The following is a 72,089-nucleotide window of genomic DNA, read 5'->3' as shown; positions in this document are numbered from 1 at the left end:
CCTCCGGTGTTTTATATCTGCCCCTGTCTGTACATAGTGGATGAAGAATATTGTTTAAACGCCTATATAATAGTAATAATAGCTAGACTATTAATTAGTCTCGTCAAACGTTAGTCTAAACCCGAGTGGTATTGTTAATAGATTTCGTCAAGGGAAAATCGTTTTAAGAGTAACAAACTGTTGTTCGAGTTCCGAGCCACCACCTTATCAGGTGAGTGCATAGTTACTTTCATCTTACACATAGATATGAAGTATTTAATATAAATTGCGTGCTACGTGTGCATCTTATTTGTATACTTGTGATCTATGCTGGATGAACAATTTTATACATGTTTTATATGATTTAAACTGTATATATATACTTTATATCTACAAAATATGTTGGGTAAAACATGGGTAGATGAAATATGAGTCGGATGATGAGATGAGAGGTAGAACAGACCATGAGGTAAGGGTGAGAGGTTGATGATGTGAGAAGCCTTTTACCCGAATGATGGCTCCGTTATCTAGTAGAGTATGGATGACAACCACAGACTATTCTAGACAGTCCAGTGGAACACTAGCAGGCTCGCAACCTGTAGGTGTTGTGAACGATGTGTTCACTAGTGTACTCTAAAAACTCATTGACATGTATTGCGAGTGGACTCTCGAAAACGATACTGTCAATAAACGCGATAACCCTGGCAGTTGTGCCTAAAGGACAATACCGGCAGATGTGCCTCATAGAGGATGTCACAATTTTGGCAGCGACGCCTAAGTAATAGAACTAGCAGCGGTGCTTGACAACTGTGTTATTGACAACAATTGACTTCGTACCTATTCCTTAGAATAATCCTTAGGAATGAATGAATGAGAAATAGCTTATTCTTAGGGTATATCCTTAAGAATAGGGAAGATAATGGGGATGAGAAAGTTGGGTTGATTGTTTGATTGTTTAAACATAATAGTTATATTATTGTGGGTTGAAAACCCTATGTACTCACTAGGTTTCCCGACCTGACATACTCAGTTTAATTGTATCACAGGTGTCGATATGAGGTTACATTACATTGAGAGATTAAGGAGATATAAATCACTAGTAATAATGAATGTAAGTTCTGTTTATGCTTATGTTTCTATATGGACAATGACATCCCAATGTTCTAAAATGAATAAAATACATTTCTTCGGGAATGCTTTGATAACGTATTTATCATGTTTTTCTGGGAACAAATTCCGCAACACTTTTCTTTAAAAATTTACTCTGATTTTCAAACAAACATAAACAAAATCGGTTTTTTCTGGCCGTGAAAATGGAGATGTCACATCATCTGATGATATAAGAGATACTAGGTCAAACATTTTTATTTTCTTTCCTTAATTGCAGAAAATCTATTAAATGGTTTCATTAATTAAAAGTACAAAAGGTCCAAAATATTTTTACTTATTTAATAAATTATTTAGTTATTTTCTAATTTGTGATTGGTGCATTCAAAAACATAATAGTTGTTAGAAACATTTGGACCTACCTCTCTCTCGCTATATATATATATATATATATATATATATATATATATATATATATATATATATATATATATATATATATATATATATATATATACTAGTAGTGTACCCACACAAAGTGGCGGCGGCGAATAGTTTTCCAACAAAGATTAATTTATTTTGGTGAATAGCTTCTTTGCCGCTATCGTATCGAACCATAAAAACCATTAAATATTAACCGATTTACAAAACATAAAATGATTCAAAAAAAAAAAAAAGGAATTACATAGTAACAACTCATTTCCAAACCGGCGGCAACAAATACTTTATCTTTGGGAGCATTTGATAGTCCAAAGAACAAGTAATGGATATACATGGTCAGTTTTACGGTTTTAAATGTTTTTCTAATCTATAGATCGAATGTAAATTTTTTAATAGGTCTTATGTTTGTTGGAGGGATTACTCGACAATCATGCCCTTTGGCAAGAATTGATTCATTGGATATTTTCATTGGAGCCCATCTTTTTTTTTTTTTTTTGTCTAATTGGAAGTTAGCCATGTAAAAGATGAAACAATTTAGTTAACCGTTCGAACATAATTGAAATTACAATTCTCTATAATTATTATGTATGACTATTCATGTCCTATAATAAGTTGGTTAAAAATGTAAATCTCATCTTATAGATAAACATTCGACTATTCGACTGATGTCAACTTAAGATGAAACCGGGTATATATTATATGGTTGCAGATTTTAATATTAAAATTTTATAATTTATATGTAAATCACTTTATTCCATATATGAGAAAAATTACAGACAAACAAAATACTTAATTTTCCAAGCCTAAAAAAATACAACTGCTTTTTAAGTATTATAAACAAACAAATAGTAAATTATATAAAAACCACTATATCAATCAAAATTATTATTCCGAGTTCAACAATATAAAATAACAATATTTCGTTGTTAGTTCAAAAATATAACAAAAATTTATTTCACATTAGTAATTATATCATTATATCATTAATAATATATAACAAAAACTGTAATGAGAACGATTACATAGAAAGCTTTAATGAATTAAACTAAACTCGTAAGGTCTAAGCATAATATATATGGAAAATATTTTGTTTAATTAACAATCTAATAAAAATCTTCTATTCAGATTATGCTGTTACAAATTCCACATATACTTACTTATCTATTTCTTAAATATTACATGATCAGTTATATATTAATAATTTGAAAGTTGACTTTAGCATACTTAAATTTGATTCATGAGTTTGTTTTTAGTTCAATACTTCAATTTAGTTTCAAAAGCTTGAAATAATAATGTTTCTTAGGGGGTGTTTAGCTAAGCTTGTTAAAACAACTTATTAAGTTCCACACCATTATAAATTAAAAAAAATGTTTGGATGAAAATAACTTATTTTGGTACGGAACCTCTAATTAGTCATTTTATCATAAGTTACCCTCCACTTACTTATTAACTTATAAGCTAATAAGTAATGTCAAACACCTACTTATTTTAGATTGGTTTGGTGAGAATAAAAGATTATAAGGTCAATGTTTTAACTTTTTATAAATGTAGTTGGTGCTTAGCAACCGGAGCAAGTTAAGCCCTTTCATGATGCATTTTTATATAATCGGTGGGAATAAAAGATTATAAGGAAAACGTTTTAACTTTTTCTTAGAGAGTTTTGATATTGAGTGTGATCAAGTAACTCCATAGCGATACATGTTTGTAAATTATTTACAATAAACGTTTGTATTTAACTTGTTGATTGATTTCACATTCAGTTGCTTCAAATAATGTATTTAAGTCTTCAAATGATCTAAACGGTAGATTCTTTTGGCTCTTACAACTCTATAAATTTTATATAAAAAACTTTGTCACACCCCGACCCGCGACGGAAATCGTCGAGGTTGCGACGTTATACAATTGGATCACAGTCAACCACATATATCGAACACTTAATATATTTAAATCAATATATTACAAACCTTAAAGTGTTGGAATTAAAATTACATATTCATAGTTTAAACACACAACAGTAAATAAAAATAGTTCAAGATTTTTCCCAAAAGAAAGGAACTATAATATCCTTATAACCGATGTCCTACCTCCGGCTCCTTAGTTACCTGAGAATACATATTTTTAAAATACGTCAACAAAAATTGTTGGTGAGTTCCACAGGTTTTGACTCCGTAAGTTTTATAACATGAAATCTTTATAAAACATGGGATGTTTAACGAAGTAAATTGTGCAAAACATGGTCAACAATGTTACCGATATGCTTCGTGTGAGAACCGATACTTGAAATCTAGTACGAGTACCCATGTTACTTACTTACCATAAAAGTAAATTTTAACATATTTATGAGAAACAAAATATTTAGTGTTTGTATAGATAGACACTAACAATCATTTTAAAAATCTACAAACAATATTCATACTACATACAACCTCATCCCAGTGTGTCTTAGTATATTTATTTCCGGGACTTTGTTATAATTCCCGATTGTTTGGATTTAAAGACTTTTGGTTGTAATGCTTAGAAATGTAAAACTACCAAAGTTCTAACAGGACAACGGTCATATGTGTCCCTATACGAGTTTAAACAGCACGTCGACTGTAAGTGACCATATATATGTTTAGACAGTACTTCGACTGTAAGTGAATAACAAAGTTTATACAGCACCCCGGCTGTGAGTGACCAAAATCGACATAGTCCAAATCATCATATCTTATGAGGTTTTCAACATGATCATATTAGAAACACTTGTTATAATTTACACTTTTGTAACTATTAAAGTATGTGTGAACCAAAAAATATTGTAATTGGTGTACTTCTTATTTACCACAACACTTTGTATATGTATTTGAAAGTCCAAACAACAAGATAAATCAAAAGGGCAATTATGTCCATGTTTTTAGAAAAATCATAGCAAAATTATCGTAAGTCGAAATCTGGATCCGTAAACTCTCAAAATTTAGAAAATGAGTCTAATTTGTCCATAATTTTTACCCTGAGCTTAAGTGGTTCCTAACCTGAGTGAAAATCTTCATTTTTACAGACAGGTCCGAAAATGTTCTGAAATGATAGACAGTTTTGTAAAAATCATTATAAATTGTAGAAAAATTGTATGAATGCGTGCAAGTAGTCCTTGGAAAGGTATAAACCTGAACTATTTCCATATTATACAGTTTTGAAATCCATTGAGTTTAAGGAGGGCAAAACAGTCCGTGAACAGACCATAACTTTACTGTGAAAAGCTGAAATTTGAGCTTAGATATGTTTAGTGACATAACTTGCATTTTTAGTTAGCAAAGCCTTTAAATCTTTCAACTATAACTTGTTTAGTGTGTATTCTCCCCCAAAACTTGTGAAATATAAAAGAGGGGCCTTAGAAAACTCACTTTAGTTGCGTATCATTATCGGGTTCAAAGATGTCGAGATGTTCCCGGTTTCTCGAAGGTTTGTGACAGAAGTATTCTTTGGGAGGACTTAACATAGATGATGATAAATTAAGTTAGAAATTACTGTAAATAAGGGGCTGCTGTAAAACCTTAGTCTTATTCACCAAGGTAACAACAAAAAAGAAAACTACAGAAAAAAGAACGAACACCTTTTATTATGCAAACAAAAAAAGGGTTGGAATACTTACAACGAGAATTAACCTATTTATACTAAACAAAAATAAACTCCTTATACTAATACAATTTGAAATCTAAATGGACTCAAAAACATGCAACCAATAAATAGATAAAAACTATTTTCCTATTTTGCCCTTGAAACTAAAACTTCTTGTTTGGATATACAAACCGATTAATCCAACAATCACCCTCTTAATCGGTTTGGTCATACGAACCATTTGTTCAAAACAATGTTTAATCACCATCTTTTCGAACCATCCCCGATTCTCGATTTTTCCCAGACACCTGACCTTCACCTTGGTCATGTCAAAAGTCTTCTAACAACCCATTTTAATTGGTGACAACACATGTGACATATACCATGACATCCCGTTGGACATGTTCATTACCATCTAGACTTTTCTAGGTTTCACGACCTCTCACCGGCCACATCCAAAGCCACCCGATTTGAACTTCCACCGCCATAATGTACACATCGTGTTTTTTGTCCAATCTCTTCCTTTGTTTCGATTACCGTTCTTCAAAGAGGCAACTCCACCGACGAAGAAAACAAAGCTACCCGCTTCACCGTTTTCTTTCAATCATGCCAAACGAATTGAATCCAAAGCCACCTGCTTTGATGGATCCTTCCTGCCCGCTTTTCACGCACCTACGTCGGTATCCCCTTATCACGAACAAACCAATCAAGAACTTATTCTCTTTTTTTAACAACCCCGACCTAATCAAACTTGTTCCGAGAGCACTTTTTCACCGAACAACAAGACAAGGTCATGAACACCTTTATCGTCTTCCGTCACCCGCAAAACGAACCGATTCAAAGTCACCCGCTTTGACGTCTTCCCGTTTGTTTACTCCGTGCCTCCAGTTAGTCTCTCACAAGCCTGATAAGAAACCGGGGTTGCTTTGTAATCAATCTCGAATCACACCCCCTTAAACCGAACCCGGTCCCCGCTGCATCTGCCCCACAACGAAAGGCTACGGTTTTCTTGAAACCGACTCTCAAACCGGCCACGTCTTCACCTCGCTCTGATACCAAGTGTAAACAAGGGGCTGCTGTAAAACCTTAGTCTTGTTCACCAAGGTAACAACAAAAAAGAAAACTACAGAAAAAAGAACGAACACCTTTTATTAAGCAAACAAAAAAAGTGTTGGAATACTTACAATGAGAATTAACCTATTTATACTAAACAAAAATAAACTCCTTATACTAATCCAATTAGAAATCTAAATGGACTCAAAAACATGCAACCAATAAATAGATAAAAACTATTTTCCTATGTTTGGATATACAAACCGATTAATCCAACAATTACAACTAGTTATTCATAACAAATTTTGGGTTATTTTTAAGATGTAAAACATAAGTAAAAGTTTTATGTATACCTTTATTCTAATGCTATCACAAACGATTGTTATATCATGAGTTGAACACCATCTTTCTAGGCATCATGGAAGAGGTTGTCATGGGATCTATGTCACTCGAAAATGGCTTTCAAAAGGGTTGTTATGATCTTGAAAAATGGCAGCAAAACAACGAGTTTTTGATAGCCAAATCGGTAAGTTTTTTTTTGACAGCAAAACAATGGGTTCTTGGATGTTAAAAGCCACTCGAAAAACAGCTCTTTATATCACTGCTTCAGGTCTCGAAAATTCAGCAAAAACATAATAAAAGAAGAGTTTTTGGGGCTGTTTTTGTAACTTCAAAGGTAGCAGTAACAGGAGGTACGTTAAGGGGTATTTTTGGGATAAAAACAGCTTGAAAACAGGTGTGAAATGGCTGTGACAGGAAGCTATAAAGGAGGAGGGAGTAGCTCCATTTCTTCTTCTGTTTCTGATGGGTTTCGTGAAGAAGGGAATAGGGGTTGTAAGAAAGTTGATTTCTGTTATGATATTCAGAGAAAAGAGGAGTGATTGTTTGCAGAAGAATGAAAGTGAAATAGAGGGAAGGGTGCCGATGTATTTATGGCTAGAGGGAAGAGTGAGATAGATGCAAATCTCACAAGATAATGGTAATCATATTGATTTGATTTAGCTCATGCAAGTGGCTAAGTATTCCCATCAAGTTAGAAGTTAGTTACATTGTTTCCATTTAGTATTGAGGGGGAGGGAAGTGGGTGACGAGATTTGAGGGGGAATGAAACTAGATTTTGTTTGGGTTAATTTCTTTAATGTTCTTTAATGTTAGACCATATCTTTAGTAGATATTATGCATGTGCATGCTCAAGTATGTTAGGAATAATACGTAAGCTAAGAAGTAGGATATTTGGTGAATTGCTTAAATTGTATATATATACTCATGGATAACTTTGACATAATATTCCCTGTACCTTTCGCTTCTTGTTTGTGGTAATATTCTTTTATATATATATATATATATATATATATATATATGTTGGATTAGTGTCTAAGTCCATAACTATTTTGGTATGTACTTGACTCGATGGTGCATGGTCCTTTTGGGTTGCCTTCACCAAAGCAACTTGATTGGAGAAATATATATAGAGAGAGGATAATATGATTTATTAATATGTTATAAGAATAATATATTAAAGGAGAAATCATATTTGTTTAATTAATATTGGTCAATAATTAATTGAGAATTAATTTTGTGATCAAGTGTAATTAATTAAACTAGAGGGGCTGAATTGTAATTATGTGATAGTTACAAAATAAGGTAAGGATTATCTTATATATAGGGTGAACGAATTTAAGGTGATAATGCCTTAGAATTCGACTAGGATAAGGGTTTCTAAGACTTATCTTATGGTTGCTTGGTGGGCAAGCAACTAGATAAGGATAAGGACTAAAACCCTAATCTTTACACCTATATAAACCCCCTAAGGCTTATGAATTCGTCTAACCCTTCCCAAGAAGTCCTAGGGACGAATTCTAACACCTCTCCTCTCTCTTTATACCTTCTCCACTTGCTTATGGTGTTTGTAAGCCATTAGAGGAGTGACACTTGTGACTCTCAGCTTTTCAAGGTCAATTCAAGGAGGAATTGGATTGTTATTGCTACATAACAATCAAGGTATGTTCTTAAACCTATTTACATGTGAATTCTGATTTCCATATGCTAGAATTAGGGTTTATAGTCTTGGATTCAAAGCATGTTCAATAGAGAAACCTAGATCCGAGCTTTAGGGTTTGTGTGAGCACATAGGATGTCTTATGACCAAAACCCATCAGTGGTATCAGAGCCTTGATTGGTTTCTATTGTATTGATGCTTGATATATCTAAAAAATTCGTTTTTTTGGTGTTTTGGAGGCTGGACTCGCCGAGTCCATAGCTGAACTCGCCGAGTCCAAGGTGACTCGACGAGTCCAAGCCTGACTCGACGAGTCAGCTCGTCAGATGGAGGGTACTTCGGGATTTCTTGCTGTTTTTGCTTATGGATAGTTACCTTATCATGTTAGATCATTATTAATCCGATTTTATGATATATTTGACTATATTCCTGATCTAGTTGAAGATATTTATCAATTAATAAGATAATTGTTTCCTTATAAGATAATTGATTAATTATTTTGAGTAAATTGATAAATTGTTTTGCAAGAAATCATTAAATAAATCAAATATGGATAATTATGTGATTAAATGTTAGTTTGAATTATTTGTTATTTGATCCTTGTTGTTATGAAAAGTTTCATATTTTTCCCTTTAGGTTTTATAGTTTCAATTTGAACCCCAAAAGTTTTGTTGTTTTGAAATTTAAATAGTTAAAACCCTAATGTTTTGAAAAAGGGTTTCAAAACTTGCCCTCAAGTTTTGGAATTTAAAAGTTGATTAAAAGTTTAATTAGGAATGTTAAATTCTAAAAATCTAGTAATGTTTGGAATAGTTCAAATCACTCCCTTATGATTTTATTAATTAATTAAGGTGTATAATTAAAAGAAGTTTAATAAATCGATAAAAGTTTAGGTTTACAATTTAATTGAATTAAAGGTATAATTGTTAAATTAGACCACCTAGTATTTTGAAAGTATAAAATACACCCTATACTATATATAACATTAAAAGTCTAACATTATATATGAGTAAAAGTCAGTCTTACCGTTAGTAGGCCTCATTCACGAAGCTAGTCTATAAGGGGTGTTTAAGGAAATTGCCTATAAAATGGCGATTGAATGGGTATCCACTCTTACCCACCGCACTCTTGACTAGTGGAGGGTCGTTAGCCGAACGGGTAGGATAGGACGAAACCTTCCATTATAAGTATAATGAAGTATAAAAGTAACTAAATGTTTTCATAAAATTCCCAATCTTAGTTACTTAGGCAAAAGTGAATTGATGCGATTCCATGAAATTACACTTTGTGCCCTTGCGAAGACGTTAGTGGAGCGTGTGTGGTTAACCGGCACACTAAATGGGTCTAAGCAAAGGTAGCAAAGGGTGACTCAATGTTTGTCATAGTTCGGTGGAGCGTGTGTGGTTTACCGGCACATCGAATAGGTGACTGTAACATGTGAGGGCACCATGTAAGTTTGCATGGTTATTCACACCCGCTTTCTGATCCTCGGCATCCCAGTCACAAACAAGAGGGGCATATCGAGATTTAAACATGCCATTGATAGTTCAATGAATCTCAAAGGATCTAGGAGTTTTCATAGATTTAAAACTTAAATTTCTTTTTCGTTTTTCATGGTGGAAATTAGTGAATCTTCATTCACTTACCTTCAAATATTCTGCAATTAGGGTTACGGCATCCCTCTCCCGAGTTATAGAATATTGTGTTGGGTCCTAGCCTTAGTATTTCATTTGGGTGATTTACTAAGGACTCAATCTATCAACTAACTTGAATTCGTTTTTCTCCCGTTTTGTAGATGTCAAAGTTCGACAACTATGGTCTTCTCAAATCCCGTGGAACAAGCATTCCACATGAAGATGATATTCCACGATTCGATCGAGGAACAAGAAATCATGCTTCACTTCCTCTACCTCCTCCAATTATTCTCCCTAACCCACAAGTTCAAAGGCTTGAAAAGTTCAAGATCACTCAAGCCCTTTTGGCAAGTAAACATAAAGAAGGAAAGTCAGTGTGTGCACACGTCCTAGGGATGAAGTCGCACTTTAATAGACTGAGAATGTTGGGATCCGTTGTCTGTGAGGAAATAGCTGTTGATTGGGTTCTTCAGTCACTTCCCAACTCATATAGTGAGTTCGTAAGAGAGTACTATATGATGAACTACGACGTGACCCTTATAGATCTCACCTATATGCTTATTGCTGCTGAATCAGCAACGATTTGGCGCAATAGGAAAGCAAAGTTGATTGGTGAATCTGCCTTCGAGACCTCTATGGATATAGACAATGGCAACGAAAGACATGCTATGATCGAAAAGTTTGATCATAAGAGAAAGGCGATGTCTGAAGTAGTTACATGTGTTGTTCCAAAAGAGTCAATTTGCTTTTATTGCCAAGAGAAGGGGCATTGGAGACGAAGCTGCCCCATTTACCTAAGAGATCTAAGAGATGGGAGAGTCGAAACGCTTGGCTCTAATCTAGGTAAAATCCATTAACTAACTCTTTTAAGCTTCTATTCTAGATTCTTAATACATAATGTGATAAGATTACAATTGATGTTTTATAGGATCGAAGAAAAGAAAGGAAGCTTAAGGGAAGAAGTGAGCAGAATCTAACCGTGAAGGAATGGATTTCGATCGCATTTCTCGAAGATTAGATTCTTGAGCTACTACTTAGAGTTAGAATTAGATTGCTAAGAAAGATGTATTAGCATAAGTTTTTCAATGAGTTGCATTGTAAGGACAAATTTTTTCGCAATAAAATAAATTTTGATTTTAAATTTTATTTATTTATCCTTACAATGGCATGTATGAAAAATTGATGTTAAAATGTTTCTATTATTAGCAATAATGAATTTGGTTCTTATTATGTTATTTATGGAAAGTCGAGAATTTACCAAATAGGGAGAGTTTCTCATCGCCCAAGTTTCAATTGGACAGAAACTTGGAATCATGCATCTTGGTTGCACGATGAATGAGAAATTTCATATTTGGAAATTAGACTAATTCATTGACAAAGTGTCAAGTAAAGGACTTGGAGATCGAATACACAAAGTTGCATGTTGATCAAGTCCACCATAAGAGTAACAAAGACATTCGTCATGATTTACTAAAGGTTTAGTAAATATGATTATACTTACATGATTAGGTGTAATTCTGAATTGATTAAAGGGTTTAAATCAATAGCAGAACGAATAAGAAGAATCAAGTAGGCAGAAAGATAAAAGTTACTCCATTCTAAGATGAAGGGAGAGTACCTTTTATGCTTTATGATAGGTCTTAATGATTAAGAACCATATCTCAATTGATCCTCTAAGTGAGTCTTAGTACAATTGTATGTTTAAGAAGAGGAATAAAGAATTGAAGAAATGGTTAAATCAAAAAGTCAATCATACTTCGTTCCAATAACAAATCTTAAAGTTAAGATTGTGACATTGAGTGAAAGGTATTAAGAAGGTTTGTAACTTTCATTAAATGTGGAAAGTTGTGATGTCTTGGATAAGACAAAGACCAACTAGGACCAATTTATGAAGTGTTTTGATAAAAACTACACTAACTCTTGAATATTTGTTTGTCAAGAAATGTTTATTGACAAGAGAATCTTATATGTCAAGGAGTCAGTGGGAGTCTTAATGGTCTTGAAAGGTTTCAAGAACAAATCAAATAAACCTTATCGATCATCACTAGCACACGAGTTAAGGTTTACAACCTATCGTGATGACATTATTTGATCCTGTGCCAATCCAATCGAGTTAATTATGCATGAGAGTTCTATGAATTCTCATTTTGAACGCATAAAAGGCAAAGCACCTTAATCAATGAAAGGTACATTGATAAGAAAATGTGAGCTGCTTAACTACTTGGAAGACATGGTGGGCAGCTGTGCTACCATAAGGCAAGAAATCAAGATTAAGAAAGCTCGGTCCATATGAGTTTGAATTTGTCGTAAACTTTAGTTTTAACAAATTCACATGGATAAGAACACATACACCGTTTAAATCTAAGTGTCATAAGATTTCCTCCTTCATGAAAATGATCGTGAGGAAATGCTTTCACTAAGAAAGATTTCAAGAAGATGGTGACTGTAAAATTGCATTCTCAAATTCAATCATGGTTACGGCATCCCTTTCCATAATTTGAATTGTGAGGTTTGGCAATTAGTCTTAATTGTTTAGACACACATATGAACTATCAAAGGCAAATGTGTATAAGTTCAAGAAACCTTGATAAAAGATTATCAAAGCACTAAGTATGAAAAACATGAACTTAAGAAATTCAATAAGCATTGTTTTCTGAAAGTTAAGATGTTTACAAATACATGTTGAAGCTAGTGGGAGCATAAGTGTTATGTTTTATAATAATCATCAAGATAGTGGGAGCATAAAAGTTATGATTGTATGATTATTAAGGAAAGTATTGCAAGGTTAGCAATATTAGTTATAGAAAACAAGAGTCATACTTTGCAAAGTCGCAATAGTTGAAGAATTGTTTTGCTATAATTAAGGGAGAGAATATTATGCTTCATTTCAAATCTAAAGGCTTAGGTTGCGGAATGTTAATAAAATTTAGTCAAAGGTACATAGTGTGTTCTTAAAATTTCGATTATGATTACGGCATCCCTCTTCACAATTCGAATTTTGAGAACATAGCAAATAAAACATTATGCGTCGTGTCCCATACGCTTCGGGTATAGGATCGATTGCAAATGCTTTAATGTTTGACCATTCTAAAATTTTCCAACTGTCGAGTGCATTTAGAGGGAAAAAGGGACTAGAATTGTTTTTGACTAAAACAATTAAACAACTATCAAAGGACAACCCAAAGTTCGACGAGGATTGGTCACTTGTGAGTAGTTGGAAGTATAGTATTGGAAAATATGGAAATGTTTCCATATTGGACGGACCATATCGACATCATTACGAATAGATAAGATACTATTAAGGATGAATTGTCACATGGAAAATATGGAAGTGTTCATATTGGGAATTGAATATTGAAAATCTATGACTAGATTAGAAACTTCTATGCAAAAGGATGTTCAAAGAATGTACTTTGAGTGAGAGACATCACGTCTATGGAATTGTCTTGTAACAATCTCCGATAGAGGACTTTGTAATATCATTGTAATGGTCTTTGTGACTTTGGTGCAGTGACATTACGAAAGGATAGTTGCATAGAATGTTAGAATCTAGCATATTCTATAAGTAGCAAGAATTTGATATTCTTTGACTTATGAAAAACGGATTTGGAGTTGTGAAATGAGAAGGATTGGAAATGTATTCAATGAGATCTATTTCACAAAGTAAGAACCATAGGTAAACATTGTGTGCGTGCTAAGAGCATGGGACAAGTGTTGGAATTCAAGTAAGAAGTTGATTACCCGAAACGACAAATAATGAGTAATTAATATGGTGATAAATAAAAGGCGTTTTATTTATACTCAAAGGTTTGAGGCCATATGGGATTAGTATTATTCTTGTGTTTCACATTTGCATGTTTTGACTTCCAGAATAATTGAGTTTATTAAGAATAATCGAATTATTCGAACGGGCCACAGTTGTTCATATGTTGGAAGTAGATATGAATGAAGACTGTCGTGAATTGGTGTGTGGATTGTCTAAAGAGCATTAGACATAAGCAAATGTTTGCTGCAACGTTCATGAGTGCTTATGAATATGATTTGAGCATTGGATTAAACCCACGCTCACTTGGATCACTCCATGAATTGTATCACGAGTGATTGGTGAGACGATAACATCTTATATTCTTGAAACCGAGATGTGTGAGTTGTATCTTGCGAATCGGTTGCACATTGATAATATGTAAACGCACTAGTAACTTGGTGTTATAAAACATATCGTTGTGTGTGATTTGGTTAGTAAGTGCAAGCAAGCATTATATCAAAGTTTATCCGTTCCTTTTATTCAAAGTAGGATAAAAGCGATATCTTTGGGCCCCTCGATGGTTTAGTGATGACAAACGTAAATGCTCGGCCGGGCTAGGGCTAATTTGATTTGTTCAATTAGTCTGTCGTCATAAATCGAGAATCGAGATATAGTACAAAGAGAATGATTTGAAATCATATCTCATATGATATCTAGAATGGAGGAATATATGATCCCTTATCTAAGGACACACGTATTTGATATGATCAGAGTTGACAGCGGCTTTGGAAAGCTACGATTGCAGATCGGGATCCGAAGTCATACGCAGAATAGTTGTTAGACTTATCCAAGTGGGAGACTGTTGGATTAGTGTGTAAGTCCATAACTATTTTGGTATGTACTTGACTCGATGGTGCATGGTCCTTTTGGGTTGCCTTCACCAAAGCAACTTGATTGGAGAAATATATATAGAGAGAGGATAATATGATTTATTAATATGTTATAAGAATAATATATTAAAGGAGAAATCATATTTGTTTAATTAATATTGGTCAATAATTAATTGAGAATTAATTTTGTGATCAAGTGTAATTAATTAAACTAGAGGGGCTGAATTGTAATTATGTGATAGTTACAAAATAAGGTAAGGATTATCTTATATATAGGGTGAACGAATTTAAGGTGATAATGCCTTAGAATTCGACTAGGATAAGGGTTTCTAAGACTTATCTTATGGTTGCTTGGTGGGCAAGCAACTAGATAAGGATAAGGACTAAAACCCTAATCTTTACACCTATATAAACCCCCTAAGGCTTATGAATTCGTCTAACCCTTCCCAAGAAGTCCTAGGGACGAATTCTAACACCTCTCCTCTCTCTTTATACCTTCTCCACTTGCTTATGGTGTTTGTAAGCCATTAGAGGAGTGACACTTGTGACTCTCAGCTTTTCAAGGTCAATTCAAGGAGGAATTGGATTGTTATTGCTACATAACAATCAAGGTATGTTCTTAAACCTATTTACATGTGAATTCTGATTTCCATATGCTAGAATTAGGGTTTATAGTCTTGGATTCAAAGCATGTTCAATAGAGAAACCTAGATCCGAGCTTTAGGGTTTGTGTGAGCACATAGGATGTCTTATGACCAAAACCCATCAATATATATATATATATTACGTAGGTTATTTTATATATGTATAAATATATAGATTATACATGCTTCTGCTCTTTAATACTTCTACCCAAATACGTAATTTAATAAGTCTAGAGTATTTATTTATTTTTCATTTGGTAAAATATTATTTCTTTTCCGTCGTCTTCGTTCATAAACGACTAAGTTTGATACATTTCAAATTCGTGTATTTGTCCATTGATAGTATCACACGTCATGTTAATAAAATTTGTTGTTACCAGAAGCCATGTAATTATAATGTTTTGAACACCCGGTTATCAGTCGGTGTTGTTTTCAAGAACCCGGTTCTAGTTCAGGTTATAAAAATAACATCGTTATTCGACAAATTCCTAGATCATGAAATTTCCTCACATTATTATGAAGCTTGTAACAAATTTTCTTAGCATTTTTAGATAATATATTATTCGTTGTTTATGATTAACATAGATCGTCGTACAAAAGTCTATACTTTTGCCAATTGTTACATTCTCCCTCCGTTAAAAGAATTTCGCCCCGAAATTCAACTTGTAGACGGGATATCACCAAACAAGTGGGGGTATTTAATTTTCATTTGATCTTCGCGTTCCCAAGTAAATTCTGGTCCTCGCTGAGAGTTCCAACGAACTTTCACGATAGGAATACGACTTTGTTTTAAACGCTTCACTTCTCGATCCATAATTTCCACAGGTTCTTCAACGAAGTGGAGTTTTGTGTTTAGTTGTATCTCATCGAGAGGTATTACATTAGTGTCGTCGGACATACACTTTTTGAGGTTGGATACATGGAATACGTCGTGTACTTTGCTCAGTTCTTGGGGCAACTTTAGTCGATACGCAACAGGACCAATTCTGTCAAGAATTTTGAAGGGTCCAATGTATCTTGGGTTATGCTTTCCTCTTTTGCCAAAACGAATCATACCCTTCCAGGGCGAGACTTTTAGCATCACTCGATCTCCAACTTGGAATTCTAGAGGTTTACGCCTTATATCAGCATAGCTTTTCTGACGGTCACGTGCTGCCTTAAGTCGATCCTTGATTTGAATGATCTTCTCGTTCGTTTCATGGATTATCTCTGGCCCAGTACGCAACGTGTCATTTGTGTGTGCTCGGGCCAGTTGGGTATCCCCGACCTCTGCCCAACATATAGGCGATCGACATTTGCGTCCATATAAAGCTTCGAATGGTGCTGCTTTCAGGCTGGTGTGATAACTATTATTATAGGAAAACTCAATCAACGGTAGATAAGTATCCCAAGAATTTCCAAAGTCAATTACACTAGACCGTAGCATATCTTCTAGGGTCTGAATGGTTCGTTCACTTTGACCATCTGTCTGTGGGTGGTAAGTTGTGCTCATATCCAAGCAGGTTCCCAGGGATTTGTGAAGTGATTGCCAGAACCTTGATGTGAACCTACTATCCCTATCCGAGATAATAGAGGTTGGCACTCCATGAAGCTTGACAATTTCCCTAAGATATGTTCTCGTCAGCTTTTCCATTTTGTCAGTTTCCTTGATTGGTAGAAAATAGGCAGACTTAGTTAATCTATCAACCACTACCCAAATAGTGTCATAACCACTAGGAGTCTTGGGCAACTTTGTGATAAAGTCCATTACAATTTGCTCCCATTTCCACTCGGGAATCTCCAGTTGTTGCAGTAATCCCGAGGGCTTTTGATGCGCTGCCTTGACTTTAGAGCAAGTCAAGCATTTGCCCACATAAGTGGCAATCTCAGCCTTCATATTAGGCCACCAATATAACTTCTTTAGATCTAAATACATCTTGTCGGAGCCAGGATGTACGGAATATCTTGATCTGTGAGTTTTGTCCATGACTAAGCTCCTATTGTTACCAAACTTTGGTGTCCAGATTCTGTTCATGAAATAACGAGTTCTATCGTCTTTAAGCGCAAAATGTTTATCCATTCCCCGTAAAGCTTCTTCTCCAACATTCTCCTCTTTCAGAGCATCTAGTTGAGCTTCACGAATATGGGTATTAAGGTTTGAATGGATGGTCATAGTTAGCGCTTTTACTCATCGCGGTTTCTTATGCTCTTTACGACTTAAAGCATCAGCTACAACATTTGCTTTTCCAGGATGATACCGAATCTCACATTCGTAATCATTCAATAACTCAATCCATCTTCTTTGCCTTATATTTAGTTCTTTTTGATCAAATATGTGTTGTAGACTCTTATGGTCGGTAAAATTGATACATTTCGTTCCATATAAGTAATGTCTCCAAATCTTCAAGGCAAAGACTACTGCTCCCAATTCTAGGTCGTGGGTTGTGTAGTTGTTTTCATGGACTTTGAGTTGTCGTGAAACATATGCAATAACCTTCTCTCTCTGCATTAAAACGCACCCCAATCCTTGAATTGACGCATCACAGTATACGACAAAATCTTCGGTTCCTTCAGGTAAGGATAGGATTGGTGCGCTACACAACATCCGTTTTAACTTTTGGAATGCAACTTCCTGCTTATCTCCCCAGTCGAACTTTATTTCTTTTTGTGTTAACGCAGTGAGTGGCTTTTCTATCTTGGAAAAATTATCTATGAATCTTCTATAGTAGCCAGCAAGGCCTAAGAATTGTCACACTTCGGTTGGCGTTCTTGGTGCATCCCAATTCTTAACTGCTTCGATTTTTGTGGGATCCACATGTATTCCTCTGTTGCTCACTACATGCCCTAGGAAATGTACCTCTCTAATCCAAAATTCACATTTAGAGAATTTTGCGTGCAACTTTTCCTTTCTTAGCAGTTCCAAGATCAATTTCAAATAATGGCCGTGTTCCTCTTTAGTTCGTGAATAGATTAGAATGTTGTCGATAAACACTATAACGAACTTATCTAAGTATGGTTTGCATACACGATTCATGAGATCCATGAATACAGTTGGAGAATTGGTCAGTCCGAAGGGCATAACTAGAAACTCATAGTGACCGTATCGAGTTCTAAATGCAGTTTTCAGAACTTCTGCTTCTAATACTTTTAGCTGATGATATCCAGATCTTAGATCTATCTTCGAATAGAAACTAGATCCCTGGAGTTGATCGAACAGGTCATCTATTCTAGGGAGTGGATAACGGTTCTTGACTGTCAGTTTGTTCAACTCCCGATAATCTATACATATCCTGAAAGAACCATCTTTCTTCTTGATGAATAAGACCGGTGCTCCCCAAGGTGAGAAGCTTGGTCTAATAAAACCCTTGTCAAGTAGTTCTTGCAGTTGACTTGAAAGCTCTTGCATTTCCGAAGATGCCAATCTATAAGGAGATCTCGCTACTGGATTTGCTCCCGGAATTAAATCAATTCGGAACTCGACACTACGACTTGGTGGCAATCCAGGCAGATCTTAGGAAATACATCGGGGTACTCGCATACGTGAGGTATGTCTTTGATTTCTTTCATCTTGCTCTTTGTGTCTACTACGTGCGCCAAGAAGGCATAATACTTCTTGTGTAGATATTTTTGAGCCTTAGTGCAAGAAATAATCTTCAATTTTTGACCCGACTTGTCTCCGTAGATTATCATGGTCTCTTCGTTAGGTAGAGTTAGTCGTACAGCTTTTTCGAAACAAAGAATTTCAGCATGATGCAAAGACAACCAATCCATGCCGATAATGATGTCAAAACTCCCAATATTCATTGGCATTAAGTTGACATAGAATGTGTGGTCGTTCAAAGTTAAGAGGCAATTTCGTAAGATTTCGGTGGTGTTTTCTATCTGACCGTTTGCTACTTCTACTTCGTATGCTACGTCTAATTTACTAGACTCGTGATTTAATAGTTCTTTAAATGATGGAGTTATAAAACTTCTATCGGCACCGGAGTCAAACAGAATTGTAGCATACAAGTTATTAATAGGGAACGTACCAGTAACCATCGATGGATCTTGTATGGCATCTTTGTTCCCTATCACGAAAGCCCGACCACGAGCACTCCCATCACCCTTCTTCAACTTTGGGCAATTTCGCTTGATGTGCCCTTTTTCTCCACATTCAAAACAAGCTCCTCCTCCACTAGAACCCGATCTATTACCCCTTCCTGGTACTGCATCAACTATTGCCATTCCCCGACAAAAGTTTGCCGTATGACCTTTCTTATTGCATTTGGCACAATGGAAACATTCTCCCTTGTGGTGTCGGTTGCATTGATTACATAAGGGCATATTCCCAAAGTAACCCTTTTGTTGGATTGGAACTTGTTGAATTGGAACTGGGGCTGGTACCATAGCATATACCTTTTCATTTTGAGGCTTTTTCTGTTGGTTCTGGTTCGCTCCATTGAACTTGTGTTTATGGTGGTTTTTGCTAACCTTTGGAGTTTCAACTTCCATTACCATTACTCCATTTTCGATTTCGTTCTTGATCAACTGCATAGCTAGACGTTTAGCACTGAGATATGTGGTAGGTTTTGATGAAAGTACCATTTCTTTTATTTTTGGAGCCAGACCCCATATATAACGCTTCACTTTCTTGCTTTTTGGTTTCACCATGCCTGGACAGAGGAGTACAAGATCATTAAACCTTGTTGTGTAAGCCTTGACTTCAGAACCTTTCATTTAAGTTCCAAAGCTCATGTTCTAGGCTCTGTACTTCTTCTCGGGGGCAGTATTCCTCTATTAAAAGTTCTTTCATGCTCTCCTATGACATTGAGTTGGCCACCGAGATACCCAAGGTTTTTACATGGTCAGTCCACCATGTTAGAGCTCCATCCATCAAGGTGCATGCAGCAAACCGCACTTTGCTACCATCAGAGCAGTAGCATATGTCAAAAATAGATTCAACTTTTTCAAACCAACGAGTTAAACCAACAACACCTTCGTTGCCATAAAAGTTTCTTGGCTTGCAACTCATGAAGTCCTTGTAGGAACAAGTTCTTCTAGGCTCTTCAGGATATGAGTGCAGAGTGCTTCCAGCTTCGTTTCCTAGTCCATTCACTTCCACGACTTGTCTTCCATCATTCAAACTCCTCGCAGTTGCCATTGCAATAGTAATGTGTTCTAAAACTAGTTGTTCCAATTCTGCTGTAGTTTGAGGAAGTCCTGACTCGGGAGGTGGTGGAATTGGAGCGCTAGAAGTTGGCGTTTCCGTTACTGGAGTCACAACCGGCCCTCTGGCTGGTCGACCTCTCCAGGTTCGTCCTAATGTTGGTTCGGTAGTTGGTGTTACTTCGGGGTTTGCTTTGGTGTTCCTTCTTGGAGGCATTTTGATTTCCTAATTCATTTAGTAGTAAAGGTTAAGTTTGTGATGTTTTTGTTAGTTTTCACATAATGTTATTATTCATGATTCACGATTTATATAATAGTTCAAAAATATATATATTTTTAAACTTAATAACATATGCTTCATTATATTAAACATTAACATCCGAGTACATTAGTCTTTACCATTCTCAAAGTGTAAAGACTTACGATTAGTGGTACAAAGACCAACTAATAAACAAATAAATTTTACATATGCTTACATATCCAAACACATATCCGAAAAGTTTGCTACCCAAAATTTGCAAGTTTCTCGGAAACTCGACTAATTAGTTTTATAAAAACTAAAAAATTTGTCCACCGAGCGGGACATGTCATCATATTTTTCTTCTAGTATTTTATGTTTTTCCTCTAGTGATTCATGTTTTTCTTCTAGCAAAGCATGCCTTTCCTTGACTCCGTGTGCCACTGAAAATGCAATTTGGTTTTGAGTTTCCACATTGGTTACTCTTGAATCGAAATAAGTGCAGCTATTATAGCGGTAGTCCATCTCTTGACAGAGATTGTCTTGCAAGATCTGATACTGCTCTTCTCGTTGATTCATTCGGGCCATTTCTTCCTTCGTTTTTTATGGATTGACCCTGCAGGTTGCTTAGTTCGTCACTGACATGCCACATTTGTCCGTGCAATCGGACGTTCTGCTCAAGCAGGAAGGACAATTTGTTAATGTCCATGTCAGAAGCAAGTGCAGCTCCAGATGCTTGTCCTTCTTCAAATGTTCCTGCCGTCCGCTTTCCAGCTGTCCTCTGGTTCTTATGGTTGATTTCCGAAACAGGTGGTTCCATCGTCTTTTTGGTGCGAGGGAACCTCAAGTTATATTTTATAGTAACGGGTTTTGGGACTAAAATTCTAGCGGTTTTTCTGGAATGGCGGAGCGAAAATCCAAGGAAAGAGCGGCTGGGAGAAGGTGGAATTGAAGCAGGTGACTCTGAATCGGCTATTATTATTTCCTCATCTTCATCCATATCTTCTTCGGGATCATCCTTAGGTTCCTCCTCCATCTCCTCTTTCAGATCCTCTTTCGGTTCCTCATCTGGATCTTCTTCAGGCTCGAACTCATCAGGTTGCATCGGTGCATGTTCAGCTGGAGAAATGGGTTGGTACACAGATGCATAGTCGGGGAAATAGGGATCTCCCGGTAGCACAGGAAACATGGGCTCGTCTGCTGGTGGCATGATTGATCTCTATAAATCATCCATATAAACGAAGAACTATTTAGTATTTCAAATATGTTACACAAAATTTACATATAAATAAAAGAAAGTCCTATCGACTTTTATTGACTTGTGATCATACTTTACTTGTAAAACGCCAAGTTTTTAGCTTATCAACTACTTCGCTTAGGTTGGATAATCCATGAGGCCTGACCAAAATAAAAATTAGGTGTACATCTAGGTTTAGTCATGGTATAACCTATGTTTTAAGAAACCTAATTGAGTATTTGATCTAAATTCTTGTGTTTAAGTTTATTAGATTCTTAACTTTTAAGTGTTGTAGGATAAGGATATTTCTTAAACCTACTAGAGTAAGCCCTATACTATAGTTGTATTTTTCTTAAAAATAAAATACTAACTTCTCTATAGTCATTAGTTCTGATACCAATCTGTCACACCCCGACCCGGGGCGGAAATCGTCGGGGTTGCGATGTTATACAATTGGATCACAGTCAACCACATATATCGAACACTTAATATATTTAAATCAATATATTACAAACCTTAAAGTGTTGGAATTAAAATTACATATTCATAGTTTAAACACACAACAGTAAATAAAAACAGTTCAAGATTTTTCCCAAAAGAAAGGAACTATAATTTCCTTATAACCGATGTCCTACCTCCGGCTCCTTAGTTACCTGAGAATACACATTTTTAAAATACGTCAACAAAAATTGTTGGTGAGTTCCACAGGTTTTGACTCCGTAAGTTTTATAACATGAAATCTTTATAAAACATGGGATGTATAACGAAGTAAATTGTGCAAAACATGGTCAACAATGTTACCGATATGCTTCGTGTGAGAACCGATACTTGAAATCTAGTACGAGTACCCATATTACTTACTTACCATAAAAGTAAATTTTAACATATTTATGAGAAGCAAAATATTTAGTATATGTATAGATAGACACTAACAATCGTTTTAAAAATCTACAAACAATATTTATACTACATACAACCTCATCCCAGTGTGTCTTAGTATATTTATTTCCGGGACTTTGTTATAATTCCCGATTGTTTGGATTTAAAGACTTTTGGTTGTAATGCTTAGAAATGTAAAACTACCAATGTTCTAACAGGACAACGATCATATGTGTCCCTATACGAGTTTAAACAGTACGTCGACTGTAAGTGACCATATATATGTTTAGACAGTACTCCGACTGTAAATGAATAACAAAGTTTATACAGCACCCCGGCTGTGAGTGACCAAAATCGACATAGTCCAAATCATCATATCTTATGAGGTTTTCAACATGATCATATTAGAAATACTTGTTATAATTTACACTTTTGTAACTATTAAAGTATGTGTGAACCAAAAAATATTGTAATTGGTGTACTTCTTATTTACCACAACACTTTGTATATGTATTTGAAAGTCCAAACAGCAAGATAAATCAAAAGGGCAATTATGTCCATGTTTTTAGAAAAATCATAGAAAAATTATCGTAAGTCGAAATCTGGATCCGTAAACTCTCAAAGTTTAGAAAATGAGTCTAATTTGTCCATAATTTTTACCCTGAGCTTAAGTGGTTCCTAACCTGAGTGAAAATCTTCATTTTTACAGACAGTTCCGAAAATGTTCTGAAATGATAGACAGTTTTGTAAAAATCATTATAAATTGTAGAAAAATTGTATGAATGTGTGCAAGTAGTCCTTGGAAAATTATAAACCTGAACTATTTCCATATTGTACAGTTTTGAAATCCATTGAGTTTAAGGAAGGCAAAACAGTCCGTGAACAGACCATAACTTTACTGTGAAAAGCTGAAATTTGAGCTTAGATATGTTTAGTGACATAACTTGCATTTTTAGTTAGCAAAGCCTTTAAATCTTTCAACTATAACTTGTTTAGTGTGTATTCTCCCCCAAAACTTGTAAAATATAAAAGAGGGGCCATAGAAAACTCACTTTAGTTACGTATCGTTATCGGGTTCAAAGATATCGAGATGTTCCCAGTTTCTCGAAGGTTTGTGACGGAAGTATTCTTTGGGAGGACTTAACATAGATGATGATAGATTAAGTTAGAAATTACAACTAGTTATTCATAACAAATTTTGGGTTATTTTTAAGATGTAAAACATAAGTAAAAGTTTTATGTATTCCTTTATTCTAATGCTATCACAAACGATTGTTATATCATGAGTTGAACACCATCTTTCTAGGCATCATGGAAGAGGTTGTCACGGGATCTATATCACTTGAAAATGGCTTTCAAATGGGTTGTTATGATCTTGAAAAATGGCAGCAAAACAGCGAATTTTTAATAGCCAAATCGGTAAGTTTTTTTTTTTTGACAGCAAAACAGTGGGTTCTTGGATGTTAAAAGCCACTCGAAAAACAGCTCTTTATATCACTGCTTCAGGTCTCGAAAATTCAGCAAAAACATAATAAAAGAAGAGTTTTTGTGGATGTTTTTGTGACTTCGAAGGTAGCAGTAACAGGAGGTACGTTAAGGGGTATTTTTGGGATAAAACAGCTTGAAAACAGGTGTGAAATGGCTGTGACAGGAAGCTATAAAGGAGGAGGGAGTAGCTCCATTTCTTCTACTGTTTCTGATGGGTTTCGTGAAGAAGGGAAAAGGGGTTGTAAGAAAGTTTATTTATGTTATGATATTCAGAGAAAAGAGGAGTGATTGTTTGCAGAAGAATGAAAGTGAAATAGAGGGAAGGGTGCCGATGTATTTATGGCTAGAGGGAAGAGTGAGATATATGCAAATCTCACAAGATAATGGTAATCATATTGATTTGATTTAGCTCATGCAAGTTGCAGAGTATTCCCATCAAGTTAGAAGTTAGTTACCTTGTTTCCGTTTAGTTTTGAGGGGGAGGGAAGTGGGTGACGAGACTTGAGAGGGAATGAAACTAGATTTTGTTTGGGTTAATTTCTTTAATGTTCTTTAATGTTAGACCATATCTTTAGTAGATACTAGTTTATAACCCGTGGGAACTACTGTTATAAAATTAATTAAACTTTTATTTTAAATAAATTGTTAATTTAAGAGATATTTTTTAGTTATGCGAAATTATAATCGTTGATTCAAATAAATATGTAAAATTAATTTTTAGTATATATTAGACATTTTTTATTTGTGGATTAATGAAAACATTAATATAAAATTTAAAATTTAAAATAGAGAATAAATGCATTGACAAATAGCATCACATTAATGAGGATGTCTAAAAAATTTAAGATGGAGAACTAATATATTGACAAGTGGCAACACATTAATTAAGAGGTCTAATATGATGACACATGGCAAAAGAACTACTCTTTTATTAGTATAGGGATTTATTAGTATAGGGATTATGCATGTGCATGCTCAAGTATGTTAGGAATAATACGTAAGCTAAGAAGTAGGATATTTGGTGAATTGCTTAAACTGAATATATATACTCATTCTTGGATAACTTTGACATAATATTCCCTGTACCTTTCACTTCTTGTTTGTGGTAATGTTCTTTATATATATATATATATATATATATATATATATATATATATATATATATATAAAAGAACATTACCACAAACAAGAAGTGAAAGGTATATATATATATATATATATATATATATATATATATATATATTACGTAGGTTATTTTATATATGTATAAATATATAGATTATACATGCTTCTGCTCTTTAATACTTATACCCAAATACGTAATTTAATAAGTCTAGAGTATTTATTTATTTTTCATTTGGTAAAATATTACTTCTTTTCCGTCGTCTTCGTTCATAAACGACTAAGGGGGTGTTTGGCTTAGCTTTTGTGGGGCAAAAGTTCTTTTTGTAAAAGAACTTTTTTACAAAAGTTATTGTTTAAAATGTGTTTGGATTAACTTTTGAAGGGAAAAAGTCAAAAATTAAAGTGTTTGGTTTAATTTTTACATGTAAAATGACAAAAAAGGATATGTTTAGGGTAGATGAGGGGTATATTGGTAATTTAATATTTTTAGCTGGTGAAAAGTTGGGAAAAGTCAGGTAATCGTGACTTTTCAAAAAGACTCAAATTACTCTATGAGAAAAGTCATTTACAAAAGTCCTTTTCCTTTTGCCAAACATCTTTTGGGACTTTTTCTAAAAGATAAAGTCAAAAGTCATTTAAAAAGCTAAGCCAAACACCCTCTAAGTTTGATACATTTCAAATTCGTGTATTTGTCCATTGATAGTATCACACATCACGTTAATAAAATTTGTTGTTACCAGAAGCCATGTAAGTATAATGTTTTGAACACCCGGTTATCAGTCGTTGCTGTTTTCAAGAACCCGGTTCTAGTTCATGTTATAAAAATAACATCGTTATTCGACAAATTCCTAGATCATGAAATTTCCTCACATTATTATCAAGCTTGTAACAAATTTTCTTAGCATTTTTAGATAATATATTATTCGTTGTTTATTATTAACATAGATCGTCGTACAAAAGTCTATATTTTTGCCAATTGTTACAAACATAAACAAAAGCTCACAAGAAATCATTCCTATTACAAACCTGTATCAAGCTAAGCCTGTTTGTCTTCTATAAATAACCGAATGAAAGATTGTTTAGGGAAATCACGTTGGTCCCCAAAACTTGTACTTTCATATCTAATTTCTACAAGTTGGATTTTGTATATTCAAGGTTGACTTCAATTTGTTTACCAAACTATTCAACTCTCCAAAATTTTCAAAAAAATCGATGTTTGTTATTTATTTGTTCATTTATGCTTGTTTGACTTTTTTTAAAATTGAATCTTGATTTGTCCTTTGTTAGTGTGCCATAACAGTTATGTAGCTAGAATGCATATTGGGTTGAGAGTGGTTTGAGGAGAAACATAAAAGTAAAGTAAGATGCTACAGAAAATGACCAATCTGCCCCTAAACATAAAATAACCAATCTGCCCCTAAACATAAAATAACCATTCTGCCCCTATAAAAAGGATCATTCTCCCCCTAAACATAAAATAACCAATCTGCCCCTAAACATAAAAAGGACCATTCTGCCCCTAGAGTGTTAACATATAATTACATTTATAACATAGAAGTTCGTTGCTAATTCTATTAAATTTCCAAAAAGCATGTTGCCAGTTCTTGAAAATGTTATAATATACATTGTTATTGCTATAAAAATTGAAGAAAATATGTTGCTATTTGAAGAGTTTAAGAAAGAAAATTAGAAAGGGAACCTCTAGTCACATTCCACCTATACACACAATGTTAGTTAAAAAAAAGTGATATTAGGCTGAAGGGTGTTGTAATATATTTTCCTACAAAAATTTGGTGTCACATAGGTGCCACACAAGCTTTTACCATTTTTACCACAATTTGCCTATGAGTACGATGTGGTGATTTTCTTGCCTAGCACTCTTAAGTTCATTGGTATTAAAGGCAACCTTTGCAACCATTTTGCAAAAACGATGGCATGAAAATTATAAGATAACCTTTTTACCCATTAAACAATGCGGACCACTGACTAATGCATTTGAGTAAGTGAGAAACAGGGCATCATCTTTTCGAGCAACCATACAACAGTAGGCTTTATAAATAATTGTAGTTCCAGGTACTATCAATATAGTGCTTCACCGTATGCTCTCTTGCCATGCTCCTTTTCAAATAGATGTCAATAAGGAACCTATGATCATCCTTAAATGGAAGTTTGCATATAGTATAATTGGTTATATCAATCAAATAAATATAAATGATAAGCAAAATAAAATTAACAACTAAAGCCATTCTTTAGTTGCAATATGTAAAAATCATTTAGACGGAAACGGTAATTCTTTCGAGATTCATGAAGTGTATAAAAAGATTTGAAATAGAAAACAAACATAAACGAAAGCAAACATACATATTAAAAACATATATAGTTTACTTAGGTTTCATTCAGACATTTCATTGAATAGTTATTTTGCAAAATACAAAAACAAATACACAAAGAGAAAGCGAAAGCACAGTGGATCTGAAAAAAAAAATCAATCAATAACATATAGCTTGTGTGAAAAAAAAATCAAGCATTAACATATAACATAGAAAAAGAAATACGATCATACCATGACCATTGTCGAGAGTATTAGCCAAATTCTGATGTTGATATTGTCTAAAAAGATATTGACATGCTTCTTAATATAACTTGGTAAAATCCATCGATCCTCAAATTAGAATGTTATGTAAAACAATAATTCAAAGGATAATTACCTTGAATAATAACTCCTATGTTGGGGAAATAACCAAAATGAAAATAATAAAAAAGTAGGGATAAAGAGAATGAGGAAATTAATAGTTTCAAGAAAATTTCCTCACCGTTAAAAATCATTTGGAAGAGTTATTGATTACTTTTCAGAATCATTGATTGATTGAAAGAAAGAATGGGAGGCTTAATACTTATCCCCACAGCTTCAATTTGACAGTCAAAACTACAATAAATCCAAAAAATCAAAACCCACAACCTCCATTACCCATAAAAAAAACCCAATAGTAAAGTCCATGCATCCAATTTCAATTCCTAAAAAAATACAAAATAAAAATTAGAACCACGATTGAAGGGAAAAAAAATGTTACATTGTGTTAGTGGTGTTGGAGCATGGCGAGGATGTCGTTTCTCTTTCCTTAGGTGGCATTTCCCTTAGAATAGCAAACCCATTCAATGAATAGGTTTGAATAAAAGAAAAATTTTGGATTCCAATATACCTATTCAACAACAAAACAACACAAAGTTAATATAAGATAAAATTAGATAGTCCATTTAAAGGCATAAAACTCCAAAAATTCACCATCGTATCCTCCCTTTGAGGTTACTTTGAAGTTGTTATTAACCCTAGTCAATTGAACTTCATGAGACCTTCAAACATAACAAACATATATATGGAGAGAGATATTGATTTTCTATAACAATTTATCTGTTGGAGTAAAGTATAACACATGGACTCAACTTTTCAAATATGAAATTAAAATGAAATTCAAGTTCAAGGACTTAAGTGATAATGAAAATGCATTTAGACCGATTACCTGAAATTCTAAGAAAGGAAGCCATTATCGCACTGATGTTGAAGCTCACAATTTTACTTACACATGGATGGAGATATTTGAATATAAAATAAAGAAATCAATTAAAAAGTCGGTGGATGTCTACAACATTAACAGTCGAATCCATTCTATGTACTTGAAATATATGTTGTTCAACAAAACATAGCTAAGACTCGGTGCTTCCAATTCTTCAAATCCTGAGTGTTGCATAGTGTGGCCGAAGAGAGATGATGAAGAGAATGAGGGTTGCAATTCTTGAAATCGACTTGAAGATCAAGAGAGATGTAGGTGAAGGTAGCTCAGAACGGAGAGATATTTGCCAGAAATATCGGAATTAATATCAACTCCATTAACATTAAAGGGAATGCGTCAAAAACCTCCGAGATAAAGCATTAAAATATTGTACTTACTACTTCATGTTTTGTAGGATTTAATTATATTTTAAGATTTAAACATAATGTTTAAAAATTTAATATTATTTTATTAGTGGTTACTTGTATTATTAGCTTAATGGTTTGGACGTCTTAAAAAATATTATTATTATATTAAATCTATTTATAGAAATAATGAGATTTCTTTTATAAGATAGTAAGATATATTATTCTTGTTGGATACTAAGTTACTATCGGTTTCGCCTCTCCGACACCTTCATGAAGGATGTGATCCAACCTCCAAATGGTCATCACAACCGGATGTTTTATAATAAACTTTAACGAAACTCAAAACAGTTGATTAACAAATGCTTATAATGATAATTATTCATTTATCACGCTTATTAGCAGTAGTTTTTTTATGCTCATTAATAGTTTTTTATGTTCCTTAAATTTACAACTTTCTGATTTTTTTCTTGTTCTTGTGTGATATTTTGTGTGTATGATTTTGGGTTTCCGAGCTTTTGCTTATACTTTAGGAAAATTCATTTAGTAGAAGAATATACTTATAATTTATTTTTGTATTTGTCTAATAAATCAATTAGGGTTGTTCGCTATTTGGATAAAACCGAATTGTCCAATTGGACAATTTGGATTGGACTATTTGGTTCGGATATTCGGATTTTTGGATTGGTTTTCAACAAAACCGAATTATTATTTTGGATTTTGGATTGGTTTTGGTTTATAAAATAAGAACCGAATAGTCCAAAAAAACCGAATAAACATTTATTATTTATTTATTTATAATATATATCTATAGTTATTTATTAATTTTGTAATTTATTTTTTCAAATAGGTTCAAAACATTTCACACAATAAAAAAACATTAATATGCATTTTCTCTCAAAAGTTTTCTATCTATAAAATATTTATCTATAATATATCTTCTTAGTAATTGTTTATAAATTTAAAATCACAACTAAATAATTTGTTTTCGCTTCTTGTGTAAAGTTGGGTAGTATTATAATTATATGTCGGTTTAAAATGTTTCGATTTTCGAAATCCGAATTATAAAAACCGATCCAACCGAATTGTAATTGGATTGGATCGGATCGGATTTGAATTTCGTTTGGACTATTCGGATCCATGTTTTGAAAACCGAAATCAATTTGGATTTACTTGATTGGATCGGATCAAACCGATCCATCCAAATGAACACCCCTAAGATCAATAGGAATTTTCTTTATGAAGTTATTTTTAAAATTATATTTTTCTAGAAGGTCAACAAATCTCAATTATGATACATATTAGATTTCATTTTATATATTTTTTCTATTAGTTTTTATTTAGGTTTTGTATAATATTTTGTATATTTATCAACTCTAATAAATCAAAATCAATTTGCCACATATCATTGTTTCATTACTTTTGACACCTGTAATTTTGTGGGTTTTTTTAGATTAATAAAATCCACATGTCAAATTCTAGATTTTTTTTTAAATTTAAAATTAAAAATCCACATAATACATCTATTTAAACATGGTAATGTATTAAATATTTTAAATATGCTGAATTCTAATTAATACGAATTATCCTTACTTAGTTTAGTTCTTCAATTTCCATTTATATCTCCTTTATTTGGTTAACCATAATCTTTCATTTTTTTTGTTGAAAAAAAAAAAGAAAATCAAATTTCATATGCCACATATTCATTTCTTTTGCACCAATCGGAGAATCATAAATAAAAACATTAGGTTGAAGCTTCTCATGCATTAAGACAAGTGAATTTGATTTTAAAGTTGTGTATTATTGTATTTTTTGAAAATACATGTACTTATATATATGCAAAATCCAAAGTATCAAATATAATAAATATTATATTAAATTGCAATTAATATGTTTTTATATTTCTTATTTTAAAATTTTATTTTTAAAAAAATACTTATTATTTACATTTTAATATTTTATTTTCTTAAATCAACTTGTATAATACACAGGTTTTACACCTAGTTCATTAATACAAAAGACAATTGTTGGTGTCGATAGTTTTTATTTATTTATGCATTGTATTGTTGCATTATAAAACCATAAAGTTGTGAGAACCCATCCGGAATGGAGAAATCCTGAATCATCATGGGTAACAAATAGGTTAGGTTTCAAAAAAATTGAAACAACCTATTTTTGCTAGTATCCGGTTCGAAAAACCCATTTTAAACTTGAATTCAATTAGATCATTTAATGTAGCAGAAAAAGGGAAATCTCTAGAAAAGTCCTAAAATTTTACCCAAATTTACGAAAAAGTCTCAAACTAAATTTTGTTTATGAAAAAGCATGAATTACCGGTAAAAATGGCGACTTGACCCATTTTTCCCAGTTTCATTACTTACATGTTTCATTAAAGTCCTATTATTTTACCCTAATTTACGAATAAGTCTCAAACTAAAATTTAGTGATGATTTGGCCCTTTTCGCTATGTAACATACATTTTTACCGGTTTCGTTGCTGACTTGGACGCCTAGTCATTAAATGAGATGATGAGATGGTTATGTTGAGTTATATAATGTTATGTTTAGCATAAAACTTGATATCCTTATGTATTGTATATTTTTTTTGGAACATAAAATGCATCCAATGAAGACTACAATAATTACATAAACTAGCAACAACTGCGTTAGTGTTTAGATTTATAAGAAATATCAAATTGTCTATCTAATCTTATGTAACCCAATATATCCATCTCATCAGACATCAACTCATTTTTTGTCATTTTTTTCCCTAGAAAGACACATTTGATTGGTTTCATTGTTGACCTAGATATATAGTCATAAATGAGCCGAAGAGATGGATATCAAAATTTACAGTAAATATATCATTATATAACCCATCGTATCCATCTTATCAGCTAATTTAACGATTAGGTGTCTAAGTCAGCAATGAAATCGATAAAATACATGTTACGTGAAGAAAATGGTCAAATCATCACTAAATTTTATTTTGGGACTTATTCGAAAATTATGTTAAAATAATGGGAGTTTAGTGAAACAGGTAAGTAATAAAACTGGTAAACCAGAAAAAAGGGGGTCAAATCGCCATTTTTACCGGTAATTCATGTTTTTTCGTAAGCAAATTTTAATTGGGAAAATGACACTTAGGCCCTATAAAGTTTCAAGGGCTGACCCTTTTAGTCATTTAAGTTTTTTCGTGGCTTTATGAGGGAACCAAGTTGTGGGCAACCTGTCTTTTTAGTCCCCTTAACTTGTTTTAGCCGGTTTAAGGGACATATAGACAAAACTTGGGGCCCACCCATCTCTCTCTCTCTCTCCCTCTCTCTCTCTCTCTCTCTCGTTAAACCTCTTCTAAACAAAACCGACAGCAACCCCGCCTGCCGCATCGCCTCTAGTCGCCTCCCATCTTCCTCTCCTCGGCTGGAAACAACCACTTTAACCACCACCAGCTCTCACCCTTGCAAATCGAACCCAGAACTTGTTGCAATCGAGCCACACCACCTTCTTTCTTTTGCTCTTGCATTTATTCCTGAGGTCGTTACTGCAACTTTGAGCTTCTTGAGCTTTCTGCAAAGCGACCTCCAAAACCAACATCCTGATGATAATTAAATAAACTGCATGATGAAGAGATCGCATGCAGTAACGTACTTACATACGATGCATATTTTATATGCTTTCACTCATAAATCGTCTACTTTACTTAACTTAGATCATAGCATTACGTGTAAACGTAGATAACTTGTGTTGACTATAACGTATATATAACAAGAAAGATTTATGATTGAGTAAATGACCGGAAAAGAGAAGAATCGATCTTACCGACGGTTGTAGAGCTATAAGTTGTGAAACCGCCGCCGACACTTCGGGAACCAGTGATAATGGTGTATCTAGCTCCATCACCAAGGAACATGATATTATTTAGATCGTTTCCAATCTCGACGTTCTCCTTATAAACTCCTCTCTTTATGTAGATGACATATCTTTTGTTCCGACGATTATAACCTGCTACATATTTTATAGCTGATTGAATGGTTCAGAACATACTCCCACGGGCCTGAGACACGACTAAATTAGCATTTGTGCGAAGTGAACCTGTCTATAACAATTTTCGGTCGCTGGGTGTAACCTAAGTCGGAAAATCATTATCTAGCTCCCGATCATCATCACTCGCTGACTTTTGCTTCAAGAAAAACTGGTTTATTGCCAAACTATTGCTTATCATCTCAGTAAGGTTATGAGATTTGAGTGGAGAGACAAAGTTTGTCAAATTGAAGTCTTGAGAACCCGAAAAACAAGTTTCAAGAGATTGATTGGAGGACTTGGTTTAGACGATCCGATAGATTGATTGGAGCTGATCCTTTGAAAGCGGGTCGTTTTGGCATATAGTATGTCGACCTCCATCCACGGCAACAATAGTGATAATGGGTGGGTGTGGGTTGTGTTGGCAGCCCGAGAACAGGATGGTGGGTGCTGGAGTCGATTACAATTCAGTGGGAGGGAGGGAAAAGTTGACTTTCACAAAGTCCAAGTAATCCATAGAAAAGTTGACTTTCACAATGTGTCAAAGAAATAACCGGGTGACTCCTTCATTTTGGTCAAAAGGATGTAATCGACTCGACAAACACAACTTCGTTCCCTTATAAGGCCACAAAAATTGTTTAGGGACTAAAAAGATCAACCCTAGAAACTTTATAGGGCGTGTGTGTCATTTTCCCATTTTAATTTGAAACTTTTTCGTAAATTAGGGTAAAATTTTAGTATTTTTCTGGAGATTTCCCGCAGAAAAATACCCTATTGACCCACCACTTCTAGAAATTGTTGTTGGTGCAAGGATTTAGGAACTTCCCAAGTAAGTTTTTAGCCCTTAAATGATTGCACATGAAAACAACTTTTCTATACTTAAAAGTAAAAAAATAAATAAATAAGTAAATAAATTTAAAAAAAAAAAAACGCTATTTTGATGGTTTCTTAACCATCATGAATGGCCGAAAAAAACACCTTACCTCATAGCAAGGTGGTGAGTACCCTTATATAGTCTTTCATATCATATGCATCTCTCCAACTAAGAGAGAGAGAGAGAGAGAGAGAGAGAGAGAGAGACTTGACCCAAATTTAGGTTTTCTAATTCTAGGCTCAAAACAAGGAGATTAGTACCACCCAAATCCATATTAGCATCCCCTTAGGAGCCATTCTGTCACCAAAAGTCATCTCTAATAAATGAATGTTTTTTTTGTTACTTGTCATACTCTATCATTTTGCCAAATGTTAATTTGTTATTTTTTAATTTTTTTTTCCATATGTCATTTTATGAGTTTTTCTATTTTATTAAATTCCATATAATATTTTAATGTAATAATTGCAAAATCATCTCTAATAAATGAAGGTTTTTTTGTCACTCGTCACACTCTCATTCAATTTGCCAAATGTCATATTGTGGTTATTTTAATTTTTTTTTCCACATGTCATTTTATGAGTTTTTCTATTTTATTAAATTTCACATAATATTTTTAATGTAATAATTGCAATAAATGTAGTAATAAATGGAAATTAATTTCATTAATAAACTTATCTTTTAATTTCAAAATTCCCAAAATTAAAGATCATTTTATTTAAATTATTATTTGTTTAAATTTAAAAGATAAAAAATATTTCCATTATAATAATTCATTATTTTTTCTTATTTTCTTATTAATTCAAAGTTCTCAAATATTTTGCCCTTTATATTAATTTTTTTTAAAGTAACTCATGTAATACATGGGTCTCACAACTTAGTCCTAATAAAAGAATAGTTTTTTGGACGCATGGCAACTTTCTACAGCTTCTATATGACACGTGACAAGTTTCTACAACTCCTGTAATTCTTTTTCCTACTCAAATATCTCATTCAATAAATAATTCTTGATCTCATAATATCCCTAAATATCAGCTACTATATTTGATTACATCAAGATTAAGCAAGAAATCAGGGATTCTAATCATATCCATATTTAAAATCGATTGGTGTTCTTATTCTTCTTGTATACTACTTGTGTCATGGATATTCATATTTTTGTGTTTGTTTGGATATGTTGCTCTTTTCCCTTCTTCGACACCTTTTTTTTCAAGGTTCCTTTAATTATTCTATATTTCTATTTTTATTTGATGATTAATCATTTTTTAGAAATAACACTTCAATGAACACAACTTTGGATAATCCTCCATCATGTTTATTATTTTCTGAAAGCCTTCATTGATCTTTATCTTTACCTTTTGAAATTAGGGTGTCCTTAATGTTGGTGATGCCTGTGAGTAGTGGTGTTGGTTTAGCCAGCAAGGAAGGTCATGTTGATGAACATTGTGGATGATGAAGGTATTAAAGAATGGTCCATTAACTTTCTCTTCATTTTACTTATTTACCGTAGATGATGATAGATAATGAAGAACCTTGGTGGCTCTGCTACATCTAATGGAAACTAAACAGAAAGGTAATCATTGGAAAAGTCATAAAGACTTTCTACACATGCATCGATTTCCCATTGAACTAATAGGTGTTGATGGTTGGTCCATTAGACTAGTTGTTGTTACATGTTATCTCTTTAGAACTAAAACTGATAAACCTTGATACGATGCTTTCGCCTTTTATCTCATTATCTTCTTCTTTTTGAATAAGCAATTAGTTGACAAAAGAAAGGTAAAAGATTTGGGGTTGAATCCAAATGAAGAAGCAATGTTGCATTTAAAAAAATCCTTTGGTTTCCTTTACATGTAATTTCTTTTAAATTTTCATTTTTTGTTCAGGTTGAATAGTTGTACAGATGTGTTTTTGTAGGTAAGACTTCAAGTTTGTTTATATGTCTGATGATGATGGTTTACGAAGGACAAAACGGATATAGTGGAGGTTGAGGTTATATTTGGACAGCACAACAAATCAAAATGATTAAGATAAATAGAGATCTCTACTTCTCTATTCTCTACAATATCTTGGTTTCATTTTTCAGTTTATTTCAATTGTTTTACTGTGATAATGATTTATTTAAAATTTGACTCATTTTTTAGAAATTTATGGATGTAATTAGGATATGATCTTTGTTGGCTTTGTGTCAATATGTTTATGTCACCACTGCTACACTACCACCTCCACCTCTCTCCAAAACCTCAATTTGATCTTCAGTACACCTTCTAATAGGTGAATGAAAACGGTAAAAATGACCTAAAGCAAACTCCTATATGGTTTTATAATATTGAGGACGAATCCAAAAAGGGAATTATGTTAATATGTATTTTATACTATAAGTTATTTTAAATAAGTGTTTTACGAAGTTTAAATTTTGTGAAGTAACATGATGGTGTGTTTTTTTAGGCAAGAACTAAATTAACCTTACAGGGGAATTGAATCAACTAATTTCTAACGATTTCGTTTCATTGTATTTTTAAACAAAAACCAGATTCTAGAATTGCACTTCCAAATTTTTTTCTTATTACGACCTAATACATTCAAAAGTTACCAAATTTTCTTCCAATTATTGCTTATATATCAATTTAACAACAGGTTCTCTCTTTTTTTCTCCATTAATTGTTATCTAAATCCTGGAGTTGTTTAGAAGAGAATTAAGTTGTATATCTTGGAAAGCACATTGAGCAAGGTAGGCTCTCTTATCTTGAAAGAGTTATTGATCTTCAATGATTTGTATTATCTCATTAGGAAGCCTGTTGATTGTTTGTGTTGGAATATTTTATGATATTTTTTTGTTTTCTGATTATTTGTTTGGTTATTTTGTTTATATTATTCAACAACTTAGATGTCTAATGTAAACAGTAGAGATTGGCAAGAGGAATTCTATCAAAAAGATGGTTCATATGAAAGTAGATTTGTGTAAGTTTTGACCTATGTTAGGTTCAACATTTTTGTAGATTTGCTTAAATTTGTGTTTTTATTGCTTGCTAAGTTTTGTAGTCACATCTTTACATGAAAATGATGATCAAGCAAAGTTTGTAAAAGTGAGTGAGCTGATGGTGGCCGTGTTATAGAAATCCGGAATTATCATAGTTAAGATGAATGTGTGATGTCGAAGTAATTTAGTAGGATCGAAATGATTTAACTTAACGGCTTAGATGTAAAAGTTATACAAATCAACATTTTCTCTTTAACATGGTTTAGTTTGTACGAAATTGGATCAAAGTGGAAGTTACTCAGTATGAGGTGCCATCATAAGGTACTTGGATTATATCTCACACTACACATGAAAGGTATTCTGGTCATTTTACACAAACATTTTAACATGTATGATTTGTTTAATTGTTACACTCATTTACTTAGCCATTGGTATTATATGTTCAATTACGAATATTAAAAATTATATGTTCAATTACGAATATTATATATGTACTTTTACTTTTTTTGCCCATAACTAAGTATGGAAAAAAACATATTCATGTTGTGGAAGATTTCTAATACAATGAAAAGCAAAATATGTTTTATATATACTCTATTGTCGGCACATATCCTGGAATACACCATTCACTTTAAGCTTCATCTAGAAAAACTTATACAAAGAAGTTTTTGCACAAAGAAGTGTATGTAAATTTATGATTAATCACTATATTTTTTATTACTATATAAGAATAGAAGAGGAATAGTATTGTTTAGATTCTATGAGGTGCTAAAGTGTAAATAGACAAACCCTTGTATTTATATATAATTATGTACAATGAGAAGGATCAGCATTCTTGGAGTGTAATCTATTATGGTATCAGAGCGGTTCTGATTTTCCGCTCACCACCTCCCTCCAAACCCTAAACGCCGCAAGAACCTTCTTCCTCTAGTCGGCAATCCTTCTTTGTCTCTATTCATCTCTCTACCCTTCTCATCTCTTCCATGGAGAAGTTACACCCTGCTGCAATAGTCACCAACATCAAGAATTTTATTCTAATCATTCTAGAGATGGAAAACGCTCAATACGCGTCATGGGCAGAACTATTCAAAATTCATTGTCAGGCATTTCAAGCAATCGATCACATCCTTCCAAATGAGGCGCCAAGTCCGGAAAAGCCAACCTCTGGAACAGATGCCGCCAAAGACAAAACAACCACTTCTACACCCGATGCTTCTTGGTCAAGAGTAGATGCTATAGTACTCCAATGGATTTATGGTACAATTTCTACTACTTACTTCACACCATACTCAAGCCATGTTCCACAGCCGCTCAAGCATGGACAGCCCTAGCCAATATATTTCAGGACAATGCTAAATCCAGGGATCTCTTCCTTCAAACCAAACTGACAAATACAAAACTAGCATCCTTTCCAAACGTGAGTGCTTACTGTCAAGAAATTAACGTATTGGCAGATCAATTAGCCAATGTCAATGCCCCTGTACCTGGTCAAACTCTTGTTCTCCATCTCATTGTCGGACTCACAGACCAGTTTGATGGAGTAGCAACTTTTCTACAACAACAAGACCCTCTTCTGGATTTCTATACAGCCCGGTCCAAACTTATTATGGAAGAGGCCAGAAAAGCAAATCAGATCAGCCCCAACACATCTTTCTTAGTTGCTGCTAGACCCACTACTACCACCACCGGACAACATCCAACCGCTACTGCTCTTCACACCGTTGTTGGATACTCACCGTCACAGCAACCTGCTCCCGATTCTCAGCAGAACCATCAGCATGGCAGAGGATATTCTGAATCAACACCTCGTGGATGTGGCAGGGGCAGTCGTAGTCGAGGTCGCGGACGCGGTCGGGGTCGAAGTGGAAACTTTCATGGTCATCATTTTTATTCGCAGCAGTGGAATTCTAATCCATATCAAAATTGGCAGCAATGGTCTCCTCCACCATGCCCCTATTCGACCGCACCTCCTTCTCGTCCTCTACGCCCTGGTACACCTGGTTCGGGTATTCTTGGTGCTCCTCCTGCTCATGCGTATGCTGCTTCAGAAAATTATTATACGCCCACCAACATTAAGCAAGCCTTGCACACTATGACCTTGAACCTAGATCAAAACTGGTATCTCGACACCGGGGCTACAAATCACATGACTCATTCGACAGGTACACTCTCCTCTTATATCAATAATAGCATTCCAAATCATATTGTTGCTGGAAACGGTTTCAAAATACCTATCAACGGGACGGGACACACGACACTTTCCCTACCTCTTCCACCTTTCAAAATAAATAACACTCTCGTTGCTCTGCATCTTATTAAAAATCTTTTATCCGTTCGTCGCCTTACAACAGATAATCATATTGCCATTGAATTTGACCCTTTTGGTTTTCTTGTGAAGGACTTACAGACCAAGATTCCTATCCTCTGATGTGATAGCACCGGAGACCTCTACCCGCTCTCTCTACCAACAGCTCGTACCAGTCCTTCCACTTTTGCAGCTCTTTCTCAAGACTTATGGCATCGACGTCTAGGCCATCCTGGCGTTTCTTTATTACATATTTTGAATAAGCATAAGTCTATCTCTGTTTCTAAATTTTCAGATTCAAAAATATGTCAATCTTGTGTTTTTGGGAAACATATTAAATTGCCATTTAATGACTCCTTGTCTACTACAATGCTCCCATTTGATATTATACATAGTGATTTGTGGACCTCCCCAATTCTTAGCTCGGGTGGTCATAGATATTATATATTGTTTCTTAATGACTATACAATTTTTTTGTGGACATATCCTACTACAAATAAATCATCTGTCTTCTCTATCTTTTCTTCTTTTCACCATCTCATCAAAACACAATTCAATTGCGCTATCAAAACTTTTTAATGTGATAATGGAACAAAATACAATAACAAAATGTTTCATGATTTTTGTACCACAAATGGCATGTTATTTCGTTTCTCTTGTCCACACACATCCTCTCAAAACGGTAAGGCCGAACGCAAAACTCGTTCTATTAATAACATCCTTCGTACTCTTCTCACTCATGCTTCCGTCCCTCCCATCTTTTGGCATCATGCTTTACAAATGGCTACTTACATCTTGAATATACTTCCAAGCAAGACCAAACAAAATCAAACACCCACCTCACTCCTCTATCACAAACACCCCTCCTATTCTCATCTTCGAACATTCGGTTGTCTCTGTTACCCACTCCTTCCTTCTTCTTCTATCCACAAACTTCAAAACCGGTCAACTCCATGTGTTTTTCTAGGGTATCCCTCCAATCATAGAGGGTACAAATGCTATGATCTATCTTCCCGTAAAGTACTTCTCTCTCGTCATGTCATCTTCGAAGAAAATGTTTTCCCTTTGCAATCTATCCACTCTGCTCCTCCAAAATATGATTTCCTACACTCTCAACTTTCCTCTGAACCTCACCCATCTTTGTGGGAATCAGTTGCTCCTACCCACTACCACCCCTACTCCTCTTTCGACAAACTCAAGCCCAACTCCTTCCCTTTCCCCTCGTAGTCCTACGACTGATTCCCCGTTACAAATTCTGGTCCAATCACTCCTCCACCCACTACTACCATCCCCTTATCCTCAACAAGTAAGTCAAACCCAACAACAATAGCCTCCCCCCACTTCAAACTTATAGTCGACGCCCCAAACCAACACAACCCGCTCCACCCTCAACCGACTCTACACCACCTCCTTCAGCCAATGCCCCACCACCACCAACCCGCATAATGACAACACGTATCATGACAGGCATTACCAAAACCAAACTTTCCTTTAATCTAAACACCATTTCCACCACCGCCTTTGAACCGCTACCCCGCAACACACATGACGCATTAGCCAATCCTGTTTGGAACCGTGCCATGACAGATGAGTTTAATGCTCTTATTAACAATAAGACGTAGGAGCTTGTATCCCGACAATATGACATGAATCTAATTCGCTGTATGTGGATATTCAAACATAAAACTAAATCGGATGGCTCACTTGAACGCTATAAAGCACGTTTAGTTTGTGATGGCAGGTCTCAACAAATTGGGGTGGATTGTCATGAAACGTTTAGTCTTGTAGTAAAGCCCGCTACCATCCGTACGGTCCTTAGCATTGCTTTATTTAACAGGTGGGAGATTAATCAACTCGATGTAAAGAATGCATTTCTCCATGGCTATTTATCTGAGACAATGTATATGCATCAACCGTTGGGCTTTTGTGATTCCCGTTTTCCACATCACGTGTGTCGACTGAAAAAGTCTCTATACAGGCTCAAACAGGCGCCGAGGGCTTGGTACCAACGGTTCACAGATTATGTAACCACCTTGGGTTTTCACCACAACTCATGTGACCATTCTCTGTTTATTTATCGCAACGGGCAGGAGACAGCCTATCTACTTCTTTATGTAGATGATATTATTCTTACCACTTCCTCTCCGGCACTAAAGGCGCATCTTATGTCTTGTCTCTCTTCTGAGTTTGCAATGAAAGACCTCGGCCCTCTCAGTTATTTTCTTGGCATCTCTGTCAGTCGAGATCATCACGACCTGTTTCTCTCACAACATAAATATGCCTTAGACATTTTAGCGTGTGCAAAAATGACCGACTGTAATCCTGTTCATACTCCTGTTGATACATCTGGTAAGCTCAGTTCGACTGGCGGGGAGCTCCTTACCGATGCCACTTTCTACCGGAGCCTTGTCGGGGCACTTCAATACCTAATCTTCACGCATCCAGATATTTCCTATGCCGTGCAACAGGTGTGCATGCATATGCATGCCCCGCATACCTCTCACTTCAATGCACTAATACGGATTCTTCATTACATTAAGGGTACGTTATCGATGGGTCTTTATATGCGATGCAGCCCACAAAATTCTCTTATCTCCTATACTGATGCAGATTGGGCCGGTTTCCCTGACACTAGACGTTCAACATCCGGATACTGTGTATATCTTGGAGATAATCTTATTTCTTGGTCCTCGAAAAGACAATCTACGATATCTCGTTCAAGTGCGGAGACGGAATACCGCGGGGTTGCACACGTTGTAGCTGAAGTCTGTTGGATTCGCAATCTCCTCTTGGAGTTGGGCCGACCTCCCACTCGCACTTCCATTGTTTACTGTGACAATGTGAGTGTCATTTACATGACAGGGAATCCTATTCAACACCAACGCACGAAGCATATCGAGATTGACATCCATTTTATGCGTGAAAAAGTTCAAAGAGACCAGATTCGTGTTATACATGTACCTTCTTGATACCAGTTAGCAGATATATTCACCAAGGGCTTGCCAAGATTTCTATTCACTGATTTCCGCAGCAGTCTAAGCATCCGAGAACCTCCTCCTTAGACTAAGGGGGTATATTAGAATAGAAGAGGAATAGTATTGTTTAGATTCTATGAGGTGCTAAAGTGTAAATAGACAAACCCTTGTATCTATATATAATTATGTACAATGAGAAGGATCAGCATTCTTGGAGCGTAATCTATTATACTATCAATGTTATTAATTTATCAATTGTATATTACATGGGTTTTAACCATCAAAATTGATTTTATTTTGTAATCGTGGTTCCCACGGGTTATAACCTAGTATTTTTATAAACTAAAATTTGTTTCCATCAATATATTATATGTGGACAATGACAAGAAAACCTGTTAACTTGTGTCATGTAATCATAATTCAAATCAGCAGTATACTAATTATAGATTTCTGAAAATAAAATGTGGTAATAATAAATCATAACAAAGCACAACGTGTTGTAAAAAGAATAAATGAGAATACAATTGCTATAATAAAAGGAATGGAAAGTACCTTGCTATTTTTTGCATCAAGTCCTAGAAATAAAAAAGAAAAGGTAATAGAGTCACCAGAGGGAAAATCAACCTTCTGTCACTTATAGTAGCAACAACATCTTCATAATAGGCTGTTTGCATGTATGCCGTTATTATTCTTCGTTGTCACTAATTAAAGCAAATGAAAAGGGGTAGAACTTGTAACCATCTCCTTGGTAGAATTTGTTTTGGAATTCAACCCAATGAAGCCTCAAGGCATGCAGGAAAGCACTGAGGGTTTCCATTACTAGCAACACACCCACAGTTGCAAAAATAAATACGATAATACCAATTATAAATATCGTCACACTGTTGTATCTGTAGTCAGAGAATATTATTATTTTAGTTGACACATCAATTAATTAGTATGATCGAGTTGAAAGAATTATTGTTTAATTAGATCATGAATCGTGAGGGCAATATGGTAACTTACCCCCAGGAAAGAACTAAAACCTTCTCGTAAAATACACTCGAAAGCTCCGAATGTGCTAGACTGAAAATAAATAAGATTAAATATTAATTATGATTCATTTGTAGAAACTAGAAACAATGACAAAATATATGAAAGGTAAATTATAATGGTGTTCTGATCCATCTTTTTTTTTTTCATTTTAATTAATTTTATAAACATTTTTAAACTTTGAAGAAGTTTGTAAGTTACCTTAGAGCCCATAGACGAAGGTAGGAAGCAGTGTTGGATACTGAACCAAGAACAAACTCAATTGTATGTATTAGTTGATGCACCAAAACTTCACTAAATTCAAACTCCTCACGTCGCCCATTATTCCTCTCTTGTTCAAGATTTTCATCATAGCTGTGAAGTGGTTGGTAGGCCCCACCTCGGTGTCTCTAAAAACAATGTAACATTACAGTAATTAGTTTTTTAAAAAAAAAATTTATTAATAAGAAGATATCAATTTTGTGTGTACTTACTTCCTCATGTTGTTTCTTCAAAAGAAATGGCTTTGGAATTAGCATCCATGGTACAGCAACCAGTGCCATAAATAGCAGTAGTAACTGACACAAGAGTAATTAAACAATTACAATTCTTTTTAGAGTAAAACTAGGGTGATATTATGGGGTCATAATCTGTAAATTTTATGTAAATTACAAGGGCAGTTTTTGTAAATTATTTTCTATACAGAGACCAAACCTGCCAACATACAAAAGTCTTAAACACATGGACCGTTTCTGTAAAAAGAAATCTGCACATTGACCTTTTCTGTAAATTACATTGACAGTTTTTTTTTTTTTTTTTTTTAAAATATATTTTCTACAAAAGGACTAAACCTGTCAATATATATAAATGTTGTGGCCAAAGTTTGAAAGGCAAAAAGCATACAATTCATTTGTGAATTGTAAAGATATAGCAATAATGGTTAAATATGTAATTAAATTAGTGAGTTTTTATGTCTGAGTAAATGAAACCTGGAGATATTTCTGGCCGATAAAAAGCTCATTATCTTCTAAATCATCCATGGGACTGAGGAACATGTATATCATTATATGGTATAAATCAGCTTGTGAACCCGTGCACCATTTCAAAATAATTAATACAGAAAGGTAGCCAAATAAACTGTTGAGAAATATCATCTGGGGGACAAACTGGTACCTGAAACAAGACATAACATGACATGACATGACAGATTGTAGTGTATTTGTGTTTGGACTGAGACTGATGTAAGTGGGATAAAAACTACAATTTATATTTTTTACCAGGTGTCGATGTCGTTTCGAAAAAACTTTGCGTTAAAATAACTTAAAATGATTCCAAGGTTCATTTGAGCGACTCCGAGTAAAATCGACATTTTCATTTTGAGGGAGTTGAGAAATGGTAATTCACTTCGGGTTCCATGCCAAATAGGATCTACACCAAATGGGTAAGTCTCTCGTACCTTGATCAATCCTATAGTAGTTGCGTCTCTGCAGTAAAGTTTTTGAGTTTATAATGAAATCAGGGAAGCAATGAAATGGTTCACTTCATTGCTTTAGAATTATAAAAATAAAAAGATTCTTTGTTTAATTATGTTTTAATTATATATCTCAAATTCCTTTTATGTCATTTTACATTTGAAAAAAAAAAGAAAAAAAAAATTGACGTTTTAGCTAAAAGCTAGCTTTTCAACTAGTCTGTCAAACACAGCCTAAGTACAAACCTGCAGGAAGGATCACGGCAGGCATACGCGGACTGCCCAAATAACTCATACGGGACAGAAAAGAACTCGTTATATATAAATCCCGTGTAAATCGAGAAAATTGACATCATTATAATAACATAACGACCACCAAATGCCATTTCCATGATATCTCCTAGTTTCTGTTACCCATAAAAATAAAACAAAATTCAATCACCTTAGTATATTCATAAAGTGAGGAAGGTAGTTTTTTCCTTTTTTATTAAATTAGCATAGAAAAGCAAGAACAAAAATACCTGACTGGAGTATGTTTTTTCTCTTAGAATAAGATACATTGTTGCAAGAAATAAGCATATACCATGGCCCCAATCTCCAAACATTACAGCAAATAGGAATGGAAAAGTAACGACTGTGTATACACCAGGATTTGCTTCTTGATACTTTGCCACCCTAAAAACAGTAAAAAAAAATAATAATAAGAACTTTTGTGTTGTTATAACATTGTATTCACACAATAAACAAACTCAAAATAGTGTAGAAAAGAAAACAAAATGTTACCCATAAGCATTTACAATCTCTTGAAATGAATTAGTAAATTTATTTGTGCGAAAATACGTTGGTGGTGATTCCTTAGAAGTCAGAATCTCAAAGATGGCGCCTATTTGTGAGTTACTATCGACAGTTGCTTTCGTCAATGCCTTCTGGATCTAAAATAAAAAACATAAAGATTGAAAGCATTTAATATCATTAAATCATTATATTAATGAGAAACTCTAGCTTCATGGAGATTGATTACATAATATACCTGACTTGTAGCAAAAACAGGACACCACCCTTCTGCCACAAGACACTTTTTGGTCACATCAAAACAAAGCATATTCAAAGTGTAGTAAATTGATTTCTCTTTCTTGACCTTGCATTAAGTAAAAACAAAAGTTTGAAAAGTGATTAGTGATTAAACAAAATACTACAAGATTACTGTTAAATTAGTGGACATATATTTGGATTTAATCACAAATTTAGACTGATGAAATTGAAACTTACCAGATTGTTCCACTGTTCATATTGATGACTAATAGCATGTACCACGTGTCTCCAGTGATGTTTTCCAACATCAATAGTTGTTTTTAGCTCAGAAAGTTTCCCAGTCACCTAGAAATTTAAATTTAAATCAATAATACAAACATATATAAATAAATAAATCTAATCAATTACATTAAATCCATAACCAAAATAACCATATACCTCTGTAACCATCTGCTGTTGTTTTCCTATGTCATCAGTAAACGGATAACGGTTTGCTCCAAATGCATCACATATTTTCAACACCTTGTTCTTAGCCCTTTCTCCAGAATGGAATACAATGAACACGTTTTTCTCCACCTTTCGAAAGTGAAAACAAAACATTTTTCAAATCCCAATTTACTTTTTTTTTTTTTTTTGTAAATGAATTTGAGTGTAACCTTTTGTTCAGAAACAGGATCGATAACAGGCTGTTCAATGGAATATTGTTTTAAGAAAACATTGCCTCTTGTTGCACGAAACAAGATCCTTTCAAAAGCCATTGATTTATCTCTTTGGATAAGACCACTCACATACCCCAGCTTCACTTGCTTTGAAAGATCTGTTATTTCCTTAAAGAAAGAAAAAAAAAAAGAGAGTGTAATCACAAAGTGGGATTGGAATGGAATTGAATTCCGATTCCAGTGAGAAGTTAATAGTAAATGAGTACTTGTTCTAATAACAGAGGGCTATCGAGTGATCTTTCTACACGTCGATGTTCATGTTCTCTTTGCTGAGCTGTAGCACTCCTTTGAGCAGAATTAAAAACCTCACCAGCCTAAAACAGAAAGGAAGAATATTCCCTGATTTTTATAAACCTGAAAACATATACATATCTGGAGGAGTGGAATGAGTAATTACATTCCATTCTTACCTTCTTCAAGACAAGTTTATATTCTAGAAGTTCGTTATGAGCACGTTGTAGCTTTTCAGAGTTTGCATTCATCTCGATGAGCTCGAGTTCTTGTTCTCCAAGTTTGACCTAGTAGTTGACACTTGAATAAGTTATGATATGATAATAAGTAATTAACAAGTAAATGGATTTTAATTAGTATTGTTTTACTTCGAGCTCATCTAGACTGATTTCTGAGACATGTGTTGACTTTGTTGACGGCGTAAGACCGGCTTTAAACATTTGATCCTTGAAAAAGCGAAGCTTGCGTGCCATCTCCTCACACCTTTTAATCTACATGGAATTTGTTAAATGTGACAGATTAAGCATGGAAAAAGATTTATTATCTAAAAATTAATATTTGAAAAAGAAATGAATATATATTTCATATATACAGTTAATCTTAATTTTGTTTTAAACCTAACATGTGACAATCGTTTATGAACTGCGCAAGTTCGATTCCCTTTCTGTTCGCATTTTAAATTAAGGCTTTGCGGTATGGTGACCTTTTTCTATGCGTAGGGGTGATGTGGCAAGGTCATCTACACGCGAACACCGCCCCCAGGTGTGCGTAGGTGCATTGTGGCCTAGCCTCTACCACGGACGAAGCCGGCCAATAGAATGAGAGAGAGAGTCAAACAGGTATTTTTTCGACCGTTTAGGAGTTTACCAAAAAAAAAATTAATTTTTAAATTTAAATAACATATTTTATATATATATATATATATATATATATATATATATATATATATATATATATATATATATATATATATATATATAGGTTTAGATTCTATGGAAAACAAAAAACCCTAAAAATCATAAAAATGCATAAAAAAAATATACTTAGAGATCACAAAACTTTTTTTTGGATTTTTTTATGAAAAAATCGCATGTTTTTAAATAAATTCGTTGATTTTTTTTTTTTGAAATTTTAAAAAAAAAAATTGATTTTTTATTTTTTTTCAGCGAATTTATTAAAAAACCTGCGATTTAAAAAAAAAGTTTTGTAAGCTCTAAGTATTTTTTATGCATTTTTATAATTTTTAGGGTTTTTTTGTTTTCCAAATAAACTTCCCTATATATATATATATATACACTACACTTAAAATCTTCATTTTACACTTCTAAATCAAAAAATTCTCCTACTTTCTCTTTTCTTCAAAAAAATGGATCCAAACCAAAATACCCCACCCATTCCAAACACTCCAAGTGATTATCAAACATATATGCAATTGTTGAACTCTCCAATCCAACAACCTTTATTCACTAACCTTCCATACAACCCACAATTCTTCTAACAACAACGACCACAACAACAATTTACTCAACCTCAATTCATTTCCCAATTCCAAGGTTTTCAACAAGAAGCTTCTCCATAAATCCAAACACAATCATCTCAAGTCCTATTATCTCAATCCCAAACCGTGAACCTCGACAACGACGATGAACTGGTCCAAGAAACACCACAACCATCTCGAAGAAGGCAACCAAAAGCAAAAGGGAAAAAGAAAGCAACGGCTTGGAACGAAGAAGAGGAAGAAGCTTTAGCAAAAGCTTGAATTTTCATATCCTGTGACTCGAGAAGAGACAACGCGCAATCTGGAGAAAGTTTTTGGAATCCTGTTTTGGATCACTTTCACGCGCTACTTGGAAGGAAAACGGATCGGTCGTGCAACACAGTCAACGGAAAAAGGCGTGATCTTCATGCGATTTGCACAAAGTTTAACGGCATATTTGAAAAATCAAAAAAATATACATAAAACTGGTTCCAATGATTTCAACATTTTATCAACCGCATGCTACCAATTCAAAGTTACCAACAATGGTAAACCATTTGGTCACCAAAAAGCGTGGGAAGTTTGTCGTAACGGTCCAAAATGGGTCCTTAATCCGGAGACATCACATTTGGACTCGACCACCGGCTCCTACAAAAGACCAAGAACTTCTGATTCGGATGCGGGTTTTGGGCTAGACCTCAATGATGACATCGATGTTGCTAATGGAGAGGGTCCACCGGAAGTCCAACTTCATCGACCACCGTAACTAGCGACGACGGGCTTGTGGAATCTAAAGACAAAACTTTAAGTTTTCTAGAAAGAAAATACGAATCAACGGAGGAATCTCGTCGCCAAAAAATCGCTCTTACCGATCTTCAAATCATAAACACAAAGTCTATACCCGATCTCGACCCAGAAAATCTCGCGACATTTCTCAAAATCCAACAACAAGTCCACAATAAATATGGAAAGTAGGTTATAATATTTATGTTTTAGTTGGTGTGTTTTATGTTTTTTTAAGTAATCTAGGATAAATAAGTAATTTAGGATTTCTATTTTTTTTATGTTTTTAAGTATGTTAGGATTTTAATATGTGTGTTTTAAAATTAATGCAACGTGGTTTAAGTTAATGTTTTAAATTTAATGTGTTTTTATTTGAATTATTTTTTAAATTTAATCTAATAATGTCAAAAAAAAAAAAAACAAAAAAAAAAAAAAAAAAAACAAAAACAAAACAAAAATGATGTGGAGTTGTAACCATTTCCAAGGGTTAGTGGGTTGATAGTGGGTTTATAGTAGAGGTGATGTGGCGCGGATGTAGTGTCACTTTTTGAGTAGGTTGGATATGATCATACCCCTTCGCCTAACTACAAAAGTTTTTGATTGTCTTCTTAATAGACGTTTCCTCCGATCTTCCACCACCTAGTTTCAAAATATCTTGATATACTTTTTTCCCCAAAAATCCAATTATATATATATATATATATATATATATATATATATATATATATATATATATATATATATATATATATATATATATATATATAAAATACTAATAAGGTTATCATATTTAATTAAGGAAAAATTGTAGCAGAAGTTGTAAGTTTTCAAGAAATAGTCTTATGTTAAGTTTATGTGAATGTTTCAAAAAAATTTGGTCCATATTTCTAAGCCTACAATTAAAAGTTTAAAGTTCATATTTCATTGTAATATTTGTCAAAAAAAATTGTAAGACAAATTATTTATTTTAATTCTAAAATACCTATTAATTAAATTTATACATGAAAGGATGTGGCTTGGACATTCCGCTTCACTTCTATTTCATTTATTTTTTCATATCAAATACCAACCGAACCTAAAAAAAATTTAGTCTTTTTAAACGCAAAAACCAAACGGTGCGTTTTTCAAAACAATTTGGTTCAACTATTTTTTCATTTTAAATTGTCAAGCTAACAGTTGTACTGGTTTTAATACATGATTGTTAAAATGGAGTATCTATTATCTTTTCTCGTTTTTCTTTTTCAAAAAATGATCTTGGAAGTTGTGTAATGCTTACTCTCAAACTTTTTGTTTACACAGTAGTAATATTCTTTGATTCTCGCTTCATCTTTGGAATCCCATCCAATGATCCAGGACGTAATCCTAGACGTGAATAATAAAATAAAATTTTCGTTTTTCTTGTTTGATTTACAATTTTCTTAAGATTTTATTTTATATATTAATAAAAATTTCGTTTTTTTGTTTTTGTCTTGCTTTCAAATTAACTTGGACCTAAGAGTGTATGACATGAGCTGCCAAGGGTTGATTGTGGGGCTGTCTATTGGGCCCATGGGCCCAAGTAAGTTGTTATATAAACTAAAGGTCAGCCCAGCTAATATACAGTTGTTAGCGGCTATTTGGATTACAAGGCCTTTCTTGAGAATAATCAGGCATAGTTAGACAAGCGAATCAAGCTTCTTCCAAGGTTCAATCGGATCTTCATGGGAAGTCAAAAGATGATCCGTGACTTTGAAAGTGAAAGTGAGACAGTGAATCTCAAAGGCGACCATGGATGCAAAACACGGTGGTTAGGGTTTTGCTAGGTTTGGCACCAAAGATTAGGTTAGATTTTATTTTTATTGAAAAAAAAGACACATCTAAATTTATAACTTTATCTACAAATAGAAATCAGTATTGGTATATTTTCTTTCAAGATTCTATTATAGTTCTAAAAAATAAGAAATAATGAAAATAATAGAAGTTCAATTTGTTTCTGATTGAACGTATTTTTTATAATCTTAAAAATATAAATGTTAATAATGGTATGGATCATAACTTATTTAATAGAAGGTGGAGTTTCTAATAGAATAACAATAATCAAGTAACAAAAATTGAATTGATTAGGTTGCTAATAAAGTAGCAATAACATGTAACAACAGGCTGCAGCCAAAGAGATAAAATCATATTTTTTTGAAGCAATAACTAGATTCTAGTCATGGCTGGAGAGTGGAAGGAAGTTCCCCGGAACATTGACTTAGATCCTATTGGGCCAACTAGCCCACTAACACTTGGACTGTTGGAGAATTTCGGTTGTTTTGGACCCTTCCCCTGTCTGAACCCAGACATGGATGGTCCATCTGCTATAAAAAGGAAAAGAACTGATGTAGACGCCTTGGACTTCACATTCTCATCTCCTTCAAAACAGTTCGACGCTCTCCACCAGACGGAAAATAACATCGTAGGAGATCCAATGATGCATACAACGAACCACCGAGATCAATATAGCAAATCAATCAATGATATTCCTTCCGTCCTTACTAATGATCGAAGTGGCCATGTCAATTGCTCGAAACCAAACGAGAATGCTCATATTGCAGAAATTGGGGCTTTGGTCGGTTTTCAAATTGAAGCGGATAACCACATACTCGCGTCCGTTGTTGGTGAAACAGGTGTACACAATTGTTATCCATGAATTGTCTATCTCTTAATGTTCGAGGTATAGGCGATGATGCTAAAGTCAGATGGGTGAGAAGTTTGAAGGTGCTCCATAAAATAAATTTCTTGGGTTTACAGGAAATGCAACTTACAGATTACTCTAAAATAGATGTTCATGGATGTTGGGGAGATATTGATATGGACTATGAAGCAGTGAAGGGGTCGATTCTGATGGTAGATCTGGTGGGTTGATTTCAATTTAGGATACTAGTTACTTTCGGAAGACACATGTTTTAAAGCATCGACACTACATAATTTTGTCCATATATTGCTTCAATTTTAACAAACTCATACCTGACGCAGGCATTATCGATTTCAATATGGTTGGTAATCGTTATACTTATAAGAGCCGTGTCGACGCAAATTTAAGCAAAATTGATAGATTTCTTGCTTGCTCTTCTTTCCTATCATATTTCCCATCGCTTACTGCCACTGCTCACCCCAGGTACTTATCAGATCACTTCCCTTTACTAAGTCTTCGATTTCCAATGATTTTGGTCCTCCATCGTTTAAGTTTTTAAATTCTTGGCTCATGGTGGATGGAATTGATCAAACTTTAAGTAATGCATGGATTGGTTTTAGTGGCTATGGTCGGGCGGAAGTTTACCTGGATGCAAAACTTAAGCATGTAAAAGAAGAGATCAAGAAATGGCGTAGAAGTGAACATAAAAAAGAAGCCAAGGAACTCACAAATTTATAAGTAACGATCAAAGACTTAGAAAATGTGGCTGAAACGCATATCCTGTCAGAAAACAAGTATTGATTCAATGCAATGGCCTCAAAAGGATTTTGGAACTCGAACATATGGCAGCATTAGATCTTAAACAGAAGGCCCGATTGAAATGGGTGGTGGATGGAGACGAAAACACAACCTTCTTTCTTTCATGGTCATGTTAACAACAAACGGAAGAACCAAATCATTGGTCTCACAATCAATGGTCGATGGTCAACTGATGTCAGTGACATTAAAAATGAAACTTACAATTTCTTTCAGTTGAAGTTCAAGGAGAGATGGAAGTCAAGGCCTAAATTTATCAACACAAACTTCAAGTCTCTATCGATGATGGACACCATACATCTTGAAGCTCCATTCTCCGTATCTGAAGTTAAGGCGACTGTTTTGGCTTTTTGTGGAGACAAAGCACTTGGCCCGAGCAAACTTTTAAGTTCATAAAAACTATAGAATGATGATGTGATGAATGTCATGCGTCACTTTGAAGATCTGGGTTCACTTGCCTCATGTTGTAACTCTTCATTCATAAAACTTGCTCCAAAAATAAAAGATTCTACTATTCTATCAGACTATCGCCCTACTATTCAGAGGGCGTTTAACACTCATCAAAGCAGTGTTGGGGAATCTCCCAAGATATTATCTGTCACTTTTTAAAGCACATGTTGGGGTTATTGAGACTCTAGAAAAGCCGAGAAGGAAATTCTTGTGGGGTGGAAACGAAGAAAAGAAGAAGATACATTGGGTGTCATGGGAGAAAGTTATAGCATCTAAAGAGAATGGTGGACTAGGAATTCATAATTTATCTAATAAACCGGTTGAGCACTTGTCAACAAAACAAATATCCGGTGTATGGAACAACATATCGGGGACTAAGAACGACATTGAAAGGTTGCGTCTTAGTTTTGATGATATATTTCAGCAGGTGATCAAGTCAGGGGACAATACCCAATTTTGGCATGATTTTTGGATTGGAACCTGTAAATTAAAGACTGCATTCCTTTCACTTTATGCTCTTGAAACTAAGAAATGGTGTAAGGTTAGCATCTGGATACTTGCAGATGGAATCAATTGGAATTGGAGTTATTGTCTAACAAAGGTAGGCTTAACTATTGAGTTGGAGAATTTAACAAATGACATCACACCTATTCGGTTACAACCTGGTCTAGATGAGATTAAATGCAAACTATGCCCTGATGTAAATTATAAGGTGCATATGCTATGGCAAAAGATAGATCAAACGCTCCCTATCACCAATCAACATCAGCATGTAACAATCAAATGGAGCAAGATAGTCTCCATAAAGGTAACATGCTTTGTATGGAGAGCTATGCAAGGATGGATTCCCTCTGCGATGGCACTATATCACAGAGGTCTTAATCTTGACTCGACTCTATGTGGATCATGCACTGGCGGGCCTGAATGTGCCAATCACATTATTATTAGCCGCCAATTTTCGGTAATGGTGCATGGGATGATTTTTAGGTGGTGCGCGATTAATCCGATTGAAGCAAACGACGTGGTGGATATTGTGGACTTTGTGGCTAAATGGGGAAATAATCCTAAAACACGAAAGCAATTCATTGCTATTTGTCATGGTCTGATTTGGATGCTTTGGAAAAACAGAAACGAACGGTTGTTTCAGGCGAGATTTTCTAACCCGCGCAAGGTAGTCGAGAACATTAAATCTATGGTGTTTATCTGGATAAAAAATAGGGGCAATGGTGATTTCTATAGTTGGGAGGATTGGATAGCCTCACCTTTTATTTGATGTAATTGTAATTCATTTACTGATTTATCTGTTTTTATGTACTCTGGTTTGGGGCCTCTATTAGCTACTTGCTTTTGAGGTGTTGCCTTTATAATATCATTGACGTTTCAAAAAAAAATGTAAGAACAATTGACTTGGTTGACTTGTTTTGAGATCCGAAATTTTTTGGCAAAAATATGACTTCAAATAAGTTTTTTCGTTTCCTAATCTGAGAGATCTCCTTTCTTAATTTTCAGCTATAGTTTTAGGACAATTGTTTCCTTTGTTATCATAAATAGAGTCCGACATCATTTGATCTATAGAAGAAAAGATAGAGAGCATTTTTTGATGTAAGGGATACATATATGACATATTAGCATAAGAGGGTACAAATATTGATGATGTCATTACTGGTTGGATTATAAGCTTGATTTTAACAAGGTACAAATATATGATATATTTGCCGAAATGATTTTAATGTCTCCGAATTGGACGAAACTCAAAAATTATGAGAAACGAGGTTGTTCAAGGTTCAAAATGGCGTTTTGTTGTTTTTGGTGATTTTCTAAATCTTTTTTTTATTTATGGTTAGTTTAGATAAATGATTAGAGAGTTTACTGTAATCAATTTTGATTTACTAGCATTATGGAAAAAAGTTTTATCTTCTTCTACAAGTAATAATTTTCCTTTGTTTTTGGATCGTTTTGAAGTTTAACAAGAAAGATACATTTTGGAGTTATCTTTTTGTTCTTTGTGTTTCGTATTAGTTGTTATCAACCACTCATTCCTTTCGTCGTTTGGGCATCATTCTTTCTGCTTACATTGCTCGCATGGTATTAGATCATAGGAATGCATTCCACATCCTATGAAGTCACAACGAAACAACAACAGAAGTCACCAAAAGCATGACATCAAACAAGTGAACAAAACTCTTCCTTTTACTTCTCAACTGAGAAATTCAATGAAAGTAATTTTTTTGGAATATGCTCAATTGATTATATTGGTCATTGATGGAAAGGGGAAGTTGGGCTCATAGTTATCTAATTCACGGATCGCTCCGATACAAGAACGAGGAACGGGTACAAGGTTTACTAGATTGGACGTATTGGGTACGGAAGGGTATGAACCGGTACGGTGTACTATGAAGTCCAGTACAGTGTACCAAAATGTAAACCATTTTTTAGAAACATATTATTGTACATGTACATGTATGATAAAAATCAAAATTATATCAAATTACCAAACACCAAAAACATAAATTATAAAACCTCTTAAGTATTAAATATCAAAAGATTAAACAGATTACATGCCACAAGATGAAACAAAATAGCATAATCTGTTACCGGAACAATAGCATAATCTGTTACAGGAATTAACCGTTTTTTCCAGGTAGCATTGGACCAAGCAATGTTTTGCAAACTCTAACGGATAACGCGACTAATTGCAAAGTGGTGGGCTGGGAGATCGATAAGGTACATAAACATATTTTTAAAGATTTAGTGTTCAAGTTTCATTAGTTAACCTCCACATATAAGAAAGGTAAGGCTATTGTGAAGTATTTTCTTAATCACACCCATGTCTTATCATTTTTTAGAGAAAACTCAAAGTTAGAGCTATTGAAGGTTGCAAAGACACGTCTTGCATCACATTATATCCTCTTGAGAAGATTATTGGATTGTAGAGATGCACTTGCAACAACTATAATTCTCAATTCTTGGCGGGCATGGGTCAAAAATGGGGATGAAAACACTCGATTACTTGGGGCAAATGCCGTCGATACGATTAAAGATGATGAGTTTTGGGAAGATACTGAGAACATTTTGGCTATTACAAAACCATTTATTTGTTAATTAAGTTTTGTAATGGTGAAGGTCCCAAAATGGGAGAAATCTACGAAAAAAATGCACCATATAGGTGAAATCAAAGATGTTATGAGGGAAAATAAATACTTAAGTTACTACCCTAAGATGAAAAGATTGTTGTGGCTAGGTGGGAGAAAATGACAATCCCATTCCGACTTCATTGTTTCGGGTTTGCTTTAAGTCCAAAATTTTATGATAAATACTATCTAGAAAAGTTGGATGCCACCTGGCAGGGCGAGAAGAAGATGAAGAATAATCAAGGATGTTATGGGAACAATTTGCGCCAATGCATATGAAGAAAGGAATTTATTGTAGGACCGCAACACAAGTCGATGTCATGACAATGGACGGAATCGATTGGTGGGCTACATATGTATCGGAGACTCCGGAATCGGCAGAAGTAGCAAAAAAAGTACTCTCCCAACCGATTAGTAGCTCTTCGGCGGAGAGAAATTGGAGTACATAATCTTATATCCATAATGTCAAGCGGAATCGTTTGAATTGCACAAGAGCGGATAAACTTATATTTATTCGCTCAAACATTAGATGTCAATCTCGTTTATCATATTCTTATAAATCGCGATCAAGTGCGATCTATGTAACTATGATCTAAATGTATACAAACCAAACAAATCTACAAAATTTAGGACCAAGGAAGTGCTCTAGTGTGTTTCAATTCATGTATAAGACTCATTTTCATATGTAAGTGTATTATTACTATAACCTTAGAGATCAAGTGCTAATGCTTTTTTAGACCTTTTAATTCAGGTTCTGGTGCCTTACAAGGCTTTCATTCGTTTGACATACTGTGTGTAATTCTCATGAGGACTATGACACTGCAGCAGGAACTTATACTCTTATATATATGTTTTGTTAGACAATATTGTAATATATGAACACAAACGTCATCAAAACATACATGTGAGGTCAAAGATAATGTGGAACATACCTGAGTAGCATATGTTCTCTGGAATGGGCTCTTTTCCATGTTCAGCTACACAAGTAGAACAGAAAAAGATTATCAGAAAAAATAGGTTCAGTATACATGTAGGTAAAATGTTGTAAAAGTAGATTAGGTAACAATATTGCAAGCAGTACTAGAAACAAATCTAAAAGTGTCTTCGTGTCTAGCTATCTGATCAGTTCTGAAAACCATTTGACAATTTATTGGTTGTGCTAGATATGATCTCTAAACAGGTAAATGATTATAATAATCTTGATTAAGCCCAACACAAACGAACAGAAAAGAGAAAAAAAAATTACTTTGTATTATGTAGTATGCCAATCGACTAATTATCAAAAGTATCAATCAACCAAAAGGAATTGTAGGAAAACCCTAATTATGAGATCAGATTATAACTATTCAGTCAATAAAAGATGAAATATAATGTGTAATAACGAGATAGATGAGGTTCATAACTCCCTCCGATTTGGAAAACGAAACTGAAACAATCACAAGTGCTCTGAATCAATAGGCATAATAAATGTCAAATTGGTGTTGTAAATAGATTATAATAATAATAAAGCATACATCTTTAAACTGAAAAAGGCCGAGTTCACCGAGATACGAAATAACTCGATGAGCAGATTCCACAGGAATGATGACCCGGGTTAACTGCATTGGCTCTGATCGGAACAGATCCATCGTAGAATGACGTTCTCCTTCGGCCGTTTCGATCTAATTATTGATCACTCTCAACTCGAAATAAATCCAAATTCTAAGAAGGTAAGATGATCGATTATGTGGTGTTTAATGTTTTTCCTCCGTTCGGACGCCGGAGGTTGTAAAATTGATGGCCGAGGTTTCACCGGCACCACCAATTGTGTAGAAGATTCCGGCAACAGTAAGGTTGTTGTTGTGCAAACATATTTGATTGTTTTGATCTCTGGTTGTGATTTATAATTCGACGTAAATTGGCATCTCTTACGGATGCACCCGAACGTCCGAACCTTCGTTCCTCTTGGACTGTGGTAGGGTGGTATGTGATGTAAGTTGATGCGTCCATTTGAAACGGTGGCGTTTAGCCCGATCCTTTGAAGACGCGCAAAATATGTTTCAAATTAATTTCTTTCTATAAGCAAAATACAATAACAATATAACATAACTCATTGAAATTTTATAGTTGCTTTTAATTGTTTATTGTAATCTTTTTACTGTTACGCAGCTTTTAAGATACAACCAAATTAAGCACATAAATAATTATGTGAGAAATGATAATCGAGTGAAGAGTTATCCGCGGGCTCTATTTATATACAATAGTAACCCAAAGTATACAAGGAACTTTTTTTTTCGTAACGACAAATAACATAAAAGGCACCCATAAGCAAGAAGTTAAATGAAGCAAGAGTGACAATACAAAGGGGAAAGAGAAAAAATAGGAACAAAAAACATGAAAAAAAATAAGAACATGAACTATAGGACGGAAAATGATTGAATGGTGAGATACACCAATCTACCAACACTCCACAACCAAGGTTGCATTTGTATTTATGTCATACATATGACAAGGAGATGATAATGTCAGCAGTTTTTGTTGGGGATACACCAATTTTCTTGAAAGTTTTGTCATTCCTAGCTCGCCAGATGTTCCAAATAAGAAAATTGAACACCATACTTAGGATAGATATCTTTTTAGGATAATTTCCCCAGGCATCTACAAAATCAATGAATTCTCTTACAGATGAGAATCTCCTATTTGGAATCACACACCAATTAAGTATCCAATCTTGCACCACCTGAGAGTATTCACACGTAATGAGAAGGTGATCAATTGTTTCGGTCTCCTTGTTGAATAATGAGCATATACTATTAGGTGTGTCAACTCCCCTTATTGCCAAAGCATCTGCCACATGGATTCTATCCAATGATGCTCTCCAGATAAAGCATCAAACTTTTAGAGGAATCGTCTTAGACCAACAAATACATTTCCCTTGGAATAAAATCAATTTTGATTCTAATAACCTCATCATGTTGTTGACAGTGTAATCCTATTTGGAGTTTAAAGTGAAGCTGAAATCGTACTTGGAAGTGCCCTTCGTATTTAACTTACCAATTTCGTGATAAATTTGTAAGAGTTCATGTAGGTTTGCTGCACATATCAGCTCATACCTCCACATCTATGAAAAGGAATTTCTTGATAAGTGATCTTCTAATAGGTAACATTTTACCAATCTAGCGAGTACAAGTGGGGGAATTTGGTTTGAAACGAAGAGTTACCACACCAAACATCTTTCCATAATAGTATTTTGACCCCTGAGCTAGGAATAAGATTGAAAATCTCCTTACTATCTATATTTAGGTTGGAAATGGACTTTACCACCTTGGAAATGTTGCACCATACACCATTTGAAGTTTTTCTCGCAATGTAAGATGTCGGTTTGTTGAGTAGATTATGAATACTTTCGATGATGGCTTATTATAAACTTCCTTTTTTGTTCATTAATCCTCACCGCCATTTTATTAACAAAGATGTGTTTTGATCAAGTAAGGTACCTATACCTAAACCACCATCTAATTTTGGTATGATGACTTTCAACCAATCCACCCATTGAATCTTCTTTTTTTAGATCACCATCACCGTCCCATAAGAATCTATGTCTGATGTTTTCAAGTTCATCAATGATTCCTTGTGGTGCTTTAAAAAGGGACATGTAGTAGATTGAGAGGGACCCAAGAACATATCTGATGAGGGTGAGGTGACCGCCAAATGATAATAACTTTCCTTTCCACGTCGATACTTTGGAACCGAACCAGTTTAGGATCGGCTTCCAATTTTTTAGCGCTATGTTTGCACCGACTTGAACCTAGGGATGAGTGTTGAGTGGAACCAATATCGACCGGTACTGTTCCCAATTTCCTAAAAACCAAATTTGATCGAAATTCAATCTCAAGTACCTAACCGAATTAACATTACTGGTACCGGTACCAAGGATGGTATTGGTTTTCGGTACTAGTACTGGTACCAACGGTATCAGATTTCAAATTTCATGATTTTGAAGTATTGGGTACCGTCCCATATTTTTAAATTCGATACAGTTCGGTATCGATTCTGATACGGTACTGGTATGGTATCGGGATTTGGTACAAATGGGTTATCCCTACTTGAACCTTTAAATATTTAAATGGAAAATTATGTTCCAAGAAACCAAGAACACGATCAGTTTCATGGAGTTTCATATTTGAGACCCCAAATCCAAAGATACGAGGTTTGAAGAAGTTCACATTTAATCTGGATGATACGTGGAAGCATTTAAGAATACGATACAAATTCCTAATGCATGCGTAATCCCATTACCCTACAAATTTTGTGTAACACCTCGGATTTCAAACATATTTTCCATTTTTAATTCACCAAACATTATTCATAAATCCAAGTCATCACAAAATTTTAAATCATTATCAAAACAATATCAGAGTATCCTAAAATCCACAAGACATCATAAGCCGACGAATTGTATAATCATGCCTCCGCCTTCCCGAAATCTACAAGAGTACCTAAAACACATTTAAGTCAACACTGTAAGCACGAAGCTTAGTGAGTTCCCCAAAATACCACATACACAAATAGTTAGCCTCTCATGGCTAAATCTTGACAAGGACCCTTTGGTCATGTGTCTCAGTGAAGACCTGCGGTCTCACGTGTCGGTATAGACCCTCCGGTCATAACTCAATATATACACAAAATAATATAATAACATAAGTCTCGAAGACAGAATGCATAATAACACATATCTCAGTATAAGCAAATAAGACACTTCGGTCAATAATATGAATAAGACCCTCTGGTCAATATACGAATAAAGACTCTCCGGTCACACATAAATTACCATAAAGGTAAGTATAATGATAAGACTCACCTTAGTCGATGGATAGCAAATCCTACACTCGTATCCGCTGCACAATGACTCTACACACTGAGCCAAATAAGATCATTCTCAAATAACATTCAGGGTCATACCCAAAGCACAAGGCCCAATCTAAACAGGCCCAAACCCAAACTAGGCCCACTAAGGCCCAACTCAATAACTCCCTAGGCCCAACAGGACAACTCAACAAGGCCCAAAACAGCAAAGCCCAACCTCAAAAACAAGTCCAAGTCCAAAGCCCACAAATCCACTGATCATACGAACGCGCGACGTTCATGGACGGAACACACGACATTCGCCGTCGGATCGCTTGACGGGGACTCAGGCCAGAACGTGCTACGTTCCCGGCGGAATTCCAATTCTTGTTCTAATGACTTATTCCAATTCTTCCAACATCTAACACCTCAGAATAATCCCATAATAATGAATTAATCCATAAAGTCAAAGGCTTTAAGCCTTAGAATGGCTCAAAGGGGCCCAAACATTATTTCAAGCACTCTAACTCCATAAAGAGGCCAATAACTTACATTTAGTCCTTAACTCCTTAAGTACTTTCACCCAACACTCAGATCTGGTCTAAGAAGGCATTTTATAACATAAAGTTCCCAACTTAATGCATTGTCATGGATAAATGTGCTCAAACCCAAACCCTAACTTTTAACACAAAAATCCAAACTTTATAATCCTTTGCATGGATGGAAGGAATGGACCTGGATCACATTTTTATGACTTAGACCACTCAAAAACCTTAGAAAGTACAACTCAAATGGTCTAGAGTAGTCCATACACATAAAAGACCAAGCTTTGGGACAAAAAGTACATAAAACCCAAAACTAGTTATCATCACGATAGAAACTTTATACCTCTAGTAGCTTGCAAAGTCGATGAAGGTTCTGAATCTAGAAGCTTTACTCCAACAATAACTTAATCACCAAGTTTTGTCTTCTTTAAAGGCCAAAACATAACAAGTCATAACCCAACTAGATCCACATGATAAAGCCACCAAGATTCAAACTTTATACTTTCTAGAGCTAGATCAATATGATTAGGTATTAGATCCTATAACATTATGGATTTCAGGTATTCTTCGAATCTTTCCTTGGTATTTTAATAAGTCAATTTTGGCCCCTGATATTGGCTTAGACCTAGCTTTAGGGGCAGACTGGTAATTTTTCGGAAGTGAAGTAGTATTTTAGGCATACATTTGGGAACGCCCTGCGTATTAGGGAATGCCCTAGTACGTTGGGTGTATACTCATGTACACCAGGTGTACGTATGTCCGGATAAAACCCAAACTTTTAGGTTTTGTGGGGTATTTAAGCATCATTATGGGACATTGTGGCTCACTCTTTCAGCCTCCAAACCTCTCTTAGCCGTCTTGACAGAACCCTAGCCTCATGGTGAGAATTTTAAGCTTATAAGTGTGTTTTGTGTGCCTTCAAGGAGAAACTTGTGCATCGAGGAGTCAAGGAGAGAAGATTGGCTTGAAGATCTTGGTTCATCATCTGTTTTGGGAGCTCTAGAAGGTACAAAGTTACTACCTTTGTGTCTATTTCTTCTAGATCTCTCCTTGGTAGCTTATTTGCATTTTTTTGTTCCATAAAGTCCCATCATAATGCATGATTCGTTTTAGACATTTTGAGCTGTCCTTTCAGACCCCAGGAAGGATTCTAAGTGATAAAAATGATGTCCAAATGGCTAGAAATGTCCCATGAAATTAGTAGAAAGGTCTTAATGGATTAAGCTCATGTATTAAGGAATTTTTGGACGTAAAAAGTCTTAAAGTTTGAGACTTTATGGTTCTGAGACACATTTGGTCAATGGATCAGGAATTTGGGCTTAAGTGCTTAAGCCATTAAGCACTTATTGGAGTTTTGAGTACAACTTGAGTACGCCCCACGTAGGGAGCAGTACGCCCTGCATATGCAGTCAACATCCCAATTTTTCAGTCAATGCAAGGCTCGCGTACGCCCCGCGTAAGTTCGGGGTACGCCCAACTGTCACACCCCGAAACCTAGGGCGGAAATGTTCCGGGGTGGAGGTGACTTCATGTTGAATATCATAACCAATGTACATAGTAAACAAAGTGAAACACAAAACATTACATTACATAGATTTCATTACATTTGTCCAAAAGTAAAGTAGTACAAGTTTCATAGATACATAAGATAAACAAAAGAAAGACGTGACTTCATACGCTCCGTCTTCTGCAAAAGGTCGCGGGGTACCTGTCTAAGGAGAACCTGAGAATACAAGCGGTTTGAAAATCAACATAAAGCTGGTGAGTTCATAAGCGGTTTGTTTTTATGAAAATGTACAAAATCCCTTTTGTGTTTTCCGAAAAAAAATCCCATATTTTCTTAAAAGTAAAGTTTAGTTGTTCTGTTATGTTACACGGTTCTGGTTATGAATTGTGATTACCCAAGAAAATCCTATATTTTCCTAATGTGAAATGTGTACTGAAAACCTGATTAACCTTGTGAAGTGTGTGTTTGTTTACCAACTCAAAATGTAATGTAAAAGATGTACTTAAAAGGTAGGTTATTGTTTCTCAACATGTAAAGTAAAGTAAAGTTGTACACTGAAAACACGTTTGCTCTTGTGAAAATGTATAATTAGGTTATCTGTTTTGTTATATTGTTCTGGTTATGTACAATTGTATTCCCAGGAAAGTCCCATACTTTCCTGAATGTGGGTTACCAAATGTGAAAGATGTATTAGTTTTAACACATATATAAAACTAATATTAACAAAGTAATTTAATTACTTTATCCATTATTACTATTAAATAAATCTCTGTTATCCTAATTGCGAGTTCCATAACCATACAATAGACTAGATATGGCAATAAGTAGTCCACATCACCTTATGACTTTCGTCACCCTTGAACCTTTTTGGTTCGGCTGTAGCTAGCAGCCAGGTGCGGGGTAGTCAGCCCCGTATAGATCTATACACTCAAGTCACGCTCTCTAATCCCAGAGATTCTGGTTACGGGGACGGTCCTCCACTCGCGTATCTCTGTGGAGTGTTCACCGAGGACGTGTCTCCAATTATATAGGATTACCAAATTTACAAGTAATAATGCTAAATGTCTTATTCTATGTTCTTTTTATAAAGACGATCCTCCACTCGCGTATTTCTGTGGAGTGTTTACCGAGGACAAATCATATAACTAATCTAATGCTTTTAACAATAATATTATGGTACAAAACACTTGTGAGTTATATAATATAACATTATATAATAAGATATGAAATTGGTTTGTAACTGGTTCTTCAAGTTAAACAGTTGATTTATATGGTTTCAATTGTTAAAAGCAAGTGAAATATGAAATATTTCCAATGAAATAAAAATGTTTAAGTACAAGATATTCTTGTACTTTTGCTTGTATTCCCCCCTGAAAACATTGAAAAACCATTGAAAAAGGGTAGGGGTATGAATCCACCGTTCGCGGAATGTGACGACTATGATGCTAAACGTCGAATCGAGGCTAGAATATGAGCGAGGTTCCTATGTAATATTAAATAATACACAAATATATCTAATTAGATTTAAATTACTAATTAGATACACTTAAACATTTCAAGACGTGAAAACACTTCAAAATAGGCGTTTGGAGTGACCCGGGTGACTTTTCTGGACATGAATGACTAGGATATGGAGTTTACTCTTCAAGAGTTTACTCTTCAAGAGTAAACTCTAAAGAGTTTTCACGGCCTTAAACACCACCTCCCCATGAGTTTACGGCCGTAAACTCATGGTGGGTGTTCTTATGAGCTAAATGGCCTTAAATAGCAGGAAGGGTGTTGCTAGGTTTGGTTTTTGGGCATTATCAAGAAATGAATTTTAACCATATGGACCAAGGGATGAGTTTATGGCAGTAAACTAAGTGTTTACGGCTGTAAACTCTCACCCATATCATCCATAAATGTTTTGAAGGTCAAGGATTAATCACAATGATTCAACTCAATTTTACAAGACTTAGGGTGAATTTAGGGCTTCAAATGGCATTCATCTAGGAGTTTACGGCCCTGGAGTATATGCTCTGGCCGTAAACTCTCAATTAGAGGGTTTTTGATATGTTTAAGGCCCCTAAATGATTTTTGGTTGGTTCTAGAATTTATTCCAATGCTTAAGGGGTGTGTAAGTTGCATTTTAACACCCAAAAAGGAGTTTACTACCCATGTATATGATTTTACGGCCCAAGCTTGTTCTTGGGCAGTAAACTCATGTTTACTCCTCAAATGTTGAGTGTAAGGTGTCCTAAGTCCAATCCAATAAGTCCTTAATCCATATCTAAGCTCCAATGGTGATTTGGATGGGTTTTAAGGCTCAAAAACCCCATTTACATGTGTTCACGGCCTAAGGCTGTTCCAGGGCCGTAAACACATGTTTATGGTCCTATTCCATGATTTCAACACGAAAATAAAGGCTAAGGATGTTATACTAGGAGCTAGGATGATTACCTTGGTGTTTTGAAGCTTGAAATGGATGATTTTTGGACCTAAATCTTTGATTGAGGAGAGAGGTTAGAGAGAGAGTGAAAAGGCTCCAAATGAGTCTTAATTCACTTTAAATATGGTTTGAATTGGATACACGGTGGAATTCTACCCGATACCGACGTTAACCGATGCTTTGGGTCGCACCCGATTAAGTTGTCGTTACTCGATATGGTCGAAACTATAATTTTTCAAATTACTAGTTTGGGACGTTTTTACATGTTTCCAACATGTTTGGATACTTACAAGGTCAAAAATAAAAGTTTTAACTTAATTGACCTAGTTCAAAGATGAAAGCGGAACAATTCGTTTGGTTACGACGAGGGAACAAATTTCGGGTTGTTACATTATCCCCCCGTTAGAGGGAATTTCGTCCCGAAATTCAAGAATTAAGATACAAGATTATGGACAAAGGTGTGGATATATCTATTACATCGAATCTTCCATGATCCCAAGTGATTTCAGGTCTCCGCATGCCTTTCCAGCGAACCTTCACTATCGGAATACGACTTGGTTTCAAATGTTTGGTTACTTGGTCTAAGATCTTAGTTTGTTCGTCCAGAGAGTTTGGGTATATCGATGTTCTCGATCACATTAGAATGGGTTTCTATGGTTGTATCAGACAGGTATTCATTAAGAATAGAGGCGCTAGGTACAGGATGAGTGCTGCTAAGTTCTGAAGGTGCTTGGAATTTGAAGGCTACGGAATCTATCCTAACGGGGATCTCGAGAGGTCTAATGTACTACGAGCTAGGTTCACCATGCTTTCCAAAGCGTATCGTGTCTTTCCAGGGTGAGACCTTTAACAGGACGCGATCTCCAGCCTGAAATTTCAAAGGTTTACGTGGTATATTCGCGTAACTCTTCTGATGATCTAGTGAAGTTTTTCAATCGATCTCGGGTCTGGGTGATCTTCTCGATGGTCTCGCGGATGATTTCAGGATCAGTGAGGGTACTATCGGGGAATCAACTTTTGGCTAACTGTGTGACTCCTATTTCGACCTAATACGAAGGAATTTGTACTTTCGACCGCAGAGGGTTCCAAGTGGTGCAATCTAGATACTGGTATGATAACTGTTGTTATACGAGGGCTCGATCAAAGGTAAGTGGGTATCCCAAGTTACTTGGCAGTTTATGACACATGCTCCCAGCATGTTTTCCATGACCTGAATAACTTTCTCACCCTGTCCAATTTTCTGAGGATGATAAATCGTACTTGTGACCAGCTTGATTTCGTGAGTTTTCTGGAGGGACTTGCCAAGACCTTGAGATAGACTTGCTATCTCAACATGATATAATGGACTTAGGTACACTACACAGTCAGACTACTTCTTGGATGTGGGTTCGCGTGAGTATTTTCATTATGAATGATTCTCTGATCGGAAGAAAGCGAACGGATTTTTATCGAAGGATCGACATTTTTCCCAAATGGCATCGTACTCATTCGGGAAAACTGGGTATCGTGATGGTGAAATCCATGTTGGTAATTTACCATTCCCAACTGGATATCTAGGCTACTGGAGCAATCCCGAGGGTTTTCTGACTAGGCTTCTCAGGTTTGAGCGAGTAAACGGGGCAGATGGTCATTGACAATGTCTTAGTCTTGTTGTCTAAGTTTTCCTTTCGGCTAAGGGCACCTCATATTTATATCTTTCTGATCGAAGATATGTTGTAGTCTCTTATGGTTAGTGAAATTTTTCGTACTCGATTCCACTGAGATCATGTTCTTCATTCTTTAGTGCAGGAACTGCCGCTCCTAATTCCAAGTCGTGAGTTGTGTAGTTAACTTCGTGTGCCTTTTGTTTGTCTCAAAGCGTGAACGATAACTTTTCCTTCCTATCTAAGAACATAATCTAAACTCTGATTGGACGCACCGCAGTGGACAAAGGAGTCCTATGTTTCTTCCGGCAGGGATAGGATAGGTGTGATGTATAATTCTTACTTCCATGCCTGGAATGATGTATCTCACTTTCCACTCCAACGAAAAGGGTATACCTTTCTATGTCGGAGTGATTAAGGGTTTGAGGATTTCAGAAAAATTTTCTGGATGGGTTGCAGTAATAGTTGGCGTCACCCAAGAATTGACAGGTTTTCTATGGGTGTCTTTGGTGCCGACCAATTCTCTATTGATTCGATCTTAGGAGAAATCACGCGCATGTCTTCATCGCCTACTACATGACCGGAGGAAAATGCTTTGACCGAAGGGTGTCAATACGATCTCTTAGTGATCATATAGAGTCCTGAATACTGTCTTGGAAACATTATTCTCGTGAACTCGTAACTGATGGTGTCTTGGCCTAAGGTCTATCTTCGAGGAGTAGCTAGCTCCCTGAAATTGTTGGAGAAGTCATCTAATTAAGGAAAGAGGATATGGGTTTTGACGGTCAACTTATTAAGCCGACTGGATAACTCCTGCATTTCTGCCGGAGCAAAAAGATATGGAGGTTTGGCTACGAGGGTAGTTCCAGGGATTAAGTTGGTACGAGACTCAACTTGGTGTTCGAGAGGAATTCTCGGGATCTAATCGGAAAGTTATCAGGAATATTACAGTCTTCGGAGACGCTCTCGGGTTCTTAACTTCTTGTTTCTCGCTGATCACATGGACTAGGAATACTTGACACTTCTTTCGCAGAAACTTTCGAGCTTTGATGTAGGAAATGATGCGAAGTTTTGAGCTAAGCTTGATACCATATATCATGAGGGTCTGATCAGAGGGGAGATTAAGACGAATAGCTTTTCCATAACGAGGTATATCAACACAATCGGGGCTCAATCGTTACATACCAAAGATAACATCAAAGCTCTTACTGAAACTGACATCAGGTCGATGAGGAAAGAATGATTACTCAAGGTTAGGATACAACTTAGGGATAAGTCGTTAGCACACTCATTCTCACCGATAACCATCTTGACAGACAATGGTTCGGTTATTAGACGAGGACTATGTTTAACAAGATAATTGAATGAATGGCTAATAGAACTTTCTTGACACCAAATTCGAAAAGAATGCGAGTATAAGGATTGTCGAAAAGAAATATACCAGCGACGTTGGTGGAATCGGCGACTGCCTCTTCTTGCTTCATGGCTAAAATCATCTCAGCGATGTTGACGTTGTTGGCGGTTATGGCTTTTGGGCAATTCCGCTTGAAATGCCCGATTTCTCCACAATTATAACAAGCACGTACGGTACTCGATCCGGAAGCTTGACCAATTATTTGAATTGGCGTTTTGTAGTTTCGACCGAAGTGTCCCTTCATGCCACATTTGTTGCAAATATTTTCAAAACACGGACCGGAGGCATAGTGGTGATATTTGCACTTGGCACACCATGGAAGATTACCAGCATACCTAGTAGTAGGTGCTGGAGCTGTAGGCGCAGCAACAGGAACAATGGTAGTTTGAACTACAGGAACAGCGGTAGGATTGGTAGCAATTTGGACTACCCCAGTTTCATGCCTCTTGGAGGGTCCTTGGGAGTTCTGACTCTTTCGCTTTTTCCAGAAAACTTTCTTCTTTTTCTGATTACTCTCGTTTTGGTGCTCTTGATCATCTTCATAGTTTTGAGGGTACACGACATTTCCTGGTCCACTAGTCTTGCCAGGGTTTAAAATTGCCATGGCAGCCGCCAATGTAGCGGTAACAGTTGTTTGTATCAGAAAGTAGTCGCGCGAATAAGAGTATGACGGCGAAGAGTTGTTGTTCCTTGGGCTAGGTTCTTTCTTTGAAGACATTTCAATCTAAAAAGATTAGGAAAAAGAGGATGGTAAGTCCTCTGAATTAAGTCAAAAGGTATGAAACAAGGAATATCTCTTTATGACAGACATAGGATTCTATTAAGCGATAAGGCAGGAATGAATTATCATAGTAGACAAACTATCGCTAAAGGAATGATCGAAGGGCAATGCTTGAATGAGAATTCTCTACAATAAAGTTGGATCTAGAAATACTCCCATAGTATTTCATGATTCACCGTGACGACGACTCGTTGTTCATGGTATTTGGGTAAGTTTTAGGTATGCCGCATTTCACAGTCACTCCCAAGCACATGTTGGCCGTGTCTCGAATGAATATAGTTGATCAGGCTATATTGATCCTAGACACGACTACATAACTGCCCAGGTTTAACTGTAGCGTACAACACCCATTTACTTATGTTCTGTTCTACTTATAGATACGATTCTCGACGGCTAGGTATACTTATATACTTTTGAAAATACTTATATTTTGAGGTATACTTTTAGTTCAGAGCACTTAGGCCCCTTAGTGTTTATAGTCTCATACCATGTAAAGTTTGGTATACTTAGTTCACTATAAACAAGGGCTCTGATACCAATCTGTCACACCCCGAAACCCAGGGCGGAAACGTTCCGGGGTGGAGGTGACTTCATGTTGAATATCATAACCAATGTACATAGTAAGCAAAGTAAAACACAAAACATTACATTACATAGATTCCACTACATTTGTTCAAAAGTAAAGTAGTACAAGTTTCATAGATACATAAGATAAACAAAAGAAAGACGTGACTTCATACGCTCCGTCTTCTACAAAAGGCCGCGGGGTACCTGTCTAAGGAGAACATAAGAATACAAGCAGTTTGAAAATCAGCATAAAGCTGGTGAGTTCATAAGCGGTTTGTTTTTATGAAAATGTACAAGATCCCTTTTGTGTTTTCCGAAAACGTTACGACCCAAGAAAATCCCATATTTTCTTAAAAGTAAAGTTTAGTTGTTCTGTTATGTTACACGGTTCTGGTTATGAATTGTGATTACCCAAGAAAATCCTATATTTTCCTAATGTGAAATGTGTACTGAAAACCTGATTAACCTTGTGAAGTGTGTGTTTGTTTACCAACTCAAAATGTAATGTAAAAGATGTACTTAAAAGGTAGGTTATTGTTTCTCAACATGTAAAGTAAAGTAAAGTTGTACACTGAAAACACGTTTGCTCTTGTGAAAATGTATAATTAGGTTATCTGTTTTGTTATATTGTTCTGGTTATGTACAATTGTATTCCCAGGAAAGTCCCATACTTTCCTGAATGTGGGTTACCAAATGTGAAAGATGTATTAGTTTTAACACATACATAAAACTAATATTAACAAAGTAATTTAATTACTTTATCCATTATTACTATTAAATAAATCTCTGTTATCCTAATTGCGAGTTCCATAACCATACAATAGACTAGATATGGCAATAAGTAGTCCACATCACCTTATGACTTTCGTCACCCTTGAACCTTTTTGGTTCGGCTGTAGCTAGCAGCCAGGTGCGGGGTAGTCAGCCCCGTATAGATCTATACACTCAAGTCACGCTCTCTAATCCCAGAGATTCTGGTTACGGGGACGGTCCTCCACTCGCGTATCTCTGTGGAGTGTTCACCGAGGACGTGTCTCCAATTATATAGGATTACCAAATTTACAAGTAATAATGCTAAATGTCTTATTCTATGTTCTTTTTATAAAGACGATCCTCCACTCGCGTATTTCTGTGGAGTGTTTACCGAGGACAAATCATATAACTAATCTAATGCTTTTAACAATAATATTATGGTACAAAACACTTGTGAGTTATATAATATAACATTATATAATAAGATATGAAATTGGTTTGTAACTGGTTCTTCAAGTTAAACAGTTGATTTATATGGTTTCAATTGTTAAAAGCAAGTGAAATATGAAATATTTCCAATGAAATAAAAATGTTTAAGTACAAGATATTCTTGTACTTTTGCTTGTATTCCCCCCTGAAAACATTGAAAAACCATTGAAAAAGGGTAGGGGTATGAATCCACCGTTCGCGGAATGTGACGACTATGATGCTAAACGTCGAATCGAGGCTTGAATATGAGCGAGGTTCCTATGTAATATTAAATAATACACAAATATATCTAATTAGATTTAAATTACTAATTAGATACACTTAAACATTTCAAGACGTGAAAACACTTCAAAATAGGCGTTTGGAGTGACCTGGGTGACTTTTCTGGACATGAATGACTAGGATATGGAGTTTACTCTTCAAGAGTTTACTCTTCAAGAGTAAACTCTAAAGAGTTTTCACGGCCTTAAACACCACCTCCCCATGAGTTTACGGCCGTAAACTCATGGTGGGTGTTCTTATGAGCTAAATGGCCTTAAATAGCAGGAAGGGTGTTGCTAGGTTTGGTTTTTGGGCATTATCAAGAAATGAATTTTAACCATATGGACCAAGGGATGAGTTTATGGCAGTAAACTAAGTGTTTACGGCTGTAAACTCTCACCCATATTATCCATAAATGTTTTGAAGGTCAAGGATTAATCACAAATGATTCAACTCAATTTTACAAGACTTAGGGTGAATTTAGGGCTTCAAATGGCATTCATCTAGGAGTTTACGGCCCTGGAGTATATGCTCTGGCCGTAAACTCTCAATTGGAGGGTTTTTGATATGTTTAAGGCCCCTAAATGATTTTTGGTTGGTTCTAGAATTTATTCCAATGCTTAAGGGGTGTGTAAGTTGCATTTTAACACCCAAAAAGGAGTTTACTACCCATGTATATGATTTTACGGCCCAAGCTTGTTCTTGGGCAGTAAACTCATGTTTACTCCTCAAATGTTGAGTGTAAGGTGTCCTAAGTCCAATCCAATAAGTCCTTAATCCATATCTAAGCTCCAATGGTGATTTGGATGGGTTTTAAGGCTCAAAAACCCCATTTACATGTGTTCACGGCCTAAGGC

The 72,089-nt window shown here is 35.0% G+C and overlaps 2 protein-coding genes across 2 annotated transcripts; one reads left to right on the top strand and one right to left on the bottom strand.

Annotated features, from left to right (window-relative positions):
- Positions 1–38,209: 38,209 nt before the first annotated feature.
- On the top strand, positions 38,210–39,391 carry LOC145099183 (uncharacterized). The gene has a single exon (XM_079036775.1). The coding sequence runs from the start codon at positions 38,210–38,212 to the stop codon at positions 39,389–39,391; it is 1,182 nt and encodes a 393-aa protein (XP_078892901.1).
- A 3,321-nt stretch (positions 39,392–42,712) lies between these two features.
- Positions 42,713–57,939, bottom strand: LOC145100543 (V-type proton ATPase subunit a2-like). The gene is made up of 18 exons (XM_079037781.1): positions 57,535–57,939; positions 56,953–56,997; positions 47,076–47,198; positions 46,887–46,994; positions 46,683–46,790; positions 46,414–46,584; positions 46,196–46,333; positions 45,995–46,102; positions 45,756–45,863; positions 45,509–45,657; positions 45,247–45,400; positions 44,972–45,132; positions 44,532–44,738; positions 44,244–44,427; positions 43,749–43,832; positions 43,477–43,664; positions 43,249–43,308; positions 42,713–43,133 (listed from the first exon to the last, which is right to left on the bottom strand). Exons 1-18 carry the CDS (start codon positions 57,646–57,648, stop codon positions 42,929–42,931), a joined length of 2,415 nt encoding a protein of 804 aa, XP_078893907.1. The 5' UTR covers positions 57,649–57,939; the 3' UTR covers positions 42,713–42,928.
- Between the last annotated feature and the right edge of the window lie 14,150 nt (positions 57,940–72,089).

This window comes from Lactuca serriola, chromosome 4, assembly GCF_051521515.1.
Source record: "Lactuca serriola cultivar US96UC23 chromosome 4, Lser_US96UC23_V15, whole genome shotgun sequence".
Taxonomy (NCBI): Eukaryota; Viridiplantae; Streptophyta; class Magnoliopsida; order Asterales; family Asteraceae; genus Lactuca; species Lactuca serriola.
This window is presented reverse-complemented; position numbering and strand designations above follow the sequence as displayed.

Bases quoted from the DNA above. Each gene is read 5' to 3' on its own strand.
- LOC145099183 (XM_079036775.1), top strand. From the start codon at position 38,210: ATGGATTTATGGTACAATTTCTACTACTTACTTCACACCATACTCAAG.
- LOC145100543 (XM_079037781.1), bottom strand. From the start codon at position 57,648: ATGGATCTGTTCCGATCAGAGCCAATGCAGTTAACCCGGGTCATCATT. The intron at 46,334-46,413 runs GTTACACTCAAA...CACTTTCGAAAG, and splicing joins ATCCTGTTTCTGAACAAAAG to GTGGAGAAAAACGTGTTCAT. The intron at 45,864-45,994 runs GTAAGTTTCAAT...ACTTAATGCAAG, and splicing joins ATGAACAGTGGAACAATCTG to GTCAAGAAAGAGAAATCAAT.